This window comes from Ictalurus furcatus, chromosome 1 (assembly GCF_023375685.1).
Source record: "Ictalurus furcatus strain D&B chromosome 1, Billie_1.0, whole genome shotgun sequence".
NCBI classification, from domain to species: Eukaryota; Metazoa; Chordata; class Actinopteri; order Siluriformes; family Ictaluridae; genus Ictalurus; species Ictalurus furcatus.
In genome coordinates, this window is record NC_071255.1 from 2,603,808 (window position 1) to 2,663,420 (window position 59,613).

Genomic DNA, 59,613 nt, shown 5'->3' on the forward strand with positions numbered 1-59,613 from the left:
CAGCAACCAGGACAAGGTCAAACGCTCTTCAGCTCCAACCGAACAGCTACGTTACCTCATCGGACCGTGTTTCAGGGCTTTGCAGCGTGAAAAAAGAAGAGAGGAAGCAGATCGCGCACAGCGAGTGCAAGACGTGAAGTGTTTCGGATTTCGGGTGAATAAGAAGCAATAGGAGGAATTCAAGAACGTGTAGAACAGTTGAATAGCGAAGAGAGGTTTATTTAACGTTCATGTTAAAGAGTTAAGGAGTCTCCAGTGCCAGCGCTTTGTAACAGTTGGAGGTAAAGAAAGATGTAACTCACATCTTCAAGACGCTTGTTTCACGGACGCTCCACGATGTTAAATGTAACTATAATATAAATACATTTTTAAAAAACCATATATATATATATCGTGTTTACGCCACATGTTCAACTTATATATGAGTATTATGGATTTCCTGAAGATCGTAGGAAGAAGACATCGCTTCTCTCGTTTCTTTTTCTTTCCCGCATTATTTTTATACGGATGGAAATTGTGATATCGACTGACGAGGACACTTAAAGTCCAAAACCTGTTAAGAAAACCATTCAAACGTCCTCCTACCATGAGCATGGATGCCATGTTTTGTGTAATTGTTAATTCAATGCTAAAAATGTATGTTTAAAAAAAAAAAAAAGACTTGCCATTTTCCTGACAAATGCTACTTGTGTTCGTGTGAGATTATCAGACGTCGGGAATTCCAACCGCGGTTGCCAACGATAAGAGCGACTCACAGCTCCAGAAGCAAGAGATTAAGAAGGAACACACGACTGGTGATATCAGATGAAAGAGACACTTTGATCTCCAATAGACCGTTTTGTTTTTTCCACCTAGAAGCCCTAGAACACAATGCGACTCTCGGTAATCGAACGTTTTCTAGCCACATGGCAACGTTTCTTGTCTTCATAGTGTAGCTACAAGCTACTTATTTTACCACACGTCATGCAGAGTCGACTGATAATACATCTGATAAACAGCGAAGACCAAATGATTTCGTAAATAAGCATGCTGCGTATTTGCGGTCCTCGTTGAGCCGTAACGTTGACGTTGACGCTGCGTTGTTGGACTGCGCAGATCGCCTGAAGATAACGCGGCTGTATAGATCTCCATCAGCCGGACTGAGTGTCGTCATCACGCATCAGCCGGATGTTAACCTTGTGCCTCACCGATGAGCTGAGGCTACCCAGGGAAGGGGTCTTCATAAAATGAACCCGCCGTAGTAACATTTGTCCAAGTCCTTAATGCACCAGAGTGCGTCCTTGAGTCAAGGCCGTTGCTCGACCTGCCTGAGGAAAATCAGAACCGGTGATGAAACAGCAGGTCGAATAGGAAAAACAGATCAGCGCTTTCAGAAATCTGGGGAATACAACCCGGTCTCGGAAGCGTACTTGAATGTTACTGCTGTTTCATCGTGTTCTTCAAGCACGCGCTACCACGCCGACTTCCAAAATGGATTCTCCTGTACGATTACTTACCAACGAGATGATGTCTTATCCGGCCGTATTAGACAAAGGTTTATATTCAGAGTACGTTTGGTGTCGAGTGGGATTTGGTCGGAAAAATCTCGGTCAAGCTGTCCTGTTTGTAAACGTTGAAAACTGCCACTGCATGATAATTAATATCTAAGGTGTTTTTGAAGGCATGAATTGGTGTACACAAAGCCCCGCCTCCTAGAATCTACGAAAGCCAATGGAATTCATCTAGGTTAGTTTCCTAATTGGCGAAGTAGTCAAAGAACTTTTCATGGTTCTCGTCGGTGCTCCTTGACAGAGAGCACTGATTTGGTCTGACATTGCTGTGGAATGAAATTACAGCTTAATTTAGGCACGAAAATATTTTATTAGGGTGTTCCCACACCATTTTCTCCACAGAGTCCCCCCGACCGAACATCTCGCCAGTCTTTATTTATATAAAACAATGTAATCGACGGTAATTTGCGGTGGCAGAAGAAGAACAAAACACTTCCCGAGGTACGGTTATTGGACAAGAATCAACTTTTGGGCTTGGAGCGTACTGTATCTCAGCTCCATACTGAAACACCACCCCAGTCGTTTATTATTATTTCCCGAGAACGGCACACCCCGTCATGTTTCATTCCTTACATAAGATAAATGATCACAGTTCCTCATTTCCTGTCCAGGAGAAATGGCTAACTTGGCTTCCAGTGAGCGGGTTTCTCCCAGATTTGTTCTCGTTTCACTTCTTTCGGCGCCGTTCCATTGCGTCGTTTTTTTTTCTTCACAACACCGACAATCGTATCTGGCGACGCTGAACGCCGGATTCTGCTACGTTCGCATTTCCGACTCGTAAAAGATGGAGGGTGGCGTGGCGGGCCCTACGGTTTTACCAGTAACGTTTCGTCATGTTCTCCAGAGGTTTTCGTATTATTCGTACTAGATCTTCTAGGGTTCTTCGGCTAAATGTGCCTACAGGGTTCTCTAACAGCGTATAATTTCTAGAGAACGTTCTGCTCTGCTCTAGTCTCAGTCCAAATGTAAAAACCTGTTGACTCAGAGCTCTGCATGGAAATGCTGAAAGAATGGGAGGGTTTCCCCCGCTGTCATGTCTGTGCAAGAGCCGCTCCAGTGAAGAGTGCACCGTCTGAGCCGCATCCTAATGAGTAAGATCTCTACCAGCTGAACCTCAGGCTTTCACACACACACTCATAGGCACACTCATACACACACTCATACACACACTACACCCGTACCCATGTACACATCATTACATCTTGGTGAGCACTGATAGCGTAGATGAAAAGAGCACAGAGCAGCACCTGCTGCTTCACGGAGCAATGCTAAAGGAAACAGACATTCCATGTGTGTGTGTGTGTGGTGGGTCATAGGTGAAGACGAGCTCTTGCTTCAGCCGCGCAGTGCTCATGATACATTCCTTTGTGTTGTGGAAAGCATCAAATGTCAACGTCCTTAACGTCACAATCACTTTCGATATTCGTATCAGTTGCACACACAGTGTTGCTTTCTATTTCACTTCAATTCTAACGACTGTATATTTAAAGAATAAACTCACGTTGTGCTCGCTGAGTGGGAGGGGCATACTCTCTCTCCCCTGTCAATCACAGCAACACTAACCGATGACGGTCGTCTGCGAGCTCTTGTATGCGGAAGACGGCGGATAGCGCTGTATATCATTTATATAAGCGCGTGTATTTACAATAGAATTCGTACTTACTGGTTTACTTTCGCGCTATAAATTCAGTAAAAGTTTAAGCTTGTTTTTGCACCGTAACATAAATGGTACCGAGGCCACCAATGGTATGGTGCCTGGTCATAAAATCCCTTGAGCTACGCAGCTGTCTTATCAGCGTCCTGTGGACTGACTTACGGGCTCTGGAGGGCCAAAGCTCTACAACTGCTTCCACCAGATGCACTTAGATCTGATACACCGCCTCAAACTGCTTAAATGTGCAACGACAGGATAGAACGTTCCAGCACATCAATGCGAAATCATTACAAGTCAATTAATACATTTTTTTTTTCCTTTTCAAGCTGATTGCGAAGCAGCACTGAGGTGTGTGTATAAACACATCCTAGAGCGAACAGGGCACACCTGATATTTTGCAATGCCGGCCTGAGATTCATGTACTGGCGTGAGTCCTGCACAGGCATGTTCGTTCGACTACAATGCCAGGATGTAGGGAATATTTCCAGGGGCCTGTGTTTGTTTAAGGATCCTTTTGTGCCTCTTGATAAAGCCCGTGCAAGTAAATACAGGCGCCGGTTTAATTGGACTGAGATGTAAATTGATCACTTCCTGGTCTCATTTCATGTGAGATTTGACATTGCTCCAGCATAACATACGCCTAAAGAATCGCTGGGAGGGGAAATCTTTTTTTTTTTCTTCTAGCACCGGCTTCATTTATTTACAAAATAGAGGATGTTTAGCTCAGTTATAATCTTGGAATTAAAACTCAGATATTAGATTTGGCTCAGTTTGTTTTTGCTTGGGAAAAAAAAATCATGCTCTGCTATTACGGAAGCAAAAAAAAAAAAAAAAAAAAAGAGAGACATGAAGATCTGAACGACGCTAAAAGCCGCCGAAGTCTTAATAACGGAATATAAACACTATTAAATTCATGTTGTGGAAGTATATTACCCCTGTGAACCTGTTCCGCATATTGTGGTGTTACAACCTGGAACGGAAATGGAGTAAATGCAACGTCGTTTGCATAAGTATTCACCTCCCCCGGGTCAACCCTTGGTAGAACCACCTTCGGTTGCAATACCGGCAAGTCTTCTGGGATAGAAGGTCTGTCAGCATTTTGCACAACTGGATCCGAATATCCTTGCTCAAACTCGTTGATAAACAGCAATTTTCAACCAGAACGAGGTCTGGGATTCGACTGGGTCGAATTGCACGGTTCTGAACAACACCAGAGCAGCTTCGGCAGTATGCTTAAGTGGTTGTCCTGTTGGACAGTGAAGTTCTGCCCCGGTATCAGCTCTCCTGCAGACCGGAACTCCTCAACCCTATCCAGTTTCCCAGTCCCTGCTGATGGAAAGCATCCACACAACACGATGCTGCCACCACCATGCTTCGCTGGCAGGATGGTGTTCTCAGGGTGATGGGATTCCACCACACTTTTTGCATTTGCTACCAAGGCTGAAATGTTCCATTTTGGTCTTTATCAGACCAGAGAACATATTTCTAGAGGTTCACTGAGACTCCAACATGCTTTCGGTCGACTCCAGTAAAAGATTTACCGAGTTACACTTGGCCTCTTTGTTGCTTCTCTGACCAATCCCCTCTTTAGCCAGGGATCTGACATTTGGTGGACAGCTTCTCCTCTAGACGTGTTGTGGTTGTGCTATATTCTTTCCATTTCTTAGTATCAGATTGAATGGCGCTCCACAGCATGGTAAAAAATTGGCAATTTTTTTTTACACCAAACTTTTATTGGTACTTCACCAGAAACTTGCACTTCTCTTTGGTCTTCATGATGCGGTTTTGTTTAGGCATGTTCTCTAACCAACTCTGGGTTTCTTCCAGAAACAGGTGTATTTTACAAAGAGATCACGTGACACCATCCATTCAACTAATTACATGTGACTACACGTATGCGACAATCTGATGGCAACCAGAACTAATATTATGAACTATTTTGTGTCGATTCATGACATATGATCCCAATTAAGTTCATTTTAGTTCCAGGTTGTAACACTACAAAATGTGGAAAAGTTCAAGAGGGGTGAGTACTTCTGGAAGGTGCTTTATACCAAATCTTGAAATGGTGAACTTTTTTTAACAGTTTTATTGTGACTTCAGAAGTTTTTCAAGCACGAGCATAGACGATATTTGGGAATATATATCCAGTTGTGTGAAGGAGCATATGATGCACATTAAATTGATTGTAACTTGTTTAGAGGCATGTGATTTTTGTTTCCTGGTCACATGCTGAATCTGATTTCAGGGGTTAGAAGAAGATCTTCGAGTACAGAGTACAAGACCTGAACGATACTTTAACCGCTAGAGATACAAACACAACACACAACTTTCACATGCTATTGTCCATACAAGTCAACGATTCTGATTCAAGTGCCAAACAAAGGAGATCCGAGAAGCAGCTGTTAAATGCTAACACGACCGTGAGAAACCAGAATGTTTGGGCTTTGTAAACTAGCGGAGATACCTTCAGGCTTTTGGAGTGACTGAGAGAAAAACAATCCTCTCTTTCTCATCAGTTCAGACTCGGTGGATCACGCTGTGGTCAGGCAGAGAACGAGATTCTGTTCTTCAGAGAAAGAAAAAACGTTAGCAAGTAAGGGTCTGGGTCATTATCGAGGCGATTCCTCGAGAAGATTCTTCCTGATTTCTAACGTGAAACTGTTTATCGTTGATCAATCTAAGAATATAAGCATTCAAAAGTATGAATCAAACCATCTCAGAGAACAAGAGCACATTTGCTCTTAAAGGTGATTTGCTCTTAAACGCGGAACAAGGGCGAGCATTGTTAGCCGAGAACTAGCATCCATGATAACGTCACAGGGACGTCAGGGAAATCCTAATGCTTTAATGCGGTGGTTTACTGTCTACAATAACGGGGAGCCGCGATCTTCAGGAAATTCGGATGACGCAACCTCCTGTTGAGCGACCAAAACAAAATGGACTAAACTACAGTACTTAAAGGAAAAAATTGCGATACTATCTGAGAGAAGTTAACGTTTATTTTTTGTCAGTTAAACAAGATCATATATTTTGAGTATTCCGTTAAACGGTAAAATGTCATTGTTGCCATACGGCAACAACATGCGATAGCGGAACCATGGTTTGTTCCATTGAAAATCTGTTGTAATTCAAGACATTTTCAGACAATTGCATCTTATTTTTTTTTCCCCTAAATGTTATACTTCAAGAGAATTCAAGAGAAATAATGGAAAAGATACTTCACCCAAAACGTGCTTGGATGTAATTTTCGTATGCATTTTGTATTGTGAGCGAGTAAATCCACCCGCATACTTCTTACAACTGTAATTCCTTTCTAGAAGATATAACTTTTAAATGCTTACTAGATGGGGGGGTGAAAACCTCCTCAGCTTATAGTGTGGAAAATGCAGTAAATGGAACTGTAACCTCATACATTGTGTTATTTTTGACTATATGATACTTTCCACCATTGAACATTGTTGCCATACGGCAACAACTTACGAAATACCCCCCTAAAATAATTTTAAAAAAAGGTTTAAATATATTTTTATTACTTGAACTAATTCCAGTAATAAAAATCTATCTTTTATATTTAAATGTAATAATTCATGCAGTAGAGGGGCGGCTGTGGATCAGGTGGTAGAGCGGGTTGTCCACTAATTGTAGGGTTGGAGGTTCGATTCCCAGCCCACGTGACTCCCCATGCCGAAGTGTCCTTGGGCAAGACACTGAACCCCAAGTTGCTCTCGATGGCAAGTTAGCGCCTTGCATGGCAGCTCTGCTACCATTGGTGTGTGAATGGGTGAATGAGACACAGTGTAAAGCGCTTTGGATAAAAGTGCGCCATGTACCATTTACCAGTAGAGGGTTAACGATTATATTTCAAGGTAAAATGTAGTTGTGGGAAGCTGGGGACATGGGGCTGTAGATTTTTTTTATTTATATATATATATATAGAATATTATATATTTGTGTAAATGTAACATCAGGGGAATCACCCAGCAGCTTCCAACGCAAACGAGGACGCTTGTCGGTACGAGTCATCTCCCGAAAAGTGATGTCGAACACCTGCATTGTGTGCTAGATCCAGCTCTGAGGCCACAGCGCTATCTAACCAAACATTCCATCACCTGGAACGCTTCGGCCGTGAGTCACGCGCCTTTAAGTACACGTCTGTTTAAAATGTTCATCCCCCAGAGGCGACGAGACAAGTGTTCATTCATAGCAGCGCAGTCAAAATACTCATTCACACTCATCTGGGCGTTAGAATAGAAGCGCAGGAACGCATTTCGTAGCCCGTGCGCCGACCGTATGAAAGGCGCTATTCAGATAAAGTCATGAGATCCGACTCCATGACCGAGAGCACATGCTAGTGTATTAATCGAATCATCAGGACTTTCACTCGGCACAGGATGTCCTGATGGGCCAGGCGCGTTTAGAGCAAATGGCAGGGAAGTGAGAGAGCTACATAGGGAGGAAGTGTGACATTTTTTTGGGTGGGGGGGGACTTGGAACAGGTTCACAAAGAGCAGGTTGTCTTTTTCCGAAAAATGTTTTTACACTTCCATACTCAAAAAATATTAAATTTTACGCGCATCATCGTTCTCCCGATTAGTCTCCTAGGAGATTTGACTCGCTTGAATCAATTTGATTCATTTCTCTGATTAGTCGGAACGCATTCTGGAGTCAGCCAGCGCAAGTATCCCGATTATTCTCCGCCGCTTAGTCATACGAGGGAACCGGGGCTGGAAAAATGAGCGGAACATCTCCACCTTTCATGAATCAGGTGAACGCTCAGTGAGTCAAATGACTGCTGTAGCAACAAGCGCACAAGCACTCGCATTGTGACGCCAAGTTAAAACACAGCGCCTGAAACGTTCCGTCGGTTCGACTTGGCCGCACTTCTCAGAGGTATTCAAAACGCCTACATCAGGCATGCCGTTAATACACGACTCGCCACCATGCTTCCGACACCTGCACCGACTGCGTTCTCGGGATTTATTAATAACAGACGATGGTTTAAAAAATACCAACAGGAAGCTTTTTTATTTTTTTTTCATAGAGCGTATAAAAAAAAAGACACAAAAACCGTCATCTATTGGCTTAAATGCATACGTACGAACAATATACAATCATTTCAGTCACACATACATTCAAATAATGTATCAAAAAAAAATAATCGATTGCGGAGAAAAAAAAAAAAAAAAGTCTCTGAGAAAAAGAAAGCACTTGGTGGTAGAGCGCTGCGTTGGCAGGTGAAATACTTTGCACTTGTTCCCTCTACGACGATGGCTTTTGGTCCTTGAGTCTTTGGTCTTTTGGTCATACACCTGCTGTTGAGCAGAACAGCTCGAACAAGTTCATCGCCATCCTGATAAATATCCACGAATGGATAATAATAATAATAATAATAATAATAATAATAATAATAATAAGTCGGCTTTGGTTATCGCTCAAGTCCTGAACGAGCAGGTTTCCTGTTCTTATGATAGTACGGAGCAGTAAACATTTTCTTACAGTACACAAAAGGATTCGTTTCTTTTTTTTTTTTTTTTTTTTAAAAAAGCCCAAAAAACAGTCGGAATACTGTTTACAAATTGGAAGCACATGACGGAGCGCATGATTTAAGAGAGAGAGAGAGAAAAAAAAAATGAACACTCGGTCACACGCGCCCCTGGAATTAAGAATACTGTGTGCGGAAATTGCAATGTTTTTTTTTTTTTTTTTTTTTTTTTTTTTAAAAAAGGCACCGTGAATTTTCCAGAGCAGTTTTTTTTTTCCCCCTCCGATGGGGAGGGGGAGGGAGGATTTGGGATGGGGGTCAGTGGGCGACGCAGCATCCCGACTCCTCGTGCTTGTGCAGGAGAGACATTCTGGAGAAGGTTTTCGAGCAGTTCTTGCACTGGTACTTCTTCACGTCCGAGTGCGTCTGCAGGTGGGCCCTGAGGTTGGATCTGTCGGCGAACGCGCGGCTGCAGTGGGAACACGAGAACGGCTTCTCGCCTGAAAATGAACCACACACACACACTGGAGTCAGAAAGTGGAAAGAAAAACAAACAAACAAACAAACAAACAAACAAAAACGGACACAAGGTGCAAAATAGTTACTGTTGTGCTGCATGCAGAAATAAAAAAGGTTCTGTACTGTGACCTGGTCACTTGTACATATGAATCTTGTACTATGAATCAGGTTTACCTTTAATTAGTTTTGAGCTTCCAATTATTTATTTAAAAAAAAAAAAAAAAAGTAGACACACACACACACACACACACACACACACACACACACAATCTACAAGGTGCGAGAGATAATTAACACGTTTGAGTCTCTACGTGTCGAATCGACACACTGTGTGTATGCATGTGTGCGTTTCCTTCTAACTCACCTGTGTGAGTGCGGATGTGTCCCTGTAGAAGCCACGGGCGCGAGAAAGCCTTGCCGCACAGCTTGCAGACGCACGGCAGCGTGTGTGTCCGTATGTGCATTTTGAGCGCGCCGAGGCTCACGTACTCCTTCTCGCAGTACTTGCAGCTGAAGGCCTTGCGCGCGTGCACGTCACAGTGCAGCTGCTTGTGCTTGAGCAGGCCCGCGTACGTGGAGTACGACTTGTGGCACAGGGCGCAGTGGAACTTCTCCGCCACGTCCGAGTTGCCGCTGCTGCTGGTGGTGGTGGTGGTGATGGTGATGGAGGCCGGCTGCTCGTGCTCGTGCTCGTCCTCGTCGCTCCTCGGGATCTCGTGGCTGTCTTTGGGCGACGGGTATCCCGACACGGGCGAGAGGTCAGTGGGAAGCGGCGACAGCGGAGACTCGCTCGCCGTCCACATGGTGATCGGACTGTACATCACCGGGCTCAACACCTCGGGCTGCGGGATCACGGGCATCACCAGGCTTTTGAGGAGCTGCTGAGACACGAACGCTGCAAACCGCAAAACGTGTGCGTCAGCAACCAATAACGATAAATCACATAACACCTGTCTCACATTTCCTCCCTGCACCAGCACGAAGCCGTTTCCTCCTGTCCACCGACACGTTTGCTGCATTACAGAAATGTCCTAAGCAGTACCATGACTTGGCAGTCGTATGGTACCTTTAAAATAATAAAAATAAATAAACACGTGCATGTGGTGCACCCTTAAAGCGTTACTCTAAAAACATTCTTAAAGGTGAAAATATGTATTAAACACCAGTTGGTTCTTTAATAGTTCCTTAAAGAGTTTGTTGGATGAGTACACGTTCTTAACTTCGTATATAGAAGGGGGGCGGGGGGAGTACCTTTCGCTGTTGCTGCAGTGGTACCCTCAAGTGTACCATTAATACACATCTTTTACCTAGACATGTGTCTGAAATCATGTTAAAGCTGCATTAGGCTTCCTGGGGAAAGACAGGTATTAAAAAAGGGACGCTTTGAGTGTACCACCTCAGCGACACGGAAACATACTACAGTAGTTTAGTAGCCACTGTGCACACTCTTAAAGGTTCTTTAAACTGGTTCCACCATGTTGCAGGGTTCCACATGGACCCTTTAATGGTTTTCCTCTCTAGCACAAGCCTAAATCTGATCCTGACAGATCACGTGGCTAGCGCGCGCGCGCGGGTGTGTGTTTTAAGCTACTTGTAGACTGTGAAAGGAGTTCAAGCAAAAGTTCTGAAAGTCGGTGCTGAAGCTCCGCTGGGTTCTGCTTACCTGCCGGACAGTCCAGCTCGCTGTAGTTCGGCTTCTTGGCGGAGTTGAAGTGCTTTTTGACGAGGAACGAGCGCGGCATCTTGGACCTGTTTTCCACCACAAGAAGGAGAATGTAACGGAAAAGCCGAAATCCCCCGCAGCAGGTTAAATCCTCACAGCGCACTCCGACACACACTCATATCCTCCACCCAGTCGGAAAAACTTCCACAGCGCCTCTACAGCGCCATCAAATACTCCCGAATCAGGTGCAGGGGGCGGGGCGCAACCTCATTTACATAACCCGAGGCCCGGCGGTGTCCAATCGGGTGCCGAAGGCGGTGTCTGACTCAGGAAGTCATTTACATAATGGCGTTGTTGGCCCTCCTATTGGCGCGTCATGCTTGGTGGGAGGAGCTTACGGAGCCGGTGGAGAAGGAGACAGGTGTTTGTTTGTTTGTTTCCACCCCAACGAAGCGTTTAACGTTGCGTGTACAAACAAACAAACAAACAAACAAACGTCCGGTGTTTATAACGTTTAAATAGTCATATCTACAAAAATTAATTTCATTTAAAAATATTTAATAACAAACACTTTTCGCATAATTTTGCATTGCCCTTCTTGGGCAACTTTATCACGTGATTCACACGTGTTTACGTTTCCACGTGTGACGACGTTCTGGCATTTTCAAACGCGGTGCATGTCTTTCTTTTTTTTTTTCTTTTTAAACCTTAAACTATATTTAGAGCACATTAGCTATATTATAAATAAGCTTTAATTATACGTACCCAATTTAAAAATAAATAATAATTAAATAAACGTTATTTTTCTGTATAGAATGTTACTATTTTATAACAAGTCCGAACAGCTGTGTGAGATCACGTCCTTGTTTTTAGACAAGCAGGTGAGCCTGTTAATAAAATTGCACTAGCGCCCTCTTGTGGTCAACACCAGCAACAACACCAACACCTAACATCCCCAAACACCCATGTGGAAACGTCATCATGCCACGTGTTTGAAACGTTTGTTTGTTTGTTTGTTTGTTTTGTGTGTTTTTTTTTGTTGTTAAATTTGTACAGAAGGGGTTCGCAGTAAAATACACGTTTTGGTGTTTTCCTGCTTCCAGGTTACCTGATGGGGTCTGTGATCTAGTTTTTTTTGTTGTTGTTACATTAAAGTACAACCCACCATTATAAAACTTGTTTTATTCTATTTTTATTGCTAACAGTGGTTAGTCTGTTTGACTGTTCACGTGAATTGAAGTCAGATAACTTAAAAACAAGTCGCCTAAAAACAATATCAGCTTTGTAACTAATGTGTTGTTTTGGTGGAAAGTTCAGGGCAAAAAAATTTTTTTAAAGCGATGATATTACTGTACACTTCTTAATAATGAGTGTAATATTTAAATTATATTTCTTATTTTACAGTTAAAGAGGCCCCTGGCTACAAAAACACTGATCTAAATGAAAAGCGGAGGTTAAAAACACCAGCATGTGCAAGATGGAGGTGCTCCAGGACCAAGATTGAGAAAGTGCCTCTCTAATTTAAACACCAAAAAAATTAATTTCATTAAAAGTTACACCGATCAGCCATACCATTAAAACCACCCGCCTAATATTGTGTAGGTCTCCCTTGCTTGTGCCACCAAAACAGCTCTGATCCGTCGAGACACGGACTCCACAAGAGTCCCTGAAGGTGTGCTGTGGGATCCGGCCCCAAGGCATTATCAGCAGGTCCTTTAAGTCCTGTAAGTTGCGTGGTGGGACCTCCGTGGATCGGACTTGTTCGATCGGAACGTCCTACAGACGCTCGATCGGATCGAGATCTGAGGAATTCGGAGGCCGAGTCAACACTTTGAACTCTTTCATGTTCCTCAAACCGCTCCTGAACCGTTGTTGCAGCGTCTCAGGGCGAAATATCCTGCTGAAAGATCCACTGCTATTAGGGAATGCCGGGTGTACTTGTTTAGGTAGGTGCTACGTCTCAAAGTAAGATCCACATGAATGCCAGGACCCAAGGTTTCCCAGTAGAACACTGCACAGAGCATCACACTTCCTCCACCAGCTTGCCTTCTTCCCATAGTGCATCCTGGTGCCATCTCTTCCCCAGGTAAGCGACGCACACACACACCTTACACACGGCGTAAAAGAAAACGTGATTCATCAGACCAGGCCACCTTCTTCCATTGATCCATGGTCCAGTTCTGATGCCCATGGTAGGAGATTTCGGAGGTGTACAGGGGGTCAGCATGGGCGCTCTGCAGCTACGCAGATCCCTACGCATAAAGCCGTGATGCACGGTGTGTTGTGACTCCTTTCTATCAGAACCAGCGTTAAATTTTTCAGCAGTTTGTGCTACCGTAGCTCTTCTGTTGGATCAGACCAGACGGGCTAGACTTCGCACTCCAGTGAATTTTAGGCAGCCGTGACCCTGTCGACGGTTCACTGCTTGTCCTTCCTTGGACCACTTTTGGTAGGTACTAACCTCTGCATACTGGGAACACCCCACAAGACCTGCTGTTTTGGAGACGCTCAGACCCAGTCGTCTCGCCGTCACAATCTGGCCCTCGTCAAAGTCTCTCAGATCTTTACTCTCGCCCATTTTTCCTGCTTCCAACACGTCAACTTCGACAACTGATTGTTTACTTTCTGCATAATAAATCCCACCTTCAACAGGTGCCACTGTAACGAGATAATCAACGTTATTCACGTCACCTGTCAGTGGGTTTAACATTATGTTAGCATGTTATTCAGTGGAATAACCCCCCTTCCGCTGTTCATTCAATGTTGTTTAGCAGTACTCTTCCGTTACAGTTTGTTATTTATTTAAAAATTTAACTCCTACATACTGTAATGGCCATGACTCGTTTGCTCTTTAGGCAGAATCCGCATGAAGAACCTTCGTGTAAGAATCAGAATTCTTTAAATGAGTCTCAGCGTTAGGAACCCTGGGTAATTAAAACGACACACTAAACAGATTTGCTATCTCACCTGCAGTAGGAACGGAGTTGGATTCCTTATCTATCAAATCCAATTACTCGAGACGTTGCTTTGTCCCGCGCTCAGCCGGCGCAAGGGCGTTTTCCTACAAGGACACGTTTCAAACTTTCCTGCATCTTCTGTGTAACGCGTGGTGCTCCGAGTCAGACAGTCACTCATCTCGTGAAGAACGATACGAGAATCTGCTATTAGATCCAGTGGAAAAAAAAAACATCGTATTACTACCACAGTACTGGAATACGGACGGTATGCGGAATCGTACCGTGGGGTTTATTTATTTTAACGATCCCGCATTTTCTGTAAGTTTAACAGTTAAGGAAGGAGTCTACAGTGTCAGTGCCCCTCCCACCACCCAATCTTGCTCTCTAGACTCCCGTGGCGTCGTCGCTTTTCAGTTGTTATATTAGTTCAAGAGAACGGGATTCCAGGGAAAAACTGTTTATACCGTACCCGCTATGTACACGCAAGTGAGAACTTGTCTCACGAAATGTAACTTCAAACAGATTTAAAAGAAAGTACACGTAGGGCCTGTCGTGCTGTAATAAGGAGAAAACTGTTCGCGTCGTGGTATAAGAGGTCACTTCGTGACGTGGTGGAACTTTGTAGGTCGCTAACTAGCCGAGCCGTCGTATAGCCGCATTGCATTCTGGGATTTTAGTGATTCCACTAATTCTAATTATGATGATGTTGAATGTCACTGAAACATGACAAGTGATTGCTCTTTTGGGGTTTTGTTGAGCGAACAGTGAAATGTGACCGCTATCCTTTAAGTCTGAGACAACACTCAGTACGTTTACATGGACAACTGTAATCCGATATTAACCCGATTAAGACGATACTCTGATTAAGAAACTAGGGTTAGGGTTACTGGGTTAGCGATTATTGATGACCTTAATCATACTCGAAGTAAACACAAATGGAATCAAGACGTGTGGAGTATTCCTGTTTTAGCCGCATTATCGACGTGTGTTACAGGCATGTACACACCTTAATCACACTATTAACGTCGTGTGAGAGTTTTCACCGCATTTTGTGACAGGACACGTACACACACGGCAGCGCTCAACCGTTTTACGGCAAACAAGAGAGCACGGCTGCGTCCCAAACCGCATACTCACTTACTATATAGTAGGTGAAATACATGTATCTGAGCTACTATATTAGACGGTAAGTACGCGGTTTGGGACGCAGCCCACGGCTTCAAGCAGTCGCCTATTTGTATGCACAGCATGACAAATAATTAACCGCACTTGAAGCGTTCGTAAAATTAAAAATAAAAACACCCAAAACTGTATACGGTACCAACTGTATGTCGATACGTGAAATTCTGGAGGGACGTCGGACGGCGTGGGGACGTAATGACGTGTGCCGTTAATCCATCTATGTTCTATAATACGTACAGAGGAACATGAAAGGAGTATTCTAAAAGCGACTCATGTAAACACCTTAATCAGAATATTATCTTATTCAGAATAAGGTCAGTAATTAGATTACTGCTGTCCATGTAAACGTAGTCACTGAGACAACACATCACTAATATAATACTGCAGTATAAACACAGGGCATGTGTTTCAGCGTGGAGTTTTCCTTTAACACCACAGCACTGGGAACATTTTTCCAACCTTGCCGATCTTATAGACTGATATCATCAATAAACACACATATAAAAGCTGATCGCCGTTCTGTTTCAGAAAGCAATCAAGTAGATGTGTTGTGTGTGTGTGTGTGTGTGTGTGTGTGTAAGTGAAGCACGGAGTGTGTTGCGTCCTGTTGCTAGGTATGACTCATGCGATGTGAGAGGAGCATGTTCTTTTATTCATATTTACAGTGAGAATTATACGCAGCGTGCAAAATTAAACGACGGTGATTTTTTCTTCCCCCTGATAGAAATCATTTGTGAAGGAACTTCTTTTTAGTTTTTTTTTTTTTTGCTTTAAATAAATAAATAAATAAATAAATAAATAAATAACGTTGAGATGTTTTTGGCAAACTCTCAGGAACTGCTTCTAATAAAACCGATTTATACAGCAATAATAATAATAATAATAATCATAATAATAATAATAATAATAATAATAATAATAATAATAATAAAAGCGGTTATGATGGGAAGACTTTGTCAGAAGGGTCTCCACGGAAACAAACAAGGAAGAAAATAGCTTGTAGACTCAACAGTTCCCCCCCCCCCCGCCATCACCCCAGTGGGTGTTCATAAAAGGTATAATACAGCAAGGAAGACTCATACTTGGTGGAAATGTTAGGAAAGTTGTTTGAACTTGAATTCATAATGACATGTTTTGGATACTGAATTCTTTCTAGTCTGGTAGCGATGAAGATGTTTTCCTCATCTGTAGTTTTTAAGCTTTTTTTTTCTCTCTCTCTCTGCAGCCTGTCTCATTGGGTTTGCTGTATCAGCTCCAGGGAAGCGTATTGATTACAGGAGCACTCAGAGGACCCTTAAGCTGCAGGAGTGACTCTGAGGTTAACATCAGTCTCAATACAGCAACTCCCAGCAACACCTAGAGACAGAATAGGACCAAAAAATAAATAAATAAAAAATCCCATATGTACACTTTAGAATTATTTACGACCTTCAAATCTAGTGGCTTTCTCGTGGTGGAAGTTATCAGCTTACTAACTAGCTTCTGCTGATGTTAGTAACAGAGATCAATGACGCAGTTGTCTCATAATGTAGCGAGCTGCTTATTGACGGTGTCTTGCTGCGGAACAAAAAGTCCGGGGGCTGGAGCTGGATCTGATCATACTCATCATATAAGCCCTAATCCTTAACCAGGCTGTACCACACGAAGCACATTTATCCGGTGTGAAACACGCGCCACCCTTATGGTTCGACTTGGTCTCAGATAGGAGGAGACGGATCAGGTCAGACTCTGGCCCCTGGACCTTTGACTTGACTTGTCTCAGATAGGAGGAGCTGGATCAGGTCCGACTCCACCCACTGGACTTTTGGCTCAAATCCGTCTCGGGTAGGAGGAGCTGGATCAGGTCCGACTCCACCCACTGGACTTTTGGCTCGAATCCGTCTCGGGTAGGAGGAGCTGGATCAGGCCCGACTCCACCCACTGGACTTTTGGCTCGAATCCGTCTCGGGTAGGAGGAGCTGGATCAGGCCCGACTCCACCCACTGGACTTTTGGCTCGAATCCGTCTCGGGTAGGAGGAGCTGGATCAGGCCCGACTCCACCCACTGGACTTTTGGCTCGAATCCGTCTCGGGTAAGAGGAGCTGAATCAGGTCAGACTCCACCCCCCGGACTTTTGACTCGGCTCGTCTCAGGAGTGGTTGGATCAGGTTTGTCTCTACTCTCTGGATTTTTGGCTTGACTCTCTCTCAGATAAGAGGAGCTCAATCAGGTCTGACTCCACCCCCTAGACTTTTGACTCGACTCGTCTCAGTTAGGAGTGGCTGGATCACGTCCGACTCCACCCCCTGGATTTTTGGCCCGACTCTGTCTCAGGCAGGAAGATCTGGACCAGGTCTGACTCCACCCACTGGACTTTTGGCTCGAATCCTTCTCAGGTAGGAGGACCGACTCCACCACATGGACTTTTTGTTCTGCAGTGACAGGTGCTTGCTAAAAGCCCACAACATGGTTGCCTCTGCTAGGAGGTTACAGCTTGGACATAGAAGGGTTTTTTAAACATATGCGCCCAAATCAACATAAATATATACTGAAAAAAAATTCAGATCTAGTTTGTTTTATATATATATATATATATATATATATATATATATATATATATATATATATATATATATATATAAAATGTGTGTGTGCGCGCGTGTGTACGTGCGTGCGTCTGCGCGCGCGCCGACGTAGCTTCGCTTCCGCAATCAAAAGCAGCGTCGTGTCTGCTCCGGTCTCGCGGACCGAAGAGATGTTTCCGTGAATATAATGAGCTGCTGAGAGACGAACGGTGTGCGCGAGGCTGGTGGTGTTTGGGTGGGAGGGGGGAGGGGGGGGTGTTGAGGACGCGCGCGCGCTGGGATTGCTGCAGAGAATGCTGGCCGAGGGGACAACCAACTACCGGCCCGTTAATGTCCACTGTATCCACGGAGAGAAGAAAGAGAGAGGGAGCGAGGGAGAGGGAGAGCACGCGCTTCTCGTAGCCTCGTGATGGGGAATATCTGAGGATTTTTGTGTGTCATTGCGGATTGGACTGAGCCGTGGTGTCCGGGTGCATCCGCTCTGTGCGTGCGTGCGTGCGTGTGTCATGGGCTGAACCGAGCCAAGCAAGCGGGATCGAAGAAAGCAAAATTAGCACCTGTTAACAGAATAGGTAAGAACTGTCTACATGCATGCACGGCGCAAAATCTGACATTGCAATGCAGTGTGTGCGCGGAGACGCATGCGTGCGTGCGTGGCTTCATCCACACATTATATCCAAATAAACACAGCAAAAAAAAAAAAAAACAACTGCGTTTAGAACGAAAAGAGCTGCTTTTTTTTGGGATGGCCTGAGCAGTGCAAAGAGACGGATTAGTCATCCTGTCAGTCAAAATCTTCTAATAGTAAACCTGAAGAAACTGATGCAGTGCAACCTTTCAAATCTTTCAAGAATGATAGGATGACAAAAAAAAAAAAAAAAAAACCTACACCATACTCACTACTCATTATCCTGGTACTAATAAAAGGATAAAACAATTACACTTGAACTTTTAAAATGACAGACCCCCCTCCCCCCCATTGTATTCTGAGATGCCTGTCTGCTTAGGTGTACTTGCATTTGTTCCAGGATGAAGATGTTTGAGGATTTCAGTTCATTATAGCAAGTCCGATGATTCCTAGGAGTATTCTAATGAGCATTCGTTATGTATACAGCTTCTGAGAATGAGGCTTAGATATCTGCTTAAGACTGGGGAAAAAATTAATTAAATAAATCAGGTTGTAGTTAAAAGCTGGGAGGGGATACATTTAAAAAAAAAAAAAAAAAAAATGCTCGGAGCAACTCTTATCGAGGAGTAGGAGTAAATCCTGAGAGTACATCTTGCATCATCGCAAACTGATCAACCACGCATATATTCTGATTTAATAGAAGAACACAGTATGTAGACTCTTTATGAGGGCAAAAATAAATAAATAAATGAAGTCACCCACAGTGAGAGGAAATCCATTTGTTTTGGATAATTAATATAGTTCCACATTAGATTTAAAACATTATGTCCTTTTACTTTGAACTAAAAAAAGAATAATAATACTCGTAAGCATGACCTGAACTTACCAACTTTAGTACATCTGTATCTTAAGACGGTCCTTCTGAAATGTCCTTTTCTGCTGAGAGTCAATCCTCCTGTAATTCGTGTTTCCTTCAGTGTTGTAATGCATTGTAGAGAAGCAGCTTCTTATCATGATGCTCCCACCACCGTGCTTCACAGTGGAGATGGTATTAGCCAGGTGATATGGAGTGCTTGCTGTTCTGTCCAAAGAGTTCAATTTCCATCTCATCAGACCAGAGAATCTTTTTCCACATGTTGCCTTTAAGCCTTGTATGCCTTTCACTCAACAGTGGCTTCCATCTTGCCACTCTGCCACTGAAGGCCCGATTTACGGAGTGGGGCAGAGATGGTAGTACGTCCAGTAGGTTCTCCTATCTCTGCACAGAACTTTTAGAGTGACTGTTGGTGGGGGGGGTTCTTTCTTACCGCCCTGACCAAGGCCTTTCTCTCCCGGAAGCCCAATTTGGCTGGACGCCAACTCTAGGAAGGTTCGAGGTTATGCCAAGCTTCTTCCTCCTTTTCAAAATGATTGACGCCACTGTGGTCCAGGTAGCACTCGAAACCTTAGAAATTGTTTTATATCCTTGCCCTGATCTATGCCTTCACAAAGTTTGATCACAGTGATCCTCAGACAGTTCCCTGGGGCTTCATGGCTTGTATTTTTTTTTTCTTCTTTTTTTGTCATGACAATGCAGTGTAAATTATAGGGCCTTTATAGACCCTAGTGTGTGCCTTTCCAAACTACGTCCAATCAATTCAAATTGCAAAAGCTGGACTCAGAGTTCTAGACACATCTCAAGTATGATGAAAAGCACGCAGGATGCACCTGACCACACTTTGGAGCGCCACAGCAAAGGGTCTGAATACATTTGTAAAGAAGAGATTTCGAGTTTTTGATTTTCAAAAATCTGTAAAAACATGTTTTCACGTCATCGTTATGGGCCGATTAAGTGTAGATTGATGGGTAAACATGGTAATTATATCCATTCTAGTAAAGGGGTTTGAATAGGTTATGAATCCAGTGTAGTAGCAATGGCGTCATCTTGAATATCGATGGTAATGATGTGGTGCATCTGTTCATTTGTGTCCCACTGTGAGCTCTGGGTCCTCTCACCTATTTATTTGCTCCCCAAACAGCACAACGATCAATAACTACACAGATCTAGAAGCGGCTGGTCATGAGAGATAGATAGATAGAGATATTATTATATTATGTTATATTATATATATAAATGGGGAATCTAAAAATAGGTGTGTTAATAATGTGAAACCCATATGATATGGTCGAGCCTTATATAGGATCTCATCATAAGCATAAGACTCTTATACATATACATAGGGACAACTGATTGAAAAGACAGCACTATTTTTAGGCTGAAAGGCGCACACACACACACACACACACACACACACACACCACATTATCTGATTGGACAGATGGTATGGGTTTGTAACAGGATTGAGTAAAAAAAGAATGCAATATGACTAAAAAGTGGTCAATATCCAATTATTTTACTACCATGATAAACAAAAACAAAAACAAACGAACTAGCATTTGTCAATCAGTCAGTGCTTTGACTCAGCTTGGGACACACAACTCCATCCTACAATGGAATACATCAGATATACCCTCTGATAGATATATTTTAGTGTTTCTTTGCGTAGGCCGGGGAAAACACAATCACAAAGGCTTTGAATGCTTTTTAAATATTCGTGAACGGAACGCACCATGGATCACGTTTCTGCCTCTCCTCCTATCTTATGTAGGAGGATGGACATCTAAATATTCGTATTGTTTGCTTATAGATAGATTGACATGCTTGATAAGTCTCATACTCTTGAATGGCCGTCCAGTTTAAACAGAAGGAACATAAAACACAAACCATGCAGTCGCGGATGTAACCGAATACAAACACATGATTCAGAATAACGTAACGCGTTCGAAGCAGATACAAATACAGACACGAGAAAGCTTCCTAAGGCATGAGATTGAAACGAGAGGTGCTCTTTGGGACCGGGATCTCGTGGGATGCCATAAAAACCGTGCAAGCTGGAGGTATTTACTATAATATATGGGTGAGCGGTCAGATATGAAGCCTGCAGGACTAAGTAAGACCACGCGTTGACAACATTCATTCGTTCATCCTTAGTAACTGCCTGATCAGGGTTACAGTGGTTTAAATGAAGCTAGTGGTTTGTTTAGATTTTTGAACCAACTACAACCGTTAGACAATATCACGAGCAGGCACTGTACAAACGAGAAACTTTAACGAGCGTGATGAAACGAAGAGAATTACGAACTCGAGTGATGTAGATGAGGTTGAGGAACCGTCAGAGACAGAAGTAGTGGTAGGGTTCATATTCTGGTTTAGGCCACATACACTTTGGGGTTAAAATTCAGATACAGATTGAGATACAGATACTGGCATTGTGTTACACCCTTATACACATTCATAAAATGGTTCCTTTAGTAGATTACTGTTTAAATACGCGATCATAAAATGGCCCTTCTCATTATTTGGAATGTTCCAAGGACGTTTTTATTATTACTGCCACACCCTGTGGGGGTTTTATAGATATTTGGGGCCACAACACTTTGTAATAAACGCTCTCTCATTTTGCTTTGTGCCCATTCATCCAACACACACACACACACACACTCACTCTCACTGGGGTCTGTATAAATATTCATAACAATGCTCATCAAAGAAAGGCGTACCCGCCTCACTGCTTCTTATTATGTTTCCTAATAAGTGCCAGTTAATTTCTTGTCAGCAGAATTATATTATATTTTTAATTCTACCTCCTTTACCAATGGGAGTTGAGTGCTAGCTGGTAAGCAGCAAACAAACCATAATCAAAACCTTATTCTTTTTTTTTTTTTTTTTAATTATCATGCTACTTGTTTTCTGGTGGCCTCCACTTAGCTGGTTTGTATTATTTATCACACTGTCACTGGCATAATAATAAAGGCGGGTGATTTGTTTCCGTTTCATTTACTCCGAGCGCTTCTTTTTCGCTAACACCTCCTTCCAAGCAATCACAGTAGGTCAGGCTGCGAGTCATTTACACCCCAGTCAGTCTTTAGCACTCTACAGTTGCTGTCGAATAGCCTTGACCCGGTTTAAAACAACAGCGCCGGCCACCATGTCGTTCTGATATATTATATCTTGGAAATGCAGGATTCACTTGGCCTTGAGAGATCACCGCAGGATGATTTGATAGGGATGAAAGGGTTAGGGCTTAAACCCCTACGAACTGCACTCCAACGTGTAGAGATGAGACTTACCTTAACGTGGACTCTTATATGCGGTTATATTTATATGCAGTTATCATGCACATGCATGGAGTTACCGTTACTCATTCGTTGGCAGCTCCTGGATTTTTTGACCATAATGAAAGTCCATGAAGTCCGTATTTCAAGAGCTTCAGGTAGGATGACCGTCAAGAACACTCTGCTTTTTGGCTCCAAAATGGCTGTCCCCTTAGTTTTGAGGCTTTTGGTTGGACCTGAGCAGTCAAGATAGCCTTGTACATTTCTGTATTTATGAACTGGGCAGCAATGGCAACTCAAAGGCCACTCATGCCATATCATGCACATTGACCCCAACTTATTATGGGCTATGCGAAGAAAAGAATTTCATTGTGATGTCATGTATATGAGACAAAGAAAAGCTTCTTCTTCGTCTTCTTCAGAGTACCACAACAAGGAAAAGATTAGCAAAGCTCAAAAATGAGGAGGCCAAAACTTACAAAACCCCTGGGCAGACTGGACAGCAAATTATAACCATAGCAAAAGGGGAAGGTCCACACCCTCCAGGAACTGGAGGTCAGACTGGGGAACCGTCCTAGACCAAAGCTAAAAAAACCAAAAACAAACTCAAAGAACAAACTGAAAACAAGTGCCGCCAGTCTAGCACAGAAAAGCTACAGAAACAAAGGCCAGCTAGTCATGTGCTCCCATGAACGGCAAATGGGAGTTAGCATGGAGCAAACCAAGAAGCAAATAGAGCTACAAGCGTAAGGAACTTGAGACCTTTAATAGGCCAGCCCAGGTGTAGGTCGTCTTCCAATTACTGCATTGTTTGCTAACAAGACATGCAAACACCCACCACAAGGGGGAGGCAAATTAATCAAACATAGCAATCTCAACACTGCACTTAGGTTTTTTTTTTTGTCAGAATGTTCCACCATTCTACAGTTCAGGTTTGTCTAAGATGGAAGTGTTGGCTTGATTAAGTTGAAAAGTTTACTACATCTCATGTAATATAAGAGATCATTTATAAAGAACAGCCTACTTCACAATGCAGCCTGTTAACGTAGCGTTCGCGTCGAGGGACATGCCGTATCGTTACGCCTCTACATGGAGAGTCTTCTTCATCTCCTTTATGCAGTTTAAAAGCAATTTTACTTCATTTATTGAAAGCAAAAATGTTCACACATCCACACTGTGGCCTGTTTGTGTTTGTTCTGCCAGGTTGTGAAACTCGCCAGTGCGGTTTCCCCTCTTAATAATGCACCAATTGATTTTGGCGCTCTAAATCACTCTCCGGGAGGATGTGATTGATTTATTTAGGTTTTTTTTGCATCCCTTAGGCCATTCTGTTGAGAGACTGCAGCGGCAGAATAACGGCAAGCACCTTTTTGAAGAGCAACTACCATTTGTTAGCTCTTAAATGCTAGGATCAATGATGCAGATAATCAACAAACAACTAAGCAGACAGTTTTCCACTCACTTATGGTCTGTTGAGACTGCCACGGTTACCATGTCATTACAAATATGTACACAGCCTGTAGACTTGACCGAATGTAGGTGTCATTTGGTTTACGTGTAGCCTTTTAGATGCCTAGGACGACATACATTCCTATAGCTGTGTTATTCTGTTTTATTATAATATAATGTGTCGCAGCACGGGGATGGCGAGTTACATTTTTTATATCTGTATCTGTGAATCACCTGGACACTATTGTATGCTTGGATATGCTCGATAACTTCTGGGATCATCCATTTGCTTGGGGGCATTATCTGTTCATCAGATTCATCACTGGCCAAGTCTTTAATATCCCAGTAGATGCAGCTCGGACATAGTAGATGCAGCTGCGGAGCCTATCCTGGGAACCTTTTATGGGATGCCAGTACTCAGGGCACCATGGAAACACATTCATATATTTGTCAGCACTTAGCGTAGCCAGTTCACCTACTGACATGATTTTGGGAAGGGAGAGGAAACCAGAGAATCTGTGGGAAACCCATGTGGACATGTAGGAAAACATGCATAAGTCCACAACGATAGTAGCTCCAGCTATCAGGATTGAACTGAGGACCCTGGAGCTGTGACTTAGCAACGCTATCTGGTACACCAACATGGACGTCTCATGCAGCTAGTTTTTAGATTGAAATATCTTTGTACTTCAGATAAGTTCCTCAACCAATGGCTGCAAAACTGGAACTGGCAGGCAAATGCATCATGAATAAGAACAAATTGTTTTTAAAAGCGCTAGAAAACCCCAGATAACCATCTCAAACTGGAATTGAAACGCTATCTGTACTCTAAATGTACCCAGGATTCGGCAGGGTTTTCACACCACTCGGATTAAACGTTGAAACCAGCTTTTCTTGTGTTAGCAGGAAGGCCCAAAAACATGTGAAAGTTCACCGTCAGCCTAGCCTAAGGACCAGCACATTATGTGAGTCCCCACACGCCAAGTTATGCCTAATGGATTAATATTCGTGCTCACCGTGTTGTGGATCTTTCTGTGGAGGTAAGTTGGACTCTGAACCTTACGGTGACTATACGAGTGCTCTACTCTAATATGGCTTGGCATCATAAGTCATAACTTTCAAAAGGGTCCAAATTCAAAAGGTCGTTATCTACATCTGGATTTCTGTAAAGCTGCTTTGGACAATGTCTATCGTTAAAAAAAAAAAACACTACATGAATAAAACTGAACTCCAGGATATGTATGTAGTACAAAAAAAAAGTACTTTTTAAAACACTTACTGACTTTTAAGAAGCATCAGTACTGATTACTATGAATATACAGGATAGTATACAGTAATCGCTTAATTAATGTAGCTGATTGTTTTGTTTGGTTTTCTCTTAAGTGTATTGCCCCTGACATTGGCACATGGATTTCAAGACCTCAAAAGAAGAGGTAAGAGGATTTCCTGTTTATAATTTCTACTGAAACATTCTGAGGTTGTCTATTCACTATGTAAAAATATCTAAACGTAACCGACAGCCATCTTGAAATATATGAGTATTTTGTGAGACCACTGAGCTGGCAGTAACCTGATGTATGTTTTTTATTATGGCAACGCACACTGAGCTAGCGAACACGAACCTACAATGTAAAATACATACAGACTTGAAGCTTGCTACAACGCAAAACCTCTGAGTTCCTGTGGTTGAACGAGAAGGTCACAGAGTGCAAAGCCAAAGGGACCATCAAGGTCAGGTCTGATGCCGGGTGCCTTCTTGAACTCTACCCAGCTGATCCTGATATACACACGCACCAATTTATTCATAACTGTGAGTTTGTGTAATCTGTAGCCCTTTATGTAAACCACTAAACACTTTAAGACTAATGGAAGACAGACTAAGGGGACCGATGGTTGGATACAAGTGATCTCCTTGATATTTACCGCCGGGTCCATAAGTATTTGGACAGCGACACGATTTTTGTAATTGTGCTTCTGTACACCACCACACTGGATTTGAAATGAAGCACTCAAGATGTGATTGAAGTGCAGACTTTCAGCTGTAATTCAAGGGGTTGAACAAAATGAACTGTTTAGGAATTACGGATATGTTTATTTTTACAAAGTCCCTCCATTTTCACAGGCTGAAAAGTAATTGGAAGATTGGACAAAATGTTCATAGCCAGGTGTGGCCTGTTTCTTCGTTATTTCATGACAAATTAAGAAAATACAAGCTCTGGAGTCGAAGCCAAGCATCGAATTTGCATTTGGTAGCTGATTATGAAACTTTTGTCCAATTTTCCAATGACTTTTGAGCCTGTGAAAGTGGAGGGACTATGTAAAAAAAAAAAAATGGCTGTAATTCCTAAACAGTTAATGGAATTTTTCTGTTAAGCCCCTTGAATTAAACCTGAAAGTCTGCACTTCAATCACATCTTGATTGCTTCATTTCACATCCATTGTGGTGGTGTACAGAGACACAATTACAAAAACTGTGTTGCTGTCCAAATACTTATGGACCTGGCTGTATATCAAATCACTTGCATGAGGTCCACACAGCCTATAGGCTGCGCTTTAGTTAACAGTTAACTCACTGAGAAATCTTTATGTAAGGATGCAATCAAATCTGTATAAAAGTATATATTAGTAACAACAAAACACCACCAGCGATGACAAAATTTCAACAAAGTAAACAGCGTAACTATGTTAGTAGCTAATATTGTAGCAAAAATCATACCAGAAAGCTAAATAAGTATGAAAAATATTCAAGTCCAAACTAGCGCATTTCACTAGAAAGGTAGAATGCTAGCTACCTAGTTTAGCTAGCGAACTTAGCGGGTTAACGTCATATCATTTGAACCAACAATTTGCCACACAAGAAATAATTAAAGGAAATTCATTTTCTTTTTTTTTAAAATATACATTAAAATGAGACTAGCGCTATGAATAAGTAGCATAATAACGTACCTGAAGTGATTTCCCGGTATCTTTCTCAAACATTTTGATCCAAATACATTGATCGTTTTTAAAAGGTCTAATCAAACGTACTGTATACATCAACACACTTCCTCTAATTAGAGGATGTAGAATTGAGGAGGTTTCAGATGAGAAAACGTGAACATATGTGTTCCTTGGGACGGTTGAGATTTTTGGCGTTTAATTAGTCTGGAAAATGACAGATGTCTTGTGTTTTTCTTTTCTGCTCGCTTGCAGACAAAGACGGGGATTTATCTGCTGCAAGATGGTAACGAAGAGCCCTTCAATATCCGACTGCACTTGTCCAAAGACATTCTAACCATTCAAGAGCAAGACGTTATTTGCGTTTCTGGGGAACCGTTCTACTCGAGTGTAGGTTCTGTCGGGTCTGTTCCGTTTTTTGTGCTGATTGCGCCAGGCTTTTCAGGAAATCAAATGAATATTCACGATGTCTTGTAGGAAAGGACCGTAACGATACGACGGCAGACAATTGGAGGATTTGGTTTAAGTATAAAGGTAATTTATTACCTTTCGCATCCTGTCGTACGCAACTTTGTTATGCTGTATATCCGCCGCTACGAACTGGCGAGAAATAAATACGAGACTCTTTCTCAGGGTGGCGCGGAACACAAGATCCCGATTGTGATTTCGAAAATATCGAAAGAGCAGAGGGGTAAGTTATTGAATTCACCTCTACCTCCACTGAAACTTTTGTTTCTGCCGTTTGTCCGTTTTAACTGCCGTTGGATCTTCTTCTCTTTCCGCAGCCGAGCTCTCTGGTCTTCTGTTCATAGGAGATGGGATTCTCCAGGTGAGTATATAGCTCCATGCCGATGGGCGATATGATGTCGATATTACCGATCTACCGTAGAACATTAACAAAAAATGAAAACCCCATTCGGTTGCAGAACTTTTGAACATTTCTTTCGGATATTCACTGGGATCTAACACTTGTATTGAATGATTATAGTCGGAATGCACAGGTCATGCAAAACTAGTAACGATAAACTAATTAAATAAATTAAATAACGAACCCTAAATTTGAGGAACTATCTGCGCTCCACTGAGTTTGGTTCACATAGTGATTGATACCTCTGCGTTCAGTGGGCAGAATTTCCCCAAACCTGACCCTATCCTCATATTTCAGCTCGCCTGCAATCCTTTTGACCGAATTTCTGGCAAATAATTGGAAAATAGAACAAGCATGGCATAGTAGTGTGCTTTTTTCGGCTACCTCCTGCAAGGCCACGGTCACAATGTGACGCAAAGGAGTTGTATTTACACCGAAAGGCTTCACTTGTCATACAGGATAGTGGTCTAGAATGAAAGGAAGTAGATCTGGGAATACTGGATCTCTTAAATCCTTTTTGATTGCCTAACCGATGATGTATTGTCTCTAGATAAATGGGATAAATGTCAGAAGCTATCGCCATGAAGAAGTTGTAAGTCTACCTTTTACAAAATAACCTTTTAAAGAAAGCAGTTCTAGTATTGGTAGCTGAAGTTGAAGTTGCAGTTCTTCTTCAGGTTCAGGTTCTACGGAATGCTGGGGAAGAAGTAACCCTGACCGTGTCTTTCCTGAAAAGGACGCCCGCCTTTTTAAAGCTGCCGCTCTGTGAAGACTGCACATGTACGAATTCTTTTTTTTTTTTTTTTTTTAACACTTGTAGTATTGCTGTCAAGATCAGCCAAGACTTTCAGATATTCTGCAGTTTCAAAGTGGTTGCCATGGATGTTACAATACACCAACGTTTGCTTGCTAGTGTCTTTAGATTTGTGCAAAGCATGAAATCTGCTTTCGAGAGTTCTTACGTGATCCGTATTTTCCCCTTAGGTGTACCAAGTGACCAGAGCAGTGGGACATCGTCTCCACTGTGCGACAGTGGCCTACATCTGAACTATCACCCTAACAATACGGTACATAATATCGCATTACCCTCAGGTTCCCAAGAAGGACAACGCAAAAGCATTTGCCCTTTCATTGGAGAGCAAAATTGGTCATATTGTCTGGGTGGGAGTGAAGGCACTATTCTCTTTGATGTGTCAATCACAGAGACAGCAACCAGTCATGGGCTTCTGTATGATCATGTATGTGGAAGAGGGCAGATAGTGCTTTCCTCCGAGTTTGTTTAGCTGCCCTATGATGCAGCATGAGCAGCAGTTTGACGTCTTGGTTGAAGGACGTGCTAGCCTTCACCTTCCCAAACCACCTGGAACACCCTACCAACCAGCTAGAAATCCCCAAACAACACTGAGGATATGCCTGACAATTGCTTCCATTGCTTGCAAAATGGATATCTATAATATACCCATAGGTTATAATCCATCCATCCATTTTCTGTAGCGATAATCCTACACAGGGTCACGGGGAACCTGGAGCCTATCCCAGGGGATGTGGGGCACAAGGCGGAGGACACCCTGGAGGGGGTGCCAGCCTATTGCAGGGCACAATCACACACACATTCACACCCTAGAGATGCCAGTCAGCCTACAACACAAGTCTTTGGACTGGCGGAGGAAACCAGAGTACCCGGAGGACACCCTTGATACACGGGGAGAACATACAAACGCCGCACACTCAGGGCCGAGGCGGGAATGGAGCTCCCAACCCCGGGAATTGCGAGGCAAATTTGCTAACCACGACGCCACCATGCCCCCTATAAATGAGAAATATTTTAAATAATAATAAATAGAATCGCACTTTTCCCATTCCATATCCATTCCGTTAAATCTGCTAACTCTACTGGCATCTGTACACTCTTCTACATTTTTAGTCATTATTAATCACTCCAATCGTTTCTCCTTCATCCTCTCAGGACACGTTGTCTTGCTCGTCTTGGCCTATGTCTCCAGCGCTACGTTGGGAGAAGCGATGGGTGGACCTACGCCTTATCCCGCTCCTCCACGCTCGTCTCTCACAGTACATCCCCGGCTCTGATATCTGCAGGTGAGCGAGTGGGAAAGTTCTAGAATACGTTCTGCGTGTGAATTATTCCCAGCCTTTATGTTTTATTGCTTTCACACATCTCTGAGCTTTTCATCACTTTAAAGTCGTTCCCCTAAGGGTGTAAGCGGCACCTCCGACTCAGAATGCACTCAGATGCCAGATTTCTTTACAAGCCGACAGGAAACAAAACTGTTGCGATAATTAAAACTGAGAATTGTAATTACACTACACGCTAAGGGACGGTTCAATCCGGTTAACATTTTAATGTCTACTTTTGTATCTCCTCAGGCAAAATGCGTTTCAGGTCATCGCAGTGGATGGGGTTTGCAGCGGGATAATTCAGTGTCCTAGTGCAGAAGAGTGCACCGACTGGCTTCAAGCAATAGCGTCCAATATATCTGCTCTCACGAAGCACAATGTACGTATTTCAGCTTCCTTTCTTTATGAAATATTGATTAACTTGAAAGTTTCTTGTTCGGGGATGGCTGGTGTATGGCGGGTTTGAAAAGTATCCAGAGCCCTTCACTTTAAAATGGATTAAATGGACTTTTTGGCAATTTATCTATAAACAATAATTCTTTAAGTGTGTGTGTGTGTAATATCACGACCAGCCATCATTGTTCCTGTGGAAATAATGCAGTTCGGTAAATTGAACTCTATGTGATTTGATCTATTTATTTGTATCTAGAGATGCATGGCTTTGCGTTGGTTTAGTAGGATAGCGTCGCATGGGACAAAGTAAAATCCACACTTATTTTCTCATCTTAATACTCGCTGTCGTGTTGTTACGACTACAGTCACTGTGTATTTTTAGAATTTATGCAAAACCATGCTTCTGGATAATCCGTCAGCCGCAACGCCAAGTCAATTAGAGCGCTCTCAGAGAGCCGATACTGCTCTCAGCTTCACGGCATGTTTCCAGCACGGTTTAGAGGAACGGATTTTATGACATTGTTGGCTTGGTGTTTACGTTTGCTAAAATGATTTGTTTCACACTCGTCTAATAAGCCTGGAATTTATCGAGGCTGTGTATCACTTTTTAATCAGTGACATCAATGTGCACATCAATTCCTCTTTTTCATTAGAGCTTTCATTCTGGAACGCAAAGCTAAAACTCCACAAGTAGAGGAGAATGGTAAGCCTGGAAGGTTCCAGTCTACAGAAGGCTACGGTAATGCAAATAAACACTCTTTACAACTGTGCCGAGAAGAAAAGCATCTCGTAACCGCTAATACGCCGAAAGTACTACAGGAGAAGACCACGTTAGGTTCCACTCGTCAGTGGACAAGAACAAGAATCTGATACTGCAGTAAGCACAGACTCACCCAAAATTGGACAGCTGCCCAGTCTGGTCATTTTCCTCTGACTTCACTCATCAACGACGCATTTCCCACCCACAGAACTGCCGCTTACACCATTCGGTGTAAACTCTAGAGACTTTCTAGAGAGAAAATCCAACACTTTTGTCTGGCACCAACAACCATGGCACTCACCAGGATGGGACCCCAGTCCATCACACCTAGGGAGGGGTGAAACCAATCCTCCTCCTCCTCTCATGTTTTTTGGGCGGTGGAAGGAGAGAACCCAGAGGAAACCCAAACGGACCCAGGAAGTACAGGCCAAACTCTGGGAAGGCAGTAACCCGAGTTCATGGTGGAACTGGTTACCCTGGAGCTGAGACGTCGACGTTATCCACTGTGACACCGTGCTTAATTCTCTGAAATGTTTTTCGATGCGGCCTTTTATTTTAAGATAACATTTTCAAGACCCTGGAAGATGTGTTTGCAAGAAAAAGGCTGTTATCTAGGTTGTGGATAATTGGGGTGAGATATTACAAAGGTCATTTTATCAAAGCTGATGTTCCGAGGCGGCAGACCGTGTCTAATAAATAACATGGCTGCTGCTCCGATTCAGTCAATCCGAGGAGTTATTCAGGGTGCAGGGTCGAACGCTTGAGGTTTTAGATGAACCGTAGGTCAGACAACCTTAACCTTATGGACGTTACTATTACTTTCGTTACGTTACTATTTTCCCGTTACAGCACATTTAATATTGGGGAACGTTCGCGAAACATTCGTGTTTTTACTTATGTTGTATACTGTTATGTAAACGGTCGTTCACTGACTTTTGGTGAGACAAAATATAAAATGTAAATGTAACTGCAAATAGTTTAGCAACTCCTCTTTCCTGAAGACTTTCCCAGGGTGGAAAACCAACAAAGTGCTGAGACTCCTTCCATAAACATCTCCTCGTATAAAATGTCAACAAATAGACGTTTTTCTCGGTGAAATGACAACACATTTCTTAATACGTTGATCATTTGCCTTAGTTTCATCCACCATTCAGGTCGTTTGAATGAGTTCATGTAGAAGCAATGAGCAATCAGATATGAGAATTCCACAGCACTGTGTATTTGAGCTACTTCAACCTCTGACGCAAAATTTACGCTTCTATACGATATATAGTATATAGTATCATATTAATATACTAAGGCGTGAATTCTAAGCAGTTCCTGTGCTAATAACCGGAAAATTGTAAGTTGAATTCCCAGAAGAAATGCAGACAGCTTGGTATTACAGGCTGTATTGTGTCTTGATTTATGCTATGTTTTTGTTCTTTGTTGCAGGTGAAGAAGATTAACAGAAACTTTCCTGTAAATCAGCAGGTAATGCGTTCGTACAGTATGTCACTACGTGTGTTGAACAAGACTAGGAGGAAGTACAGTAGGAAGCTCGTCTTGGCAGAACGACAGCTCAGTGTTAAAATCTAGATATTATTACTACTAATATTACTAAACCATAGCGTCCTAGCGTGCTTTTACGAATAATTGCTAGCTTCCGTCCCAGCTCTAGCTGAAATCTCCAAATGTCAATATTCTTTACTTCCTCCAGTATGTAACATTACGCAAAATAAACACTTTCAGAGCTTATGAGCAGCGTTCCATACCATTACAATACTCATGGTACTTCAGACCTACTGTACATGCTAATCGTTCAAGCTAGTTTAGCTCAACCTTGAAGCTGCCAAATGCTAATTGTAAGGGATGCTAGCTAACAATAAAAGTAATGGTTAGTTACCTTGGTAGCTTTTTGTGCGGTTGACTTTAATGTCAGTTAATGACATAGTAAATGTGAGTTAATTCCTAAACTTTAGTAGCTGTCAATGAACCATTGATGGAGACTCAATCTTACAGTATATAGTGGCATAGTCTTGGTGGTATTGTTTTTTTTGTCTAGTCATAATTTCTTATAAAGAAATTTCAGATTACTTTATCATAGTATACCGAAACGTCTTTTGTTAAAAAAACAGGAGAACAACAACAAAAGCAGCAAAAAAAAAAACCCAACAAAACAGTAGTCTAGAGTAGTAACAGTAGCAGCTAGTTTAAAAAATGTCTCCATTTGTCCATGTTTGTTTGTCTTCCAGATTATTTACATGGGCTGGGTGGATGAGAAGGAGCAGGACTCTGTTCAGGACCGCATGTACACTCCAAAGTTCCTGGCGTTAAGAGGCTCATCTCTTTTCAAATTCTCAGCACCTCCAGTGAGCGCTTACTCTGATGTGTTTATACTCTTTTATCGCCACTTACATCATCGCAACTCATCATTTCGTAATAACAGTTGTCATTATTGGTTTCCCTGTTTTGAGGGGGGGGGGGGTTGTGAGAGAAAACAGTGCCCATTCCTTAGTGATTGTTGTATATTATGTTTCAAATAATTATCTCTATCCAGCGTAGCCTTTGTGTGCTAGCGCCCACACAATCCCTGCTACTATTGTTGGGCTTTTTGTTCACCGTACAAGACTTTGGAAATCCATTAAACTCTGTTTCATCAACTCTAATCTCCATACACTGTCAGCAATTACTTTTAAAAGGGCACCGTACAGGATTCAACAAGATTATCTGTCCTGTAGCTTTAATAATGTTGGACACTTTTGATTAAAGTGTAGCTTTTGATGCTCATTTAATGCTCACTGAGGCTTGCGACCTCATTTCCTCCTTATAGAGAGGCTGAGCATATTTCTGAGCCACTTGCATTACCTTGTTTTCCAAGAGGTATACATTTGATTTCATTCCATTCAGTTTAAGAGGAACATTAGAGTATAGTAAGCAGGCCATTTCACCAAAGACAGTGAGAAGGATTAACATATTTGGACCAGTCTATTCCGGAAAAAGGCCCTGATTAAACGTGTGCACCCCCCCCCCCCCCCAAAAAAAAAAAATACTGATTTTGCCCATGTATAAGAGTGTTTTGAACTGTCCTAGGTAACGACCTGGGACTGGACCAGAGCTGAACAAAGCTTTACTGTCTATGAGATCATGTCCAAGATCCTTAAGGTAACATCAGAGATTTATTTACTGAGAACAATTTTTTTTTATATATATATCGTGACCGGAGTATTATAAAGTATTATAAAGTTCTGCATATGTGGGTTAAGAATAAATGGGAGATTGAAACTTATAAAGCAAAGGTCACGATGTGTCCAAGAAATGAATGTTTTTTTTTTAAACCAGTATATATTTAATGTAAACATCCTTGAGTTAACGCCGTGCTTGAGTCTTGTAGTCGTGTCTTATTTACAGACAGTTGTGCCGGAGTACAAGGTTAAATCTGTGTCGCGTTGGAGCCCTGAGCCATATTTGCTCCCTGTATTTCAGGACAGCGAGCTGCTGGACAAGCGACGGCAGTGTTTCAGCGTGCAGATGGATACGGGCGAGGACACCGTGTTCAGTGTGGAGCTGGAGAGTGATCTTGGGCTCTGGGAGAAGGCTTTTCAGATGGCCACCTTTCTCGAAGTGGAAAGAATACAGGTAAACGCGTCTCCATTTACAACATCGGTGCAACCAAAAGAAAAAAAAACCCCAAAAAACCAACAACAACAAACGGACCCTGGTAGCTTTTAAATGGTAAATGGTCTGCACTTATATTGCGCTTTTTTAACGTTATCGGTTACAAAACGCTTTACACTGGTTCTCATTCACACACACACACACCAATGTTAGCAGAGCTGCCGTGCAAGGTGCTAACATGCCATCGGGAGCAACTTGGGATTCAGTGTCTTGCCCAAGGACATGTGGGGTCACGTGGGCCAGGAATCGAACCGCCAACCCTACGATTAGTGGACAACCCACTCTACCACCAAATAACAAACTAACAAACTAATCGGCGTGTTGTTTTTCAGAGTAAAACGTACGCCTGCATCACAGAGAGCCACCTGATGGGGCTTACCATAGACTTCAGCATGGGCTTCGTCTGCTTTGACGCAGCATCGAAGGTGAGTCGATGCAGACGCATGTTTTAATTTTTTTTAGAAAACATTTCAGAGTGATTTAAATGATCACGCGTTGAAGTTGCAAGCCTTTAGGAGTTATGTTCAGCATTTAATCAGTCCATTCAGGATTTCATAGAATTCATTAATGTGATTGATGCGACTTGGAGAGATTTTTGTGCTTTTATTTGCGGGGGAAGTACTTGAGTTCGCGAAAGTGCAATCGCATGAAATTCTTTGTTGGTAAATGTGACCTTTTAGCCGTACTCGTGTTCGACGCACGTGAATCGAAGAGAATTGGCTGAATGCGCATCGTGATGACGTCACGTGACACGTCTCGGCCCAAATCTGAGGCAATTTTTAAAAAATCGCAAGAATACTGCGGAGTTTCTTTGATTTTGCGTTCAAAATCGCGAAATCCTGTACCGACCAATTAATGTTAGGTTAAAATGGTGCAAATATTTTGTTTGAGTATTTTGTATTTCGCAACAATATTGGCGCTAATTCAAATCCCCATATATTTCCATATTTAAAAAACAATACGAGGCTATATCTCGTAAGACTTTATATTGTGCTTGTTCTAATAAATAGTTATAGTTTCTATAGTAACTACAGTGACTTTGGAAGGAGTCTCCAGTGTCGGTGCTCCGTAACAGTCAGAGATAGAGCTGTAACCTGAGAATGTTTTTAGGACGAGATTACTTTACGTTTTTTTTTCTGCTACGTTTTTATCTTATTCATTTCAAGAGATTGAAAAGAAAAAAAATAAAGCCAGATGCTGGTAACAGAATGACTGCTGTAATGTAAGTAATAACAGGAACTAACCTGATTCATGGACGTCCCACAACATTACACGTAGCTACAAATGGATAAAAAGTACGATGTGTAATTTTTTACATTTATTTAAAACCGTTACCATTGGAGTATTTCTGTGTTATGAGCGGAATAAAACGCTTACCGTTATTGGAAAAGAATCCGCTTCGGGGTTTTAACAGTAACTCTACATCATCGCACGGCCCTCCGAGTGTTTGATTTCTCGACATACCGCACCGCTGGGTACACCAGCAACGTATAACGATGCGGAATAATTAAGTGAAACATATTGCCCCCTGTAGGTTGTGCTGTGGCGGTACAAATTCTCCCAGCTGAAAGGATCCTCGGATGACGGCAAGAGCAAAATCAAGTTTCTCTTCCAGAACCCAGACACGAAGCTCATCGAGGCGAAGGTAACCGACGCCGCTTTAATTAGTCAAATAATCCACCTCGCAAAATTAGAACTCTCCAGAGAAGAGCTCCGGTTAAGGAGAAGGGAATTAGAATTGATCTCGGATGTTAATGAATCTCGTGTGCTGTGGATTAATGGGAAAGATGTTTTCTCGGAGGAGTTTCTTGGTAGTGTGACAAGCTGCGTGTTTGGGTTTTTTTTTTTGTCGTATTAACTTCAGGAGAGAGAGAGAAAAAGAGAAGCTAGTGAGGGAGCGAGTGCTCTTCAGAGCTTTAACAGAAACTTGTTTAGTGGAAGTGTTTTTTCAACTGATGGGTTTTGTTGATAATAAAAATGAGTGCTGTAAGGGTACAAAGTACATTGCAATTGTATGATACTATTTATTTCTTTCTTTTTTGGTCAGGAGCTGGAATTCTCCAACCTTTTCGCTGTTCTGCACTGCATCCATGCGTTTTTCGCTGCCAAAGTGGCATGTCTGGATCCAATGTTTGTGGGCAGTCCGAATTCTGCGGCAGCTACGGCGGCACCCACGCTGACCTCAGTCACCTCTCTGGGCCAAGCTGCCAGGTTGAAGTACTTGAGTTGAACGACTCTTGACATTTTCAGCTCCGGATTTACAAACGGGACAGCCTGCGACGGCGGCAGAAGAATTTTAGAAGCCGTAACTCATTTCCTTATTGGACTACATTTAAAAAAAAGCCTGCTTATATTGGGCCAAAGACTGAAATAAGTCAGATTATATTTTGAATATGGAGTGCCGGTGTGTATGTGTATGTTTGGTTGGCATTTCCTAACCGCGTGTACTTTTAAAACTTTCTTTCAACCCCTTTGAATTAGTTTTTGAATACTAGGCGCCATCAGATATACTCAGTGATAAAACGTATAACACCACATTTTGATTATTTGATCACTTTACAGTGCTGTGCGTAAGTATTCACCCCCTTGAACCTGCCCACATTTTGTAGCAGGATCTGTAATGGACCTAGAAGGTGCAAATTATTATTTTTTTTTTGCTCAATTAAACAAAGAAAGCAAACATTTGTTAGTTGGATAAATATTCACCCCTGTCTTTATCAGCTTTGTGGATCTGCCCATTCTTCTTGGCAAAAATTGCTTATGATTTAAAAACAAAAAAAACAAAAAAGCCTCTCAACAACACAGTGTTACCACCACCATGCTTCTCTGTGGGGGATGGTGTTCTCAGGGTGATGAGCAGTGTTTCGTTTTTGACAATTTTATACTAAAATCACGTGGCACTTTACTTGCACAAAGGCAGACTCCATTCGACTAATTATGTGACTTCTGATGGCAACTGATCGTACCAGAACTACAACCCCAAATCCAAAAAAGTTGGGACGCTGTGTAAAATGTCAATAAAAAAAATCTCATAAGCCCGTATGTTATTCACAATAGAACGTAGAAAACATATCAAATGTTTAAATTTTAAGAAAAGAAAAAAAAATCAATACTGAAAGATATATACAGGTTTTAGAGCAACATATGCTTCCATCCAGATTCCATTTCTGGCATTTGGCAGACGCCCTTTTCCAGAGCGGCTTACGTTTCTCTAATTTATACAACTGAACATTTGAGGGTTAAGGACCTTGCTCAAGGGTCCAGCAGTGGCAGCGCTAGGATTTGAACTCACAAACTTCCAATCAGTAGTCCAACGTCTTAACTACTGAGCTACCTCTGACCCAAGATTCTATCTCATCTTTACTTCTGAGAGACTCCGCCTCTCTAAGATACTTTTTTATTTTTACTCAATCATGTTACTGACCTCTTGCCAATTAACCTAATTAGTTGCAAAATGTTCCTCCAACAGCTTCTTTTTTTTTTTTACCAACACTTACTTTTCCAGCCGTTTGTTTCCCTGTCCCAACTTTTTTGAGACGTGTTGCGACCATCAAATCCAAAATTACCTTATTTCTCCCTTAAAACTGTACGTTTCCTCAGTTTAAACATTTTGATATGATTTCCATGTTCTATTGTGAGTAACATGGGTTTATGGGATTAGCAAAATCATTGCGTTCTGGTTTTTTTCTACATTTTACACAGCATCCCAACTTTTTTGGAATTGGGGTCGTAATTTAAGGGTGAATAATTTTTGCAATCACGACCTGTACGGTTTTTATTTAACTATATTAACTTTCCCCTCCAAGTCAGTAGTATTAAACTTTTGTTCCAGAGGGTTTGAGACAGGCGAATACTCACGCAAGGCACTGTATTTTATATTTACAAAGCGTAGTTTGTACACAATCATATAAGGCAGAAAGGATTCAAAGAGACTCCTGAATAATAATTTCCTATCAATTACCTGGAATACAGACCGAGCAGAGTACTATAACCCAATGTACAAAGCCTCTACCCAATTTTATAATAATGCTCTGTACACACTGGTTCTTGTCCTTATGATTTGTCATTTCGAGCATGATGCTATCATAAGAAGTAAACAAGAATATTATAACAAGCAGAGTATGTAGCGTAGCCCAAAGCATTCGATCTCAACACACGCGATTCTCTGTGTATTAGATCTTTGTTTTTAGTTTGAGTACTCTGTTAGACTGAAAAACAGTATGAGTAAACGTACAGTAGTGTAGCGTGAGATTAAAACGGCGCTTTTTGTTTTGTTGTATTTCACTACTTTGGGTTTGCTGTTTCTTTCTCTAGTGAGATGCTTAAAAAAAAAAAAACAACAACAACCCAAAAACCAATCTAATATTCAATACCATATCATTGCAGTGCACTTTAGTCCAGAAATTTACCCAAGCTTTTTTTTTTTTCCTTCTTATTTTCTTTTACTCTTTTGGAGTTAGTTGAGAACGTTGGTGGAATACTGAAGGTTAGATCAATTTTTCTGAAGTGCCCAAGCACTTTGAGACCGATTACTTTGTTGAGGTGTTGCGCAAGACTGTGAAAACTAAAACGAAGAAAGCAAACGAATTTGAGACAATTTAAGCTTCTCTACACATGGAAATATTTCTGCGCACCACCGAAACAGCGACAGAGGTTTTAAACTGAACCTTTTATTTTTGCCAACTGCTGATTGTTTTAATAATAATAATTAAAAAAAAGATGTATACTTAATAAAACTTTTCCCATAAAATGGTTGGTCATATATGTATATATAATACTATAATAGATTTGCTTTGTGGTCGGTGAAGCTTTTGGTGAAGTATCCACCATCATATCCATTTGCATTACATTTTAACGTTTGTAATTATGCTGTTTTATGATTCATATGCTGGATATGAATCTGGTTTGCTAATTATAGTAATCTGCAGAATTACTCGCACCATTGGTAATGATTGGTATAAAGAATATGGGAATGTCTTGGTGACTATTTAGTTTAATCTCACCCTGATAAACTCCCTGTTACTGAACTGAAAAGCCTATTTATAATACATTATTGGCACACCTACAGTAGACCTTCTTATTAACAGAGTGTAACTGAAGCATGCTTCCATTTCTATTCTACATTTCACTCGACAGTGTAGGAAATCTTAAGCAGTCATACATGACTTTCTGTTTCACTTGGGTAGAAATATGAGGCGACAGAGGCCAAGTTCCCTTCATTCATCAACTGGAGAAGATTCGAGAATACACAAATTAAATGAGGCAGAGGTGTGTTGACCTTTTAGGAACTGACTATGGGCCTGAAAATCTGCTTACAGGGCAAGAATTACGTCCCAGAGTGGTCCCAACTTGGTATTTTATGTCAATGCAGAGAGAGGAAGATGATTAGAATGGTAATGGTTTCCCCAAGAGATCTCGGTTTAGCGACTCTGGGTCACCAAATCTAGAAAGCTATTATTAGACACCACTTACTGTACATACTATCAAACTATTTAGAAGGGGTGCCAGAAGAAACACTTTCCCATCCAAACATACATATATGAGCGTGAAGTTTGCTAAACACTACTGGGTTCTATAGTCCATCCATCCATCTTCTATACCGCTTATCCATCCTTCAGGGTCATGGGGGAACTTGGAGCCTATCCCAGGGAGCATCGGGCACAAGCCGGGGTACACCCTGGACAGGGTGCCAATCCATCGCAGGGCACAATCACATACACACTCACACACCCATTCATACACTACGGACATTTTGGACATGCCAATCAGCCTACCACGCATGTCTTTGGACCGGGGGAGGAAATCGGAGTACCCGGAGGAAACCCCCGCAGCACAGGGAGAACATACAAACTCCGCACACACAGGGCCACGGTGGGAATCGAACCCCTGACCCTGGAGGTGTGAGGCTTACCACTAAGCCACCGTGCACCCTGGGTTCTATAGTCAGATGAGAAAAAAATATATATAGCGCTCAAACTGGGATTAGAAAAGAATCTAATCCCCAGTGATAAATCTGGTTTGATGGTATAGAGCAGTTTTTCCTTAAAACCCTGTGAACCTTGTTAGGTTACATGGCATCATGGACTCCATGAAGTTCCAGGAGATTTGAATTAAAAATCAGGTTGCCTCTGCCAGGAAGTTATAACTGGGTCGTGGTTAGACCTTCCAGCAAAACAACAGTCCAAATTCACACCAAAATGGTTCGTTGACCACAGAATCAAGCTTTGGACATGGCCATCCTAGTCAAACTGACCTAAACCGGATCTAAGCCTGGGTCCACGAGAAAGGACCTCGGACCCCGAAGGATTCAAAGTGGTTTTGTTAATCTTTTCAAGGAGGGTCTTCAATTTTCTTTTAACAGATTGACCTCGATTAAAGTTAAAATTTCTCTCAGATTCAGATTTCCAGCATGAGAATAAAGTAAATAACCACAAAGACAGTTTTCACCAATCATTACAAGATTGCCAATAATTCCGGCACTGGCTCCAAGTATAGCAAGTTTTATAATGGTGCAAAAGTTGACCAGTGTACCTATCCTAGAATTTTTTTTTTTTTAAATCAATGAAATGTTTCGTTCAATGAAACAAACACACTTTTTTTTTTCTAACAACTCCTGGAATTCATTCTATAAAATTCACCAGGGTGCTGGGATATATGTTTTTATTGAGAAGATGGTTGTGAACAGACCATCAGATTACAGTCAGTGTTGCACTAAAAAAAAAAAAGAAAAAAAAAAAAAGAAGAGAGCCTTTGAAAATCTGATGTACTGGATTGCAATTCTGAAACCCTATAAACAAAAAGGATCACAAAAGTTCCATAATCTTAAAAATGCTTTACAATGAAAAGGATCTGCTTAAGAAAACTTGTGTTTCGGACCGTCAAGGTGTTTTTTCCCCCGGAAAGTAACGAAGTATTCCCTCGCGCTTGTTACCTTTCAGAGTACAATAGCAAACTTGTCACCTCATGTGGTCAACCTGTAAAAGGTCCCTGCTACGTTGTTCGTCCTGTATCCCATTCTCATATCGCAAAGGAGTTGAAGAAGTAGGTTCGAGACCTTAAGTAAAAGCACTCTTATCTTTTCCCTCTTGCTAATTTTGTCATTTGTAAATCTGCACAGTCAAAAGGGTGTGAGCAGACGTACCGCTTGGGTGACAGTGATTCAATTCTCGCACTTATCGGCCGTGTTAGAGCGTAGCAGTGCAAGCGCTGTCAACAAAGAGTAACTCATTTCATAATTTTACCCCAACACCACATTTGTTGTTTTGACCTTGTCACGAATCGCTGAACATTCCCTACCTTCTGGTAATCCAGGGCAGGATGGTGAGCTTTTTATTCTACCAGGCCTTGGAGTTGGTCTGCGGGCAATTAACAATTTCCAAATTCAGTGAAGAGCGTCATTGACGAGCACTTGCCAGGGCCTTGCTCTAAGTGCCACATAATTCCAGGAGCATGTCTGAAAATGTGTTCCCTTGTGTGACAGTTTCATCACCAACCACCAGCAAATCCACAAAGGTGCAAGACCAATGCAAACTGGCTATACAAAAATGTGCTAGGGTGCCTAGTCAGGGTCTGTTCAAGGTATTTTCTGATCTGCACCATTCTGGACCTAGGAAGCCTAGGTGTCGTCTTAAAACAACTACTGTTCTCTCTGCTTCACCCATGGTTCACAAATTGGGGTCTTGGGACCTCAAAGAATAAACACCATTGGTTATGACCAGTAGACCCGAAAGATGCTTCTAAGTGCTGTGGAATACGGGCGATATCTTGACTTTCACAGACCAGTGGTGTGACATACCCTTCCTTTTGGCTTAGCCCTTGTGACCAGGGCGTGCACAAATTGTGCAAGCTGTCCTACTGCCCCTGCAAGAGGTTCCAGGACTGAGTCACAAGATCACGTCACGTCACCCCTTTGCAAATGAGGCTCAACCTGCATGCTGTGTGTGCTTTCTTGACAGAAGACAGAGCCACTTCAGTTATGGATGCAGCCATGAAATTGAGAGTTGCTGATGGTCTGGTATGCGTGCTGGGACACGTGAATCCAGTAGTGAAAACTGGGACTGTTGCACCTCAAACTGTTTCAGCATTGGTGGAATAGTCAGCAGCTGGCAGCTAGATCACAAAGGCAAGTCTCAGTAGTACTGACATAGATGTGTGTGTTTGTCCAGTGCACATTTTCCATCTCCAAAAAGGAAGAGTGCAACCACACATGCACGCTCAACAAGACTAGGCAAGACCAGGTGCAAAAAAAAGTTTCTCCGTCAGCACATCACCATGTGACAACTTGATATTCAATAGTGCTGGAAACTATTACGTTAGCAATCCGGAATGTAAGGAGGTAGAACGTAAAGTTAAATATTAAACAACCAAAGTTACCCACGTGGGGTCTCGAGGTGCTGATTTTGCTATTGGTATGTATCAAGGAAACAAGCGCCTGGGAAACCTCCACTAGTTCCAATGGAAGCCACCCTGGCGATCCTCCACTTAGTCGTAGAACATACGTCGCCATTCCTATGTCATATTTCTAAGGAAATATATGTTGTAGAACCTGCAGTGTTATTGAGAAAAGTGCTTTCTTAGCAGAGCATCAAATGAACGGAAACAGCTTGCAGTTTTAACGAAAAAAAAAAAAAAATTACATTAAAAATACTTTTTCCCTTTTAAAAGCTTCCGAGATATTTCAGGCTCGATATTGATTATTTGAACAACGAACAATTTTACTCAAGGCTGCTTTCAGCCATGTCTTATAAAGCGTGAATGAAAATCGAAAACTTGACCGCTATAATGAGTTGCAAGAGAATACAGCACCTGCCTATACATGTATACATACTTTCGTTCCATAAACAGCCGATGTATACGTAGATTGTTGAAAAGACCATATAGTAGCATATGAAACCAGAAAGAGCAGTTTAGGACATGAATCTTCACAAACGTTAGAATTTATTCAAGAGTTCACACCCCCATATAGTTTATATATATACTGTACATATATCCAGCAGATAATAGACTTTAAATCCTGACTCTGAAAAGGGTTGCTTGTGTAAAATATCCATTGGGGAAAAGTCCCACACTGGCCAAGTCTGAAAATCTTGAATACTCTTGAATATATACCTCAAACTTATATGAATATAGGTGTGGTTTTGTGCTATAAGGAAGATAAAAAAAAAAAAAAAAAAAACAGAAGACGTCGAATTGAAGGTTGCCTTGAAGCACAATCCAAAGAAGAATACAATGCAAGGGACACAAAATCTGTTTCTTCGGTATGAACAGAGACTTTCCCCCCCCACCAGTATTACTGAATAAGCGCATGATATATACCCAGTGTGTGTTGCGAAAGTGTGTTTTCTCATCTGCGAAAGAATGCTAGCAACCTTAAACCCAACGAGTACAAACTGAAAGTGTTTTCAGATGCACAAAATATGGACTTTTCACAGAATTTAAAATAATTAAAAGAAAAAAAAGCTTTTAATTTCTGTAACAGGACACTTTTTAGCATCTACCATCAAGTTAATGTAAGTGTTATATTACAAATGAAATAACCAATGGAAAATATGTCGTGGGTGTACACTGTGACACACTACACGGGATAATCGTGACTGTACGTTATACTGCGAACATGATGGGAGTGTTGTCAAGCCTCTGGGAAAGTGAAAGAAAAAAAAAATAAAAATGGAGCAACGCTGGATTCGAGAGGGGTTTTAAGGACACAAATCGAGTGAAGTCGTTGAGCAAAAAGACTCGTCAATAGAAAAATCTCTACCAATAGTGCAATTTAATCAAAGACTAAACTTAATCTACGACTGGACCAAAGAACTTGAAGTTATAACGAATGAAGCCCGCTTCATATTGCACCTCTTAGGGGTGACCATCCGATGGAAAGGGGTGGAGAGGAAAAAAAAAACGCATTCAAACCTGCACGCCCATTTTGTCGTGCATCCCAACCATAATCTTTTCAAAACAGATACCCACGGAGAAATCCACACCGTCGAGTGTAGAAATGATTTGCAAATATTTATCCTCGACTAATTACAGATGGATAAAGTGCCAGTTAGAACTGATCGAGGCCAGGCTCGGGAGACGAATCAATATAAAGATCACCGCTGTAATATGAATGAATCGTCATAGCAAACGGCGAGTACAAACTACTAGAGATAACCAGAAACCTCAAAATGTTCTGGCAAGCCCGGTTAGGTCCGCAGCGTTGAAAGGATCTCAGAACCAGAATTATAAATCGTTTGAAGAGCATACTGTAAAAGCACAACCATACTGGTTTGAAATCTGCCTTGAAAATTTTAAACAAAATTAAATTATGCTACATTATCAAAGTAATTGAGAGAGAGAGAGAGAGAGAGAGAGAGAGAGAGAGAGAGAGAAAGAAAGAAAGGGAGAGAGAGAGAGAGAGAAAGAGAGAGAGAGAGAGAGAGAGAGAGAGAGAGAGAAAGAGAGAGAGAGAGAGAGGGAGAACACAATACAAAAACATTGCTTGATCGTAGGCAGAACATCAGCCCTTTTCCTTATTTCTCTCTGTAATACAGCAGATAAGCCTTGAGCGACTCGGGCAGAGGCAAGCTCAGGACCTTGTCTCTTAGCAAGTTGACCTGAGGCTGCTCAGGTTTATCTTTCTCCACCTCTTTGTCCTGCTCTTCCTCTTTGCTGTCCTCCTCGTCGATCCTCTCATCCTCTTCACTCTCGATGGGTTGTGGGATCAGCTGGTTGCCTACAAACACGTAGGTGTTGACGCGGTGGCGTCGGCCGCGACGGCAGCGCCTGCGCTTGCGCTTTTGCGGGACGCGTGGCCCTGTCCCCTTGGACGCGGTTTCGTCGTTGGTGAGGTTGCGCAGCGTGCGCCGGATGTAGATGCGCGCCAGGTCCTGCAGACTCCGCACCGACAGCGGAGCTGAGCGGCACATGCAAGGATGCATAACTGTTAACGACCAACAGCGGTGGACAGCATGCATGCATTCATAACGCACTTACAACATTTAATGAAGCTGTGTCACACACACCAGCGCTTTACTCTCTCACGGTGCTGGCAAACACAGCCTACTACTCTCGAATTTCTTCCGTTTATTCACGAGTTCTTATAGTTTAGTAGCATGTTGGACAGCTTACTTGTATTTAATGGGTTTCATGCAAACCTCAATAACTCAGAAACTAAAATAATAAAGCCATAATAATACATGAACAGGTGAAAATTTATTTTACAGTTAAAAGAGTTTGAGAACCCTGGACATGTACAGTTACAGATTGACAATAGACTCGTTTTCAGTTTTCATCCAGTGTGTTTGGGGTTAAAATTTTCAGGATTATTATTGCTTTGTAATATATAACGGTGTTTCACGCGAAGTCTTATCATCACATGATATTATGATTATTATTATAATTATAATAACACGTGATATTTTGAGGCAGAGTTGTACTCTCTTGTATGAATATATGAACATATGATTCCCTAAATGCAATGAACTGCCCATTATATTTGGAGGCAAATATTTACCTTTGTGCAGGCAGTAGGGTTTTACCCCATGGGAGGCAACAAGCACTTTCCCCTCACTTATTTTCAATTAGAAGCAGGCAGCAAGCTTCTAAACTCACAACATGAAGCTTGGGCCAACATTTTCTGCCAGTTATCTTTCTACCAATCGAGGCAGAAGGAAAACTGCTTACCCCCCCCCCCCAAACTACAAAAGTAATTAAGACGCTACCTAACGAGTTGAAAAAAATATAACCGGATACTGAAGCGTGTGTGCGAGACGGCCGCGACTCACGCAAGATCACGGCGTCCGGTTTGCTGCCTTTGCTTCGGTTTTGCTGGACGAGAGGCGCGAAGGACACGGCCAAGATGTTCTTGCTCTCCCAAGAGCTCTGACCGGTTCTGGTGATCTGCGTCAACTGCAAAGTCCAAACAAATACCAAACAGTAATTAAACTGTGTATAGTTGATCGGCATGACGCACACTAACTGGCTCATAGCCGACTGAGACTTGGGGGGTGAAAGTGATTCGACTCTGAATCAATGCAAATTTTGGCAAATTTTATTATTATTATTATTATTATTATTATTACTCTAATTTTATTGGCGTATACGTTTGCTTCGTTATAGAAACAAACACTTTAAGACAATTTCAAGCTTGGGTAAAAATATCTAGAAATACACTTAATAAGCTTTGTATAAAAACAATCAAATAAAGAAAGCCATATTTAAAAAAAGAAAAAAAAAAAAGCTATATTAGTTGAATTGGCCTATATTCACAAATGCTGGATTTGATGCACATGTTGTAAAATAAGGGTTTTTTTTTTTTTGCTTTTAACGATCTGTAAATGGACTAATAGGTGTGAAAATACTCTAAGAGCGTCATAGTAGTAGTGTAGTACTCAAAGTAGTAGTGGGAAAACAAAACGAAATATGGACAACATTGCAATGTTCTATGCTGCTACACAAAACAATATTCTGGATTAACAAATATTTAATAAGATCATTCTATAGTGTATGTTTGTAAACACAAACTAATCGTTTCTCCTCAACTGTGAAATAAAACAAACGCGCCATCAGTTAGCGGCGAGAGAACTTCGTTTATTAAGCTTATAGAGTTGATTTTTTTTTTTTACCTGATCTTCAATGGGCATGACCAGAATGCCTCCGATTTTCAGCATGACCTTCATGTAGTTCTCGTGGTCTTTCTGAACTCCGGCTCCACAGTAGATGCGATCGTACTGATGGCTGTCTGACGAGATCTCTAAACAGTTTCCCACGACAAAATTGGGCTCACAGAACTCAAACCTGAAACAGATCGCTTAGATTATACATACACTCTTGTCATGTATGTCAGCCCAGTCGGGACGCTCGATTCTGATTGGTCAGAAGGCGCTTGTTAATTTTCTCTGTTGTTGATGTAAGCCAGTCAGTAAATCTCCCACAACAGGAAGGTCTTCGGGACAAATCTGAGGGATTTCTTTTGAGAGAGCTATGGAAAGACTGTAATGTTTTTCATTAATTTGCCGTTGTACAAGAGGAACAAAAAACACTTCGCTGTGTGCTGTTCTAGGAAAATAATCAACACAACATGGAGTTTTATTGCTTGCTGCTTTTATAGAGCAGAAACTCTGCGTTTATAGCTGCTGTAATATAAGTGATAACTTGTTTCCTCGACATTAAATGGGACCGTAAACAGATAAAATGAATGTCGTCCTTTAATGAACAAAACGTAATCGCTGGCAAACAGCTCCGAAGTCAGGACCGTAAAGGTGACTCTGATTATTTTCTCTACTCACTTGTCAAAGCTGTCACTGTTTGTAATGAATTCCTCCAGTTTCTCTCTTGCATATTCCACCACGTCCTTGTGGAGCTCCACGCCATGATTTACTCCAAACGGACCTGCAGGGGGTGGAAAGAATACTCGTTATTCCCAAGATATATCTCATACCTGAACGCAATACTCAAAACATGGCTCTGAAGACAGAACTGCAGTCAACACAATCATTACTGGCACTGGCGATCCCTGACCTTCTTCTGAGAACAGAATACAGTGTGTAAAGTCGGCATCTCACCGATGATCAGGCCCACCATTGTGCTCAGGTATCCTGTCCCGCTGCCCAGATTGAGGAAGGAGAGTCCTTGCTGCAGCTTCAGCGCCTCCATGACCTCGGAATAGATGCACGGGGCTGAAAGGTGGATGTTGCCGTGCTTCCAGGCCAAGTCTTTGTAGGCGTTTTCTCTGTATCCATCTAAGTAGTAATTCCCGCGGTCTATAGCCCTGAACGCCTGCTCCACCCTGTCCGTGCGGATGTACTGCGCTTCCTTCAGGTTGTCGATCAGGTCATCGTTGTCCTCGCCGGCGCTCACAGCTCCGCCCATGGTCCCGTTCTCACCACGAGAGAGAGACAGAGAGAGAGAAAGGAAAAAAAAGACCAAACAAGGAGAGGTTCACAAAGGTGACCTCTCTTCACGTCCCCGGGGGAATATTTCTTCCAATCGGATGGATGGATAGACGGACTGACGAACGGCGTGACGATTTAAATCCTTTGTGGTCACTTTAGATCATCATCATCACATGTCTAGGGGAAGAGAAGACAAAAACAAAAGCATGCTGGTTTACATCACGTCAAATGCTGCACCAACAATCCGCAGTTTTCAGTGGCAGTTGAAATACCACCCTCTACTGGAAATCTCTATGAACCTCTCGAGTGTATTATAATTTTTTTACGAAATAATCCTCCAAGTTGTATCATATCGAAATACCCACAGTCCCCTCCAAAAGTATTGGAACAGCAAGGCCAATTGTATCGTTTTCGCTATACATTGAAGACGTTTGGGTTTGAGATGAAAAGATCGACATGAGACGATAGATCAGAACTTCAGCTTCTGTTTCTTGATATTTACGTCTAGACTTGTTAAACACATCTTAGAACATGGCACCTTTGGTGGCAGATGACCCAATTTTTAGGTGAGCAAAAGTATAGGAACAGATAGTCTTAAAGTAAATAACACTTAATATTTGGTTGCATATCCCTTGCTTGCAATAATTGCATCAAACCTGCGACTCAGTGACCTCACCAAACTGTTGCATTTTTCTTTTGTTATGCTTTTCCGGGATTTTTACCGCAGCTTCTTTCTTTTTTTTTTTTTTTCGGGGGTGGGTTCTCCCTTCAGTCTCCTCTTCAGGAGGTGAAATGCTGCACAATTGGGTTAAGGTTTGGTGATTGACTTGGCCAGTCTGAAACCTTCCACTTTTTACCCCCTGATAAAGTCCACTGTTGAGCTGTCAGTGTGTTTTGGATTGTTGTCTTTCTGCATGATAAAGTTCCTCCCGATTAATTTGGACGCATTTCTCTGTGAATTGGAAGACCGAAGGTTTCTGAATTCATTCTGCTGCTCCCATCATGAGTTCCATCATCAATAAAGATTAGTGAGAATGTTACAGAAGCAGCCATGTGAGCCCAAACCATGACACTACCTCCACCATGTTTCACTCATGAGCTTGTATGTTCTGGATCACGAGCAGATCCGTTCTTTCTCCACACTTTGGCCTTTCCATCACTTTGGTAGAGGTTCATCTTTGTTCCAGAACTTCTGTCTGCATTTCTTTGCAAATTCCAATCTGGCTTCCGGATTCTTACTGCTCGTGAGTGATTTGTATCTTGTGGTACAGCCTCTATACTTCTGAAATTGAAGTCTCCTATGAAGAGTGGACTACAATACCTTCACCCCTGCCCTGTGGAGGTTGTTGGTGATGTCACTGACTGTTGTTTTTGAGTTTCACCTTCAAAACTCATGCAAAGTTTCTGCAGTTTTCCTCGGCCAACCCGTTCCACGTCTGGTTGTTCGTACACCAGAGGTTTCTTTCTTTTTCAGGACATTCCAAATTGTTGTATTGGCTATGTCCAATGCTTGTGCGATGGCTTTGATAGATTTCCCCACTCTTCTCAGCTTCAACATGGCTTGCTTTTCTCCCATAGACAGCTCTCTGGTTTTCATGTTGGTTTATGCAGTCTTCACAGGTGAAACCTAAGGCTCAACCCAAGAGTAGACAGTTTAAAAGCCAGACTCTGCTTACTGACACTGGAGACTCCTTTCAAATGTTAATGTTTCAAATGTCTCCTTGCAGAAAACGGTACCACAGGAATAACTAGATTTACTACTACAGAAATCTTCACAGACGACCTCCTGGATTTATTTTCCACAGGTTTACTTAATCCACCATTGAGCACTTAGAGAGCAAGTTCTACATTTTGACCACACCCACACCCTTGAGGCAAACTGGGTGAATCAATGGAGTGTAGGCAGAAGGCAACATTTCTGTTGATATGTTAAGTTGTGTGTTTGATGTTGGACATGTGATGACCTGTAAATCAGGCAAACAACCAAGACGATCCTAGATACGTGATTAACACAGTGGTTAGACAGAACATGAACCAAGCAGCTATGTCATAAAAACAGACAAGCCAATAAGAACATTAAAAGTAAAAAAAAGTTTTGGTTGCAAGCTGACTGCTGAGAACACAACCGTCTTGTAAGGGTGTCTAACCTGGCCATGTTGATTGAGCTAAAGTAAACACTACTATAAAGTAGTAAAGTAATATTTTATTCGCTGTTGATTGTGTGAGCGGCCCATTTTGATTGCATCTTTCTGAGTTTTGAAAGGGGGCCCCCCACTGAAGGTTGGAAATTCTCATCATAAAAAAAAAAAGGATCGGTCTTAAAGTAACACCCTAGATGGTTTTGTAAATATGTCATGCACATATGACATGGCTGAGAATTTTGGTGTCATGACTGACGGCTATGTAATTATTTTAAGGGTAATTATGGGAAAGGCTGACAGGAATAAACACAAGTGGTGCCAATCAGGTGTGACTATTAAAGGCCTGGCCTCTGGGTAAGGGGCGTTGAGTCATGTGAGGTCTGCAAGAGTTGATTCTTCCGTCAGGGTTCATTGGTAGAACCATATTCCTCATCTATAACTGACAACAATTTATGCAAAAATTTTTAATGAATAATTGATTCAAATGAACTGATTTTCATGTTTTATTTCTTTATAACCTGATTCAGCATCTTGCTGGTTCGGTTTTAAGTTTTTAGACACGAAAAGCACACGGCTTCCAGTTCACCATTTTGTTGCCCCCTACTGAACAAAACATGAACAATACATTTTAAGGTGGAAATTCTATCATACAGAATACATCAAACTGGTGGAGAGAGAGAGTTCAGTGTGCCAGTGTCACTCTATCAATTAACTGTGCTGCTTCAGGATAGTACTTATTTACCAGGATTCTATTTCCAGATGCTATCATTATTTAAAGAACAGAGATCTATCAGAGTCTGATCTTCACAGCCCATGTTTGTGGAAGTGTATCATGGCACGAACAAAGGAGATTTCCGAGGTTCTCAGAAAACGAGTTGTTGATGAAAAGGATACAAAACCATCTCTAAAGAGTTTGGACTCCACCGATCCACATTCAGACAGATTGTGTAGAAATGGAGGAAATTCAAGACGACTGTTCCCCTCCCCAGGAGTGGAGACCAACAAAGATCACTCCAAGAGCAAGACGTGTAATAGTCCATGAGGTCACAAAGGAACCCAGGGTAACTTCAAAGCAACTAAAGGCATCCCTCGCATTGACTAATGTTAATGTTCATGAGTCCACCATCAGGAGAACACTGAGCAACAATGGTGTGCATGGCAGGGCTGTAAGGAGAATGCCACTACTCTCCAAAAAGAACATTGCTGTCCTTCTACAGTCTGTTAAAGATCACATGGACAAGCCAGAAGGCTAATGGAAAAACGTTTTGTGGACGGATGAGACAAAAATAGAGTTTTTGGTTTAAATGCGTTATGTTTGGAGAAAGGAAAACACTGCATTCCAACATAAGAACCTAATCCCATCTGTGGAACATGATGGTGGTAGTGTCATGGTTTGGGTCTGTTTTGCTGCATCTGGGCCAGGACGGCTTGCCATCATTGATGGAACAATAAATTCTGAATTATACCAGTAAATTCTACAAGAAAGTGTCAGGATATCTGTCCATGATCTGAATCTGAAGAGAAAGTGGGTCATGCAGCAAGACAATGACCCTGAGCACACAAGTTGTTCCACCAAAGAACGGTTAAAGAAGAATAAAGTGAATGTTTTGTAATGGCCAAGTCAAAGTCCTGACCTTAATCCAATAGAAATGTTGTGGAAGGACCTGAAGCAAGTAGTTCATGTGAGGAAACCCACCAACATCCCAGAGTGTTGCAGGACTGATCAATAGTTACCCCAAACGTTTATCTGCAGTTATTGCTGCAAAAGAGGATCACACCAGATACTGAAAGCGGAGGTTCACATACTTTTGCCACTTACAAATATGCAATATTGGATAATTTTCCTCAATAAATAAATGACTAAGCATAATATTTTTGTCTCGTTTGTTTATTTTGGTTCTCTTTATCTACTTTTAGGGCTTGTGTGAAAATCTGACAATGTTTTAGGTCATATTTATGCAGAAATATAGAAAATTCTAAAGGGTTCACAAACTTCCAAGCAGCACTGTACACACACTACTATTTATAGGTGTGTACAATATAATGCAGTTGACTAAAACCATGGTATACGGTATATGTAATAAAATAATACTAATAAAAAATGTGTATACCACAGCGTTGTTAAATTCTCCATTCTGATTGGTCAGGTTTCGATTAATTATCCATAACAGCACCTCGGACAGTAAGTCCGACTGTAATCCAATCACAGGTTTATATCAACGCCCTTGCTCTAATACACTGTCGTTTCTATAGTAACAGCTTTCATGTGAGTCGTATGTCCGACGCGCCACATAACCGACACAACCGAAACGTCTTGCTGTTTAAGAAAGATAATCGTTGATGTCGTCTTCTGTAAGAAGACGGAAGGAGTCTCCAGCGTCAGTGCTTTGTCACAATAAAAGTTTCCACTGCTGGAAAGAAATGTTTAGTCTTATTTCGCTCACCGTCAAGAGAGAGAGCGTAACTATAACTGGATAAAAAGCACAATGTGATGCAAAAATGCAATCATTTGGTAAATCATTGGAGTGTTTTATTGCTTACTGAAATACAGAACACACAGGGGGTGTTGTGTTTTGCATCTTGGCCTGTATGTTAAGAATCTGCCATTAAAAAACAACAACAACAACAACAACAATAGTAATAATCAGATTTTAATAATAATCAGCAATAGGTGAATATGATACAGTTGCATTGGTAACTACTGTAAGCTATATATATATATATATATATATATATATATATATATATATATATATAGATAGATAGATAGATAGAGAGATCAGGAAGAAGAACAAGAAGCAGCAGTGCTAGCTGGCAAAATGCTTATTATTACGCAATGCATTACAAGCTCAACTGTTTTGTTTAGATATAGATTTAGATTCAACGTCTAATAAATAAAAAATAAATTAAAAAAACTATATCGCATGCAAGTTGCTAGTTAGCCTAGTCCGTTAAAGCGACTGGTTAGTTAACGTTACTAGTTGCTGAAAGTCCGACATTTTTTCCTGGTTCATGGATTTAAAGTTAACATTGTTTAATAATAAGCGTAAATCTGTTGAACAGGTAGATAAACTACATGCAGATCTAGTTATTTTATTTGATGTATTTATTTTTGTGGTATACGCTCAACACCGAGCTGAGGTACTTTTTCCTAGCTAGCAAGCTAACGCTCGAGCCCCGAACAACGTCGCTAGGAAAATAAAAGCTCGTGCCACTTGACTGTTTGATATAACTGACAAATTTAAAATGTAAATCAGAACTAGATCACGAAGACACGGTAATCCGGGCCTAGATGGCATTGTTTCATATCTTTTAAACCTGTTAAAAAAAAAAAAAAAAGGACCGTGCATCTACCCAGCGTCAATGTCTACAATTGTCAAGACAAAAAGCAGAGGATTTTTAAACCTCGTATTATTATTATTATTGTTATTTATGTTGATTAGCCTGTGAGCTAACCAAAGAATCAGTTACTAATCCGCGTGCTGCGTTTAAAAAAAATAATAAATAATAAATCCGACTTTCCACTCACCTTTTTCTCATCGATGTGGCGGTTCGAGATCAAACGTGTACATTTACCCGAGCAGTTTATATCCAGCGCGTGCACAACGGCACAAATAACATACTTTCTCTCGGTCCAACGCCGTCGTGTTTTCTGCACAACCAGCTGAGAGGATGTAAACACAGATCACGTGACCAGCACTGGTAAAAGCTTTTTTTTAAAAAAAAGTTGAATGCTTCAACACGCATGCGCAGATATAAGTGTCGCACATTCTCGCGATATCTTCGTCAGCGCATAAAATTATATGTATATTTAGTTTAAAATAATAATTATATATATATATATATATATATATATATATATATATATATATATATAAATTAATTGGTTGGTCATATTCGTCATATTGTTAGATTAATGGGAAAAAGGGTTTGTAAACTGCATTTATGTAGTTCTAGTTATTAGTACGTACTTGTTAGTGTGTCTAGGTCTCAGGCTTAGAGTATTGTTTTGAGTACATTAAATTAACGATCTAGAAAACTATTATTTCATAAAAATTCTAATTAACTGATTAAGATGTTTTGTTAAAAAAAAAAAAAACCCGAAACAAACAAAATAATGCGCAGGAGCGTTTTGGTTTGACTGCACGCGCTCCTCACGCGCTCCTCTCGCACTTCGCACGCGCTCCAATACGCCCTGATAAGAAGAGCGGCCATTTTGATGAAGAGAAGAAAAGCTGTTCCATCTTTATTCATGGAGGTGAAAATGGGACTTCTGTCTGAGAGAAAACTCCGTCTAAAACTTAATTTAACCCTAAAGCTAACGATTTCTGTCTGAGGTGAGTTTTTGTTAACTTAAAAAGCACTTGTTTGCTGTTTGAGGTTAAAGTAGGAAAAATCAGCGGTTTGTGTTTTATCCCAGTTTAACATCTTTTTTTTTTTTTAACTTGATGAGCAGAAGAAAGTTGGGTAAAAGTTCTTTTCCTGTGGTAAACATCGTTGTTTATGACTAGGTTATGCTGTGAAACGGTTTAGCTAGTCTGCTAGCATGGACTTTAGCCACCTTTTTTTGTCGGAGGCACGCGCTGACGTCACTGCGAGTGTTTTATTCCTCTCACACCACAGGAGTTAATTAATTTTTTTTTACTAAACAGCATCACTTTGTCCTTTTTAGCCGAATATAGTTACGATTAATGTTGTAGAAGTTAGTTCCTGTTATCACTTATGTTATAATAGCTATAAACAGTCTTTTTTTCCCCCTCTAACTTGAAGATCATAAGTCAAAAACTCGGTCAAAAAAACAGCTTGGCATATTACCACAAAGAGTAAACTCCTGTGCTGAAGACTTTCCCATGGCAGAAAACTTATTTACATTTGCAAAGCATCGACACTAGAGCAGCAGCGGCTCCTGACCATAGATTTTGGTGGGACAGGCCGACATTATTAACGTCACAGTTTTCAAAAAAATAAAATAATAGAATTAAGTCAAGGGGTAATTACACTTGACTATCCACTGAATGTTTACCATAACCCTATAGATAAATGTGAAGAAATGTAAAACATATCCTCATCGACGTTTGAGGTAAAATCATTAACCAGGTATGACAGGTTTCAGGAACATTTTCAACCCAACTACATCCTAAAAAACATGCAAAAAACATGCATACAAATGCATGAGTTTGTATAAAAACATGCAAAAGACTTGAAACTAGCCCAAAACATTTGGGCATTGGATCTTTTCTTTAGCCTTTGTGTGGGGAAACGTGTATTTCACACGTATTGCAGATGTACACTATATAGACAAAAGTATGTGGACACCTGACCATCACACCCATATGTTGTTCTTCCCCCAAACTGTTGCCACACAATTGTAAAGAACTGGCACTTAGAGACCCAAACCTGTTCTAGCATGATAATTCCTCTGTGCACAAAGCAAGCTACATGAAGACATGGTGTGTTACGGTTGGAAGAAGGTGGAAGAACTTGAGCTTTCTGCACAGAGCCCTGACCCCAACCCCACTGAACACCTTTGGATGAACTGGTACACCGACTGAGATCAATGCCTGATCTCACTAGGGCTCTTGTGGATGAATGAATGAAAACAAATCCCCACAGCTATGCCCCAAAATTTAGTGGAAAACATTCCCAGAAGAGTGAAGATTATATTGCTGGATTTTTAGCTATAAAAAGAAAAATCCTGCCCATGCGCTAAACGAATGAGCGTGTTAATAAAAACCTATGATTTGACTCGTTGCCCGAACTACTGTCAGAACTGCTTTTATAGGAAATGAATCAACACGTTCTGACCAATCAGAACCCGTATTGAACCCTAAAACAAAGAGAACGTACTGGACAGGACAACGCAGATTCTGGTCCTTCCTCAACCATGACCTCTGACGAGGTAAGTGCCGAAGTCTCATAATTCGCTCCGTAAAGGCTTTGCCACTTTTCACGCACATGGCTAATTATTTAGCGAACAGATGCAATTTATTTATTGACCTGTATTGTTGGAGTGTGTTTATAAGCAACTGTAACATTATTAAAATCACCCCATTTCTTCAGGACTAGTACCATTCTCGTATGATGACTAAATTAGCTAAGAGAGTTTAGCTGTATTGTGTTAGTTGGTGTTGCGTTTATGTGCTAATTGCAGAAAGGTCATGGTGTTCCAGTGCCAAAACGGTGCAGTGGGTCGATTTGACTCGTTGCCCGAACTACTGTCAGAACTGCTTTTATAGGAAATGAATCAACACGTTCTAACCAATCAGAACCCGTACTGAACCCTAAAACAAAGAGAACGTACTGGACAAGACAACGCAGATTCTGGTCCTTCCTCAACCATGACCTCTGACGAGGTAAGTGCCGAAGTCTCATAATTCGCTCCGTAAAGGCTTTGCCACTTTTCACGCACATGGCTAATTATTTAGCGAACAGATGCAATTTATTTATTGACCTGTCTTGTTGGAGTGTGTTTATAAGCAACTGTAACATTATTAAAATCACCCCATTTCTTCAGGACTTGTACCATTCTCGTAGGATGACTAAATTAGCTAAGAGAGTTTAGCTGTATTGTGTTAGTTGGTGTTGCGTTTATGTGCTAATTGCAGAAAGGTCACGGTGTTCCAGTGCCAAAACAGTGCAGTGGGTGCCAAAATTGACCTGTATGAATGACCTGCTGCTTGTTTTCTGCTTTGCTATGATATTTTTGGATGTTATGCAGGCTCTACTGGCCGTGACGGGGATAACAGGTCACTGACTGGTTATAAAATATTTAGGGTGAGGACATTTCCCCATGCAAATACTTATAGTTGGAAAGGCAAATGCACCCAAAATGAAATGCTTACACAGGGAAACATTTCGACGTGTAATTTGTCATTTTAGATTCTAGATTCTAATGTACACATTGCACAGTTGCTAGCTTAAGGCTTTACATTAACACACAACTGGTTTAGGCCATTTTTGCCATTTTTATTGACTTTTGATTTATAGATGACTTTCCAGGGGTGCACGGTGGCTTAGTGGTTAGCATTGTTGCCTCACACCTCCTGGGTTGCGGGCTTGAATCCCAGCTCCACCCTGTGTGTACGGAGTTTGCATGTTCTCCCTGTGTTTCGGGGGTTTCCTCTGGGTACTCCTGATCCATTTGGATGCCAGAGTTGCAGTCAGGTGAATAATTCATCAGGGTGTCACAAGGTTAAAAACGCTCTCCGCCTTACAGTATACTGTATGGAAGCTCCTCAAGTGGGCTCACTGATGGTTAGCCGGATTGAGAGCAGGAAGGGTCGAATGTTCACACACCTTGGCCTTAAACATGCTCGGCATTCTTCGGTGGCTGAATGACTCTGGAATTATCTTCAGACCGACCCTTGGGTTTCTGCGCAAGATTATGTCCCCCAAGAATCAGGTGATTGACCTCGCTGCATTCTTTTGAAGGTCAGTCTGCAGAGCATTCCCTTATGTGTCCAGTATGTGCCTTACAGTACTATATGAACTGCATGGCAGCTAATCATTTATGAGACAGGTTAATCGTCTGTCATAATGTGAAGACATAGGGTGCTCCCTTGTCTAAGCAGAGACCTCTGGCCTACTGGGTGACCACCGTGGTCTGTGAACAGGCTGGGCGTCTACCCCCTCCTGTGACATGCCATTCCACAAAGTGTTTCAATAGGTTAACGGGTCCCTCATGACCTGGTGGTATCCAAGTGTTAACATTAATAGTCAATGGAAAATAAACGAGCACTGGAATGGTTGACTTTATTTAGCTACTGTCTTTATCCTCTACTGATAACATCTCTGCTGATGAACCGGCCGATTTACAACGATTTAAAAAAAAAAAGAAGCTTGGTTTAAAAAAAAAAAAAAGTATTTAAACAAAAACGGACAATCTCTGATCCTTAAATAGTTTATTTCTACCATACACAAACTGTACAACACAGCGCATTACTGCTTATGAAATAGTAAAAGTGTAAAGAAACTTTGATATAGAAACTACTTTAACTGGAAAAAAAAATCGCTTTAAACAAAAAAAAAAAGGAAACAATAATTTACAGTACAGCGATTTATACTAATATTATTACACAGGAAAAAAAAAATTCCAGTTCAGTTCACATTACAAAACATCAAATACAAACAGGAATAGTCCTCACAAAAGTTCCTGAGCAAACAATGTGTGGTTTATAAATTAAATATTAGAAATTACAAATAACATAATTACAAATTACACTTCATTTGAAAGAATTTGATTCCGACTGATTAAGAGTACATTACAGTAGGATTTGGTCGAACCTGTACATTTTTATTTTTTTAATTTTTTTCCCCCCCTTTTAGTCGTGGCTGTCTGAAGACGACTAGATTAAAATTTTAAGGTGTATGAATATTTGCCCATAAAAATCTGTAAAGCATAAAATGTCATGGCCATCTCTGTTAAATAGTATATCTGTATCCCATGATACTCAAATTTCAAAGAAATTAGATTTATACGTGGAAAGACGCAAGGGGATTTTTATTTTTACATTTTTACTTGATAAACTTTATTTTTACTTGGTAAAATTTTCCTCATAAAACTTAATTTTTGTGAAAAATAGTTGCAGCACAGCTTTTCGTCGGTAATAACCGTTTAGATGAATGAAAACTTCAATCGGTTGTCCATCGCCCATTTCAATTATGCAAATCTTTCATTTAAAAAAAAAATTCTTTCGCTTTTTTTTTTGTTTTTAGGTTTGTGCTTTAGCTTGGAGGAAACTCATAGTAAAAGATTAAACACTCGATCGATATTACGACAATATAATTACATACTTCAAATGGCATATAATCATTAGCTAAACAGAGTTATAGGCATTTTTTCTTTTGGAAAAAAAAAAAAAATATGCTGTATAGTAAAGGAATCACCAGTCACGTAATACTGCTCTACCACAAAACATAATATATTCCATGTACTCATTTACATATAGGCACATATATGCACACACGACGACGGTGTGCACACGAAAGGCAGTTCATATCGACGGAAATAAATTTCAGGGAGCAATTTGTGTCTCTTCGA

General features: G+C 41.4%; 3 protein-coding genes across 3 annotated transcripts; 1 reads left to right on the top strand and 2 right to left on the bottom strand.

Annotated features, from left to right (window-relative positions):
* Positions 1-7,180: 7,180 nt before the first annotated feature.
* Positions 7,181-11,159, bottom strand: snai2 (snail family zinc finger 2). Its single transcript, XM_053611901.1, has 3 exons — positions 10,872-11,159; positions 9,573-10,103; positions 7,181-9,189 (listed from the first exon to the last, which is right to left on the bottom strand). The coding sequence occupies exons 1-3, from the start codon at positions 10,948-10,950 to the stop codon at positions 9,008-9,010; spliced, it is 792 nt and encodes a 263-aa protein (XP_053467876.1). The 5' UTR covers positions 10,951-11,159; the 3' UTR covers positions 7,181-9,007.
* sntg1 (syntrophin, gamma 1) lies at positions 11,147-40,552 on the top strand. Its single transcript, XM_053611649.1, has 20 exons — positions 11,147-11,987; positions 12,276-12,817; positions 24,714-24,847; positions 25,191-25,240; positions 27,000-27,134; positions 27,222-27,278; positions 27,378-27,435; positions 27,530-27,573; positions 28,163-28,204; positions 28,290-28,392; positions 28,597-28,679; positions 29,579-29,709; positions 29,998-30,127; positions 32,336-32,374; positions 33,136-33,252; positions 33,974-34,045; positions 34,367-34,519; positions 34,891-34,983; positions 36,093-36,203; positions 36,606-40,552. The coding sequence occupies exons 4-20, from the start codon at positions 25,214-25,216 to the stop codon at positions 36,786-36,788; spliced, it is 1,578 nt and encodes a 525-aa protein (XP_053467624.1). The 5' UTR covers positions 11,147-11,987; positions 12,276-12,817; positions 24,714-24,847; positions 25,191-25,213; the 3' UTR covers positions 36,789-40,552.
* A 197-nt stretch (positions 40,553-40,749) lies between these two features.
* Positions 40,750-54,259, bottom strand: pcmtd1 (protein-L-isoaspartate (D-aspartate) O-methyltransferase domain containing 1). The gene is made up of 6 exons (XM_053611773.1): positions 54,103-54,259; positions 48,103-48,609; positions 47,827-47,929; positions 47,164-47,335; positions 46,324-46,447; positions 40,750-45,452 (listed from the first exon to the last, which is right to left on the bottom strand). Exons 2-6 carry the CDS (start codon positions 48,407-48,409, stop codon positions 45,070-45,072), a joined length of 1,089 nt encoding a protein of 362 aa, XP_053467748.1. The 5' UTR covers positions 48,410-48,609; positions 54,103-54,259; the 3' UTR covers positions 40,750-45,069.
* Between the last annotated feature and the right edge of the window lie 5,354 nt (positions 54,260-59,613).

What these genes read in the sequence shown, in the direction of transcription:
- snai2 (XM_053611901.1), bottom strand. Translation starts at nt 10,950, where the DNA reads ATGCCGCGCTCGTTCCTCGTCAAAAAGCACTTCAACTCCGCCAAGAAG. An exon ending in CGAGCTGGACTGTCCGGCAG is followed by an intron (nt 10,104 to 10,871) that starts GTAAGCAGAACC and finishes TGCGGTTTGCAG; the next exon opens with CGTTCGTGTCTCAGCAGCTC. An exon ending in ACACATCCGCACTCACACAG is followed by an intron (nt 9,190 to 9,572) that starts GTGAGTTAGAAG and finishes GTTCATTTTCAG; the next exon opens with GCGAGAAGCCGTTCTCGTGT.
- sntg1 (XM_053611649.1), top strand. Translation starts at nt 25,214, where the DNA reads ATGGATTTCAAGACCTCAAAAGAAGAG. An exon ending in GCTCTGTGAAGACTGCACAT is followed by an intron (nt 28,393 to 28,596) that starts GTACGAATTCTT and finishes TTTTCCCCTTAG; the next exon opens with GTGTACCAAGTGACCAGAGC. An exon ending in TCAAATTCTCAGCACCTCCA is followed by an intron (nt 33,253 to 33,973) that starts GTGAGCGCTTAC and finishes GAACTGTCCTAG; the next exon opens with GTAACGACCTGGGACTGGAC.
- pcmtd1 (XM_053611773.1), bottom strand. Translation starts at nt 48,409, where the DNA reads ATGGGCGGAGCTGTGAGCGCCGGCGAGGACAACGATGACCTGATCGAC. An exon ending in AACAGTGACAGCTTTGACAA is followed by an intron (nt 47,336 to 47,826) that starts GTGAGTAGAGAA and finishes GATCTGTTTCAG; the next exon opens with GTTTGAGTTCTGTGAGCCCA. An exon ending in ACCGGACGCCGTGATCTTGC is followed by an intron (nt 45,453 to 46,323) that starts GTGAGTCGCGGC and finishes TGTGCCGCTCAG; the next exon opens with CTCCGCTGTCGGTGCGGAGT.